Here is a 71,895-nt window from a genome sequence, read left to right as displayed (position 1 = left end):
ATTATATTTAATAACATAAATAACTTAAATAACATTAATAACATGACAAATGACACAATTGAAATATAATAACATAAATAAAATATAATGAATTTAAACAAAAAACTATTTTTTAATAGTTATAATATATGCTCAATATAACCACCATTCTCTTCTAAACATAAAGCAATCCTCCGCATAAAATTTTTCCTTACTCTCCGAATCATCGGAGGAGTGATTTCCAAAAAAAATTACATCAATCCTCTGAATTTATTATTTTTCAATTATGCGAGGTCGGTAAAAGAAGATCGATCGTCAGATAGGCAACCCGACTTACGGATCTGTATGTTGCGGAAGCACCCTGTATATATTACATTCTAACAAGAAAAGTTCGGCAAGTCAAAAATTCAAAAAAAACTAAAAACTTGCATAATTTTAGAGTAATATATCCTAATAACGAAACCATTTTTTGTTCGTTCTAAAAACGGATTTAGGGATATAATCAACCGCTAAAAAATCGATTTTTGTGTTCCGAAGCGAATATCATCGAAACGAATAGAAATATAAAAGATTTCTATGTTCAAATAAATGTTTTATGGCTTTAAATGTACTTTACAATTGCGTACTTGGATTTTTTTTAAATGATAAAATTTTTCAAAATACCCCTACCACTCAATATTATTTATATTTTAAAAACATTTTTAAATTATATATATTTTAAAGTTTATGTTACGCCAAATTCAACCATGAAGATTACAGTTATGTTGCGGAAATTAGACTGTAATATTCCCGTTCACTGTTAAACCCGTTTTTTAGCACCAACCAAAAATGGTTTCGTTATTAGGATATATTACTCTAAAATTATGCCAAATTTTAGATTTTTTTGAATTTTCGACTTGCCGAACTTCCCTTGTAAGTATTACTTGTCAACGCTTCTTGAAGTTAATCACATAACATTGCATTATTACAATGTTAATCGTCATTTCTTTTTAATGTTTGCTTATTTATGCACGCCTGTGTTAATAAAACTACAATGGTCGTAATCGACGAGATGAGCTGAAAAATATTCTTCTTTTTTTTAAATAATTATTGTATAGTTAATTGTTCGTGATAAATAATTACGCTCGTAATAAACATTTTACAAACTCTAAAAAAACAACATACCCCATAAAGAAATTTGTAACCATATTGGAAAAGCCCAATTCCGTAGAATTTGACCGGCGCTTGAATTATTTGCAATAGAAGCTGTGATATCTATATTAATATAATAAAGTATTTTTAATGTATATATTTACTATTTTTCATTTTTACGCAAACTATATATAAAATATTTATTATTTTTTTATTATGGCATAAACTATATATATAACTTAATTAATTTATTCCATAATAGTTTATTTTAATTTTAATAATCTTGTATATATTAAAACTTACATTTTCTCGAACATCGATATCATAAGAAGAATACGGTATTTTGTTTATTAAATTTCCTGTCCCATTCGCCTATACTCGGAATATGCAAAATAAAATTTGAATAATTCTTTAAATTCAGGAAAAATCTATGTAAAATTTCATATTAATAGTTAGGTAATTGTTGAAAAAAAATTAAATGTTTGAGTCTGAATGCAAAATACCTTGGTATTAACCATTTCGCATATATAATTAATGAAGTAGAGTTTCAAAATGTTATGACAAAGCAAAAATAATGATACAACAATGAATAATGTTTTATTAGATTTGATATAATTGTCAATCAGTATCACATTAAAAAGATCACGCAAATCAAGCGCTAGCCAAAAAAAATTACATCCCATTCTGAAAGTCATCTGTGTTCCAAATATCGAATCTACTTCTCGAGATATTTTACGTAATTCCGAATGAAGATGTCTACAAATACAATATTAAATTTTACTGCTTAATACGATTGATACAATTGCGTTAACCTTCTTACATCATTATCCATATCAACCATTTATTGCTTAAAGCTTGTGGAACTCTATGTTGAAGAATAGAAGTTTCCCAAGCTCGCTTTATTTTATGTTTGTTATCGCTTGTTAAATTCAAAAGATGTTGATTAACTTTATCAAACTTTAATCCTATGTATCTAGAAATGTAAAAAAAATTTATAAGTAAGATAATAAATACAAATTTATTATCATTTTGAATATTAATATAGTAAAAAATTTCAAAGAAAACTTATATTTTTATGCAATTCAATTTAGTTTTATGAATTTACATATGATTGTATCAGATTCATAGACATAATAATATGTCTATGATTGAATAACTTTCATATTCTTAAAAATAATATACCAACCCAAAAATACTTGCAATGATCAAGTCATTGATCATATTAATATAAGAACAATAATCTCGCACAAAGACGGCATATATTGATGTTAAAATATCATAGTTGTACTCGTTTCTTAGCCAATATGCTATTGCATTAGTCAATGTTATAACCAATAGGAACCATCCTGTGATGTAATACATCGTTTTTTTGTATAAGTTGTGATAATCTGTTATTGTTCCAACATTCCGTAATGTACTATCGACAATATTGAGCTTCTTCAAACAATTTTTAAATTTCTGTCACAAAAAGACAATGTAGTAGATCAAAATAATTAATATTTACAATTAATTTAATAATTTTATGTATGGGAAATCTTGTAATTAATAATATAGTTTATCTAGTTCAGAGCTGTCCACGTTTTGCATTTCGGCCGATTTCCATAAGTCAACGCCTATCCCTTTCCCCTTATGTCTCGAGATCTTAACGATCCAGTTAACAACCGTAATCAAGACGCACGACACTTTACTTTAGGTACTTACGGTTCATCTATAACGTGATATTGTTCCCTACTCCCCGTCTACTAAATGTTAATACTAAAAACTAACTTCAAAAATACGCGAGTTCTTTAAAATATTTTTAGATAATTAATTCAAAATGTATAACAAAGTTTCAATTCCCGGTTATTAATTACATTAATAATAAAATATTGACATTTGACAGACGAGGTATAGGGAACGATTTTATTGCGTTATAGATGCGCAGTACCTGAAGTGTCTTAATTACGGTTATTAGCTGGTTCGTCGTCAAGATCTCGAAACGTAAGTGGGGGGCGATAAACATTAACTCACGGAAATCGGCTGAAATGTACAAAACGTGGACAACCTTGATTTAATTAATGTAGTTCTAGGTAATATAGTCTAGTTAATACCTATTTTACAAAAAAGAATTGAAGAATATTAATTAATTTTATATATTTTCTTATACTTTATATATATATATATATATATATATGTGTGTGTGTGTATATTGATATAATAATTATTATAATAATAAATTATTATTAAATATATATACATAAAAAAATTTATTAACAATTTGCACAGAATTATTTTTTATAATAGATAAAACATTACATTTCTTTATAACACTTTGTTTTTGCTAAACTGATAAATATTACTTAACACTTATGTAGCTACGTTAGACATCTAAAATAGTCGTATATAATCAAAATTGCTCATTATTAGTATACAATTAATTAACAATGCTTTATCATACATACCTTATCATGATAAATTCCGAATACAATTGACAATAATGTTATTAAAAGGTCTAACCCAAGGCATATATGATATTCGATATTGTAATGTTCATTATTAAAGTAAGATATTATTACAGATTTAAATAAGAATACATAAATTAACCAAAATAGCAGCATATACACGAAACTAAACCATACCCTTGGACAACCTATAGGAAATTCGATAATACTTAAACCGGACACATAACTGATTATCAAGAGCGGTGTTAAAACTGTTCGAATGCTATTAGTCATCATGTATACTATTTCGATTTCGAACTGCATTTCATTTGCGGATTGGTTGTACTAGTTTCATTATATGATTATGATCTTTATAATTTCAATTTCGCCTTAGGGCACTTACAGTTATTGAAATAAAATCGATCTCTATATATGCGATATATTTAATATAGATAATGATGTGTCTTCTTTTTAAATAGAATATGTAAAAATATAATTATATTCATTACATATTCATAACAGAAAATATTGTTCTTAATATATTTTTTCTTTTTATACAATACTATGATATACATTGAAAAATATTACCAAATAAAAAATGATGGTGTCTATTTTAATCAATATGTATTTTAGTCAATAATCAATTTATTTTTAACGTGTAATAATGTTTTAGAAGATGTATATATACAGGGTGGCCTCGAACGTTCCAGCCAGACTTTGAGATCTTATAGGAAATTTAATTCTAAACAAAAAATTTCCTATAAACATGGGTCGAAAAATGCTTCCTTAAGAAGTTATCAAAAACCTTTGATGAAGGAATAGCAAAAGGTGAAAAGAAAATGAAATAAAAAGAAAATGAAACTAAATAAATTTCTTGAAATAAACAATAAAAATAAAAAATAAAAATATTTTTTTTATGAAAATGAAATAATTTTTTTGTATATTTACCTTATAAGTGCCTATTTACGATTATAAGTATATGTGTGTACACACACACATATACTTATAATCATAAATAAGTGCTTTTCTTTTTGTTGATATTACATAATTATTCTAAATATTGACTTTATACATAAAATTAATTTTATGCAAAAATTAATATGCAAAAAATAATTCTTATGACAAGGAATAAGATAAAGATATATCTGATATAAATATAAAGTAACAAGTTGTGATTTTTATTTGCAATGTTTCTTAAAGAAATGGCAAATACTTCAATTTAGTACAATATATAATAAATATTAACTATTTAAAAAAATTTGTATTACTTATCAATTATTTTAGGTCAATGTCTATTTAGATTTTTATGTACTATATTATTTATTTTTTATTTAACATATTTGTATCAGTCTGTATCATCTGTGTATTAATATAACTACGACAGTCATGACAGACGTGGTGAATTGAAAAGGTAAGAAATCAGTATTTTATTTAATATTTATGAATTTAACTATTTTAAATTATATATTAGACAATAATATAATGTTTATTAATAAAGTTGATTATTTGTTCACATTTATTGAAATTTCTCATTTTTATTTCTTAATACAAGAATTTGCATTATATTGTTGGTGCTGGCTCCAAACTCAGCTGACAGTCGTTGTTGACAAACAATCTTCCTGTCAACGGGATCCAGACAACGGTAGAGCCGTAACGACTCGGGGGCGCGCGTAACAATATATTACCATTACATGTAATTAAAAATATTATTAAATACATCGACATCTTAAAAATATTAATAAATAATATTAATTGAAAAAATATTCATGAGATAATGAATATAGGAAATATATATAAGATACTTTTAACCATAGTATGAGAGAAATTGTATTTTTTGATCAAATATGTGGAAAATTTTAAGATTTTTTAAAAATAATGTTAAGAAAAAACTACAAAAAGATGTGTGTGTGTGTGTGTGTGTGTGTGTGTGTGTGTGTGTGTGTGTGTGTGTGTGCATGCATTTCATCTTTTATCACATCATATTTTTCTGCAAAATTATTAAAATACATATTTAACTCCAGAATACAGAGTTTTATTTAAAATTTTTTAAACAAATTATTTTACATATTACTAAAAATTACTTGTTAACGCTTCTTTATTTAAAGTTATTTATACAATAGTGTATTATTACAATGTATTATTTATCATTTTTTTGAAATGTTTATTTACTTATACATGCTTGTATTAATAAAACTATAATAGTTATAATTGACGAGGTAAACTGAAAAATATTAATTCCTCCTTTTAAATAATTATTATATACGAGGTCTGTAAATAAAGTAATGAGACTTTTTCGAGATAAACTTTTATTTATAATTTAACTATAATTTAACTCTGTCTCCTTCAAAATAATTCCTTTGGGAAACCACGTAGCGCTTGAGACGGTGTTTCCAATCTTCATAGCAGTGCTGGAACTCAGAAACCCGAATGGCCTTCAATTGGTTGGTTACAGCCGCTTTTACGTTTTCGATCGTATCAAAGTGATGTCCTTTGAGATGAGTTTTCAATATCAAGAAGAGAATGAAGTCACAGGAACTCAGGTCAGGCGAATACGGGGGCTGGGGAACGACAGAAATGTTTTTCCGTGCCAAAAACTCCGTAATCGAAAACATTTTCTTCCCGATATTGAAAACTCATCTCAAAGGACACTTTGATACGACCGAAAACGTAAAAGCGCGTGTAACCGACCAGCTGAAGGCCATTCAGGTTTTTGAGTTCAAGCACTGCTATGAAGACTGGAAACAATGTTTCAGGCGCTGCGTGACTTTTCAAGGGAACTATTTTGAAGAAAACAGAGTTAAATTATAGAGAGAGTTAAATTATAAATAAAAGTTTTTCTCGAAAAAGTCTCATTACTTTATTTACAAACCTCGTATTTAATATTTAATATATTATTATATATTATTATATATTTATATTATATATTTAATTGTTCGTAATAAGTAATTATGCTTGTAATAAATATTTTACAACGTACCCCGTAAAAAAATTTGTAGCCATATTGGAAAAGTCCAATTCCGTAAAATCTGACTGGCGCTTGAGTTATTTGCAATAGAAGCTGTGATATCTGTATTAATATAATAAAGTACTTTTAATGTATATATTTACTATTTTTCATTTTTGCATAAACTATATATAAAATATTTACTATTTTTTATGACATAAACGATATATATAAATAAATCGAGGGATTGGTCATTAGTGGTTATAATGTACAAAAATTACTCTCGATACGGATTACCTTTAAATTACCTGGGATTACCTCAGATTACTTAAGATTACCTAATTTAAAATATTACTTCAAATGAAGAATCTTTTAAGAGATTTTGCACATATCTTTTCATTGGTGAGGATGCATTTCGAAATTTTTATATATTTGTATTTTTAGTTATTTTTAGCTTTTTTGAATTTTGTTTTGAATAATAAGTAAACGCCTGACTTACGAAACGACTTTACATGCCAATTTAAATGGCATTATTCCATCTGTATCTACCATCAGCAGGGTAATAAATTCAAACTATTGTTTACTTCGGGAAGGTAAATTTCATTTTAAGGAACCAAGTGACTTTTTAACGCAAAGAAATTTGCCTAAAGTAGTTTGGCTTAGTGAAAATGCAATTGGAATTACCGATAGAATATTCAATACATGAAAATTGTAATATGTTTTGTTTTACCGTTAAATGACGATGGCTTATCAAAAGTTGTAGATAAGAATGCATTTCGCAATTTTTAAACGCTCGTATATTCGTGGTCTAAGAGATAAAGCATTACAAGACGTAATATCGCGAAAACTTAACTACGACAATTCGTAGACTTCAAAAAAGCATGTTTTTATGCGGCATCGATTCTAAAAAACGACTGCAAATGTACATATATTGTAAAAAGATACAAGTTCGTCAATGACGTTCACTAACTTCAAAAAGATTACCTTAGATTACCTCAGATTATTTGAGATTACCTTAAGAATACCTAGAATTACCTACAGATTATTTGATATTACCTTTAGATTACTTAGATTTCCTATTAGATTACCCAAGATTACCTGAGAATGTTAAAGATTATTTAGAATTATCAAAAATTACCTTAGAATACCCAAAATTTCCTTTGGATTGCCGCTGAATTACCTAGCCCTTGTACAGAAATTACCTCAGTGATCAACCCCTCGAAATAAATCATAGTTTATTTTAAAAATCATGTATATATTAAAACTTACATTTTCACGAACATCAAACTCATAAGTAGAATACGGCATTTTGTTTATTAAATTTCCTGTCGCATTCGCCTTAAGTCGGAATATGCAAAATAAAATTTGAATAATTCTTAAATTTAGAAAAGTCATATGTAAAATTTGATATTATTTAATAATTATATAATTGTCGAAAAAAAATTCCAAATAAATACATTTTCAATGCAGAATTAATACCTTAGTGCAGACTATTTCGCATACATAATTAATGAAGAAGATTTTCAAAATGTTATGACAAACCCAGAATAGCATTATAACAGTGAATAGTGTTTTATCAGATTTGATATAATTGTTGATGAGTATCACACTGAAAAGTTCACGCAAATCGAGCGCTAACCAAAAAATAGTACATCCCATTTTGTAAGTCATCTGAACTCCAAATATTGAATCTATTTCATGAGATATTTTACGTAATTCTGAATGAAGATGTCTACAGACAAACACAATATTAAATATTAAATGCTGCTCAAAACTCAATAACTACGATTAATAGAATTTACATCAATTTTCTTACATTACGATCCATATCAACCATTCGTTGTTTAATGTTTGTGGAAATCTATGTTGGAGCATAGAATTTTCCCAAGCTCGCATTGTTTGACGTTTGTTATCTCTTATTAAATCCAAAAGATGTTGGTTAACTTGGTCATATTTTAATCCTATGTATCTAGAAATGTAAAAGGAAATTAATAATTAAAGGAACAAATACATGTAAATTTATTATCGCAGGAAATTAATAATTAAAGGAATAAATACATGTAAATTTATTATCGCATTTTGATTGTTAATATATGTATATATTAAGATTTCAAAGAAAACTTATATTTTTATGCATTATAATATAGCTTTATAAATTTAGAAAAATTATGTCAGAATAATTTTGGTACATATAAAAAGATATACCAACCCAAAAATACTTATAATAATGAAGTCATTGATTATGTTAATAAAAAAACAATAATTTCGCACAAAGCAGATATACATAGACATTAAAATATCATAGTTAAATTCGTTTTTCATCAAATATGACTCTCCATAGGTCATTATTATAATCATGAGAAGCCATCCTGTGATGAAACATATTGTTTTTTTGTATAGCTTGTGATAATCTGTCGTTGTTCCGATATTCAGTAATGTATTATCGACAATATCGATTTTCCTCAAACAATTTCTAAATTTCTGTCATAAAGAGACAATGCAGTGGGCAAATAATTAATGTTTACAATTAGTTTGATAATTTTATGCATGGCTGGTCTTATATAATTAATATTGTAGCTGAAATAACTATAACTTAAAAAAAAATTAAAAGATGTATATATTTATTTTATATATTTTCTTATATTTTATGCAATATTTCATACAATTAATTATTAAATTAATAAATTATTACTACATATATCACATGAAAAAATTTTTCATTAATAATTTGTTATATTAAGTATATTATGTGTGAAATATTACATGTCTCTTCATCACAATTTGTTTTGCTAGACCGATAAATACTACTTAAAATTTTTGTATTTACTTTTAATATTAAAAATAGTATTTGTACAAAAATTCAAAATTACTCATTATTAATATGCAATTAACTAACAATTCTTCAAAATCATACATACCTTATCATAATACATTCCGTACACTATTGACAATAATGTAAGTAAGATATCTAATCCAATGTTGATGCAATCCACTATATGATATATATGATAGTTAGCATTAAAATATTCTTTATTAAAATAAGATATTACTATGGACTTTAATAAGAATAAATAAATTAACCAAAATAGCAGCGTATACACGAAACTAAACCATACTCTTGGACAACCTACAGGAAATTCGATAATACTTAAACCGGAGACATAATTGATTATCAAGAGCGGTGTTAAAACTGTTCGAATGCTTTTAGTCATCATGTAACTGTTTCGATTTCGAACTGCATTTCATTTGCGAATTGGTTGTGCTAGCTTCATCATATGATTATGATCTTCATAATTTCATTTAAAGCACTTATAGTTATTGAAATATAATCGATCTGTTTTATATGTGATATATTTAACAATATAGATAATGATGTGTCTTCTTTTTAGATAGAATATGTAAGAACATAATTATATTCGTTATGTATTCATAACAGAAAATATTGTTTTTAATATACTTTTTCTTTTTATCTCTTTATACAATACTATGATATATATTGAAAAATATTATCAAATAAAAAATGTGAGTGTCTATTTTAATCAATATGTATTTTACTCAATAATCAATTTATTTTTAAAGTATAATAACATTTTAGAAGTTGTATATATACATACACATATATACTTATAATCGTAAATCGGTGCTTTTCTTTTTGTTGATTTTATATGATTATTCTAAGTATTGACTTTATATATAAAATTAATTTTATGCAAAAAATAATTCTTGTGACAAGGAACAAGGTAAAGATATATCTGATATAAAAATAAAGTAACAATTTGTGATTTTTATTTGCGATATTTCTTAAATAAATGACAAATATTTCAATTTAATACAATATATAATAAATATCACCTATTTAAAAAAAAATTGTATTATATATCAATTATTTTAGGTCAATGTCCATTTTTGTTTTTATGTATTATATTATTTACAATTTATTTAACATATTTTTATCATTCTGTATATTACTATAACATAACTACGACAATCATGACAGACGTGATAAACTGTAAAAGTAAGGAAACAGTATTTTTTTAAATATTTATTGATTTAACTATTTGTAATTGTACATTACATAATAATATAATGTTTATTAATAATGTTGATTATTTATTGACATTTATTAAAATTTCTCATTTTTATTTCTTAATGCAAGAATTTGCATTATATATGACCATTATATATTACTATTACATGTACTTAAAAATATTATTAAATACATCGACATCTTAATAATATTGGAAAAACTACTGATAGGATAATGAATTTAGGAATTGTATATAAGATACTTTTTCATAGTATGAGAAAAGTTGTATTTTTTTATCAAATATATGGAAAATTTTAAGATTTTTTATAAAAATAATTTTAAGAAATACTAAAAAAAGATGTGTGTGTGTGTGTGTGTGTGTGTGTGTGTGTGTGTGTGTGTGTGTGTGTGTCTGTATGTGTATGTGTCTATGGCTTATGTACATGTGTGATTTATCTTTTATCACACAATATCTTTTTGCAACATTAAAACAAATTTTTCGAGTTCTACATAATATTCAGATTTCTTAAAAATATTTAGAAGAAAATGTTTTATATATTACATTCTAAGTCTTACTGTCTATGTATAATGCTTCTTGAAATCATTTATACAACATTGTATTATTATAATCTAACTAATCATCATTTTTTTTAAATGTTTGCTTACTTATGCATGCCTGTATTAATAACACTACAACAGTCGTAATTGATGAAGTGAACTAAAAAATATTAATTTCTCTTTTTAACTAATTATTGTGCATTTAATTGTATTTAATTATTTGTGGTAATTACGCTGCTAATAAACATTTTACAACGTACCTCATAAAGAAATTTGTAGCCATACTGGAAAAGTCCAATTCCATAAAATCTGACTGGCGCTTGAGTTATTTGCAATAGAAATTGTGATATCTATATTAATATAAAAAACTTTTAATAAACTTTTAATGTATATGTTTACAAATTTTTATTTTTCCTCAAATTTAAATCATAGTTGATTTTAATAACGTTGAATAAGTTAACATTGAAACTTACATTTTCCCGAACTTTTATATTAGAAGTAGAATAAGATATTTTGTTTATTAAATTTTTTGTTACATTTGCCTGAAGTGAAAATAAAATTTGAATAATTCTTTTAATTCAAAAAAATAATATCATATAAAATATTATATTATTTAATTATTGAATTATAATAATTTCTTTCAACAATTATCTAATTATTTACTAATCTAATTATTTAATAATCTAATTATTTAATAATTAGATAATTGTTGAAAGAAAATTGATATAAATACATTTTAAATGTAGAATTAATACCTTAGTGCAGACTATTTCGCATACATAATTAATGTAGAAGAGTTTCAAAATGTTATGACAAAGCCAGATTAGTGCCATAACAATAAATAGTATTTTATTAACTTTGATGTAGTTGTTGATGAGTATCACACTGAAAATTTCACGCAAATCGAGTGCTAGCCAAAAAAAATTACATCCCATTTTGAAAGTCATCTGTGCTCCAAATATCGAGTCTATGTCACGAGATATTTTACGTAATTCCAAATGAAGTTGCCTATAGACAAACACAGTATTAAATTTTATTACTTAAAATAACTGCAGTTGATAGAATTTACATTAAGTTTCTTACATTACGATCCATATTAACCATTCCTTACTTAAAGCTTGTGAAAATCTATGTTGAAGTATGGAATTTTCCCAATCTCGTTTTATTTCATGTCTATTATCTTTTATTAAATGCAAAAGATGTTGATTAACTTGATCAAACTTTAATCCTATATACCTAGAAATGTAAAAGAAAATTAATAAGTAAGGTAACAAACACATGCAAATTTATTATCACACATTTTGAATGTAAATATATTAAAAAATTTTAAGGAATTTTTATTTTTATGCATTACAGTCTAGTTTTATGAATTTATACATGATTATGTCAGAATTGTTGCAGTAATATATAAAACATAAAAAGATGTACCAACCCAAAAATATTTGCAATGATTAAGTCATTGATCATGTTTATATAAGAACAATAATTTACAATAATAAAGATGACGTATATAGATGTTAAATCATAATTAAACTCGTTTCTCATCCAATATGACTGTCCATAGGCCATTATTATAATCATGAGAAGCCATCCTATGATGAGATATGTTGTTTTTTTGTACAATTTATGATAATCTGTCGTTGTTCCGACATTCCGCAATGTACTATCGATAATATCGAGTTTCTTCAAACAATTTCTAAATTTCTGTCACAAAAAGATAATTCGGTGGACAAATAATTAATATTTATAATTAGTTACATAATTTTATGTATAATTAATACAATACATCTGATAGTATCACTTATTAATGTAGCTAAAATAGCTATAATATTTCAAAAAAGAATTACAAAATGTATATGTTAATTTTATACATTATCTTATATTTTATTTGCAATAAATTATTAAATATGTGATGAAGAGAAATTTTTATTGATAATTTGTAGTATTAGTATAATACATAGAATATTGTGTATCTTTGTGACAATTTGTTTTACGAAATGGATAAGTATTATTTAAAACTTTTGTAGTTACTTTAAATATTAAAACTAGTCATATATACACAATCAAAATGGATAATTTTTAATACACGAATAATTAACGATTCTTTATCATACATACCTTATCATGATACACTCCGAATGCAATTGACAATAATGTCATTAAAATATCTAGACCAGTACCTATTTGGTAGATGATAGTGTGGTGTTTATTATTAAAGTAATATAGTACTGTAGAATTAAATAAGAAAAAATAAATTGACCAAAATAACAACATATACAAGAGACTGAACCATATTCTCGAATAACCTACAGGAAATTCAATAATACTTAAACCGGATACATAACTGATTATCAAGAGAGGTATTAAAACTGTTCGAACGCTTTTAGTCATCATGTATACTGTTCCGATTTCGAACTGCATTTCATTTGCGAATTGGTTGTGCTAGCTTTATCATATGATTATGATCTTTATAATTTTAATTAGAGCACTTACAGTTATTAAAATATAATCGATCTGTTTTATATGCAATATATTTAAAAATACAGATAATGATATGTCTTCTTCTTTGATAGAATATGTAAAAACATAATTATATTCATTACATAGCAGAAATAAAAATATTGTTCTTAATATACTTTTTCTTTTTATCTCTTTATTTTTTATCTTTTTATACAATACTATAATATATGTATATTGAAAAATATTACCAAATAAAAAATGATGGTGTCTATTTTAATCAATATGTATTTTAATCAATAACCAATTTGTTTTTAATGTGTAATAATGTTTTAGATATTTTTATTCGTATATATATATACATACATACATATAATTTGTACATCCAATACAACCAATACAATCAATTTGCTTTTAATGTGTAATAATGTTTTAGATATTTTTATTCGTATATATATATATATATATATATATATATATATATATACACATACATACATATAATTATAAATGATCGTAAATCGGTATTTTTTTTTATATTGATATTATGTATTATATATTACGACAGATTATTATATAATATATATATATATATATATATATATATATATATATTTAAGAAGTAGTCTAATTAGTCTAATTAGTATAATTGTAAATTGTTTTTTTTTTGTTAAGTTGGTAGCGTTTATTATTAAATATTTATTTTATACATAAAATTGATTTTATTTAAAGAATAATTTTTATGAAATAAAATAGGTAATAGATTTTTATAAAACAAAGTTTTTTTGAAATAACGAATAAAATACACAAAAACCTTCTGATATACAAATGAAATAAGAAGTTTTAAATTTTTACATATCTTGCAATAATCTCTGTAAAGATATAACAAACATTTTAATTTAGTACAATATGTGATAAATATTATTATACATATATAAATAAATGTATTACATATATTACATATCAATTATTGTCCACGAGAATTTATACTCGAGGCTTTATATAAAAATAATTTTATTATGAAAAAATTAGAGAAAAATATACATTTATGCACAGGCGCGTGCGTGTACGTGTGTGTGTGTGTATTTCATCTTTTATCGCACAGTATCTTTCAGCAAAATTATTAAAATACATTTTTAACTCCAGAATACAGAGTTTTGTTTAAAATTTTTAAAACAAAGTGTTTTATATATTACTAAATATTACTTGTCAACGTTTCTTGAAGTTATTTACAATAGTGTATTATTACAATATATTAATTGTTATTTCTTTGAAATGTTTGTTTATTTATGCACGCCTGTATTAATAAAACTACAATGGTTGTAACTGATGAAGTAAACTGAAAAATATTAATTCCTCCTTTAATAATTATTATTTCCTTAAATAGTTATTATATATTTAATTGTTGGTAATAAATAATTACGCTCGTAATAAACATTTTACAACGTACCCCATAAAGAAATTTGTAGCCATATTGGAAAAGTCCAATTCCGTGGAATCTGACTGGTGCTTGAGTTATTTGCAATAGAAACTGTGACATCTATATTAACATAATAATGTATGTTTAATGTATATATTTACTATTTTTCATTTTTACGCAAAGTATATATAAAATATTTATTAATTTTTATTATGGCATAAACTATATATGAAAATAAATTATAGTTTATTTTAATAATCTTGAATATATTAAAACTTACATTTTCTCGAACATCAAAATCATAAGTAGAATACGGTATTTTGTTTATTAAATTTCTTGTCGCATTTGCCTTAAATTGAAATATGCAAAATAAAATTTAAATGATTCTTTAAATTCAGAAAAGTCATATGTAAAATTTGATATTATTTAATAATTCTCGAAGGTAATTCTCAAAAGAAAATTCCAGATAAATACATTTTTAATGCAGAATTAATACCTTAGTGCAGACTATTTCGCATAAATAATTAATGAAGATCATTTTTAAAATAGTATGACAAAGCCAGATTATTGACATAACAATGAATAATATTTTATTAGTTTTGATGTAATTGTTGATGAGTATCGCGTTGAAAAGTTCACGCAAATCGAGCGCTAACCACAAAAAATTACATCCCATTTTGAAAGTTATCTGTACTCCAAATATCAAGTCTATCTCACGAGTTATTTTGCGTAATTCCGAATGGAGATGTCTATAGATACGCATAACATTAAATTTTAATTTTGTTCAAAATAACTAAGAATTAATAGAATTTACATTAACTTTCTTACATTACGATCCATATCAACCATTCGTTGCTTAAAGTTTGTGGAAATCTATGTTGGAGCATGGAATTTTCCCAAGCTCGTGCTGTTTCATGTTTGTTATCTCTTGTTAAATCCAAAAGATGTTGGTTAACTTGGTCATATTTTAATTCTATATATCTAGAAATGTAAAAAAAACTAATAAGAGTAAGGTAACAAATATATGGAATAAACACATAAATTTATTATCATATTTTGAATATTAATATATTAAAAATTTTCAAAAAAAATTTATATTTTTTATGCATAATAATATAGTTTTATAAATTTACACCTGATTATGTTAGAATAATATTCGTATACTTAAAAAGATATACCAACCCAAAAATACTTGCAATAATCAGGTCATTGGTCATGTTAATAAAAGAACAATAATTTCGTACAAAGAAGGCATATATAGATATTAAAATACTATAATTAAACTCATTTCTCAACCAATATGCCGCTCCATAAGTCATTATTATAATCATTAGGAGCCATCCTATGATGAGACCTATTGTTTTTTTGTACAACTTGTGATAATCTGTTGTTGTTCCGATATTCCGCAATGTACTATCGACAATATCGAGCTTTTTCAAACAATTTCTAAATTTCTGTCACAAAGAGACAATGTAGAGGACAAATAATTAATATTTACAATTAATTTGATAATTTTATGTATCGGCGAGTCTTATATAATTAACAATGTAGCATATCTAATGTAATTAATAATTATGTAGTTTTTAAAAAAGAATTGAAGGATGTTAATTAATTTTAAATATTTTTTTATACTTTATATGCAATTATTATTATATTAATAAATTATTATTAAGTATATCGAGGAAAAATTTTTATTAATAATTTGTATTAAATTATTATAATACATGAAATATTACATTTATGACAATTTATTTTGCTAAATTGACAAATGTTACTTACAACTTTCGTAGCTACGTTAGATATCAAAAATAGTCACGTACATAATTAAATAAATAATTAAATAAAATCAGTATTAATATGCAATTAATTAACAATGCCTTATCATACATACCTTATCATAATATATTCCAAACACAATTGACAAAAATGTTGTCAACATGTCTAATCCAATGCATATATGGTATTCGACATTATAATGTTCATTATTAAAGTAAGATATTATTATAGATTTACACAAAGGAAAATAAATTGACCAAAATAACAGCATATACAAGAAACTAAACCATACTCTTGGACAACCTACAGGAAATTCGATAATACTTAAACCGGACACATAACTGATTATCAAGAGCGGTGTTAAAATTTTTCGAATATTTTTAGTCATCATGTATACTGTTTCGATTTCGAACTGCATTTCATTTGCGGATTGGTTGTGCTAGCTTCATCATATGATTATGATCATTATAATTTCAGTTAGGGTACTTACAATTATTGAAACATAATCGATCTGTTCATACACAATATATTTAATTTGTTTCTATGCGATATATTTAAACAATTCGGATAATGATGTGTCTTCTTTTTAAATAGAATATGTAAAAACGTAATTATATTCATTACATATTCACAACAGACATATGAATATTGTTCCTAATATACTTCTTCTCTCCTTATGCAATATTATGCTATATATTGAAAAATATTATCAAATAATAAATGGCAATGTCTATTTTAATCAATTTATTAAATAATATATAATTATAAATAATATGGACTATAATGTAAGAAAATATACGTAACACTTTAATCCATCATAAGTGTATTTTATATATATATATATATATATATATATATATATATATATGCACATACATATGTGGAAGAAATTAATGAATAATGACGTTTATTAACAAATCCTCTATATAAATTCTAAAAACAATTACAGAAATGTTTCATGCGTATATACATGCATATAAAATTTATGAATTATTATCACACACATACACACACACACACACACACACACACACACACACACACACATATATATATACTACAATATACTACAATATATATACTACAATACTAATCCAAAAACACTTATCATAGTTAAATCGATGATAAGGTTGATGTGAAAGCAGTAAGTAAACATAAAGATAAAATAAATAGATATTATAGTATTATATTTAAAATAATATTTCACATATGGAAAATGTACGTAATTTATTAATAATTATCGCGAACTATGCTAAAACGAGCCGTACTGTTCTCGTATGTAACTGCTGATAATTTATCGTTGTTTCTAATTTTTCTAGCTATATCTACAGTGATACTACTAGTGATGTCTACAATGATAAGTTTTCTCAAACAGTTTTTAAATTTATGAGAAAGAACATAATTCTTTGAACACAAATAAATAATTAGCACTTATCCAAAGAGAATCCAAACAAAATCTTTTATTCTTCTGCCTTTTAATAACAATTGTATGTTAAGATATGTGAATATTTTATATTCAAGGAATAATTTTATTAAACGTATCACCAAAGAAGTTCGTTAATTTATGTTGCCTGGTGTGTAATGTATTTTATGGTTTAATGATAATTTTTTTTCCTACGTATAAATATAAGAAATTTTACATCTCAATAATTTATTTCAGACACTAATGCAATAAAACTATTCAAAATTAATTGAGTTTATTTATTGATAGATATTTATTGATAGAATTTATTGATAGTATTTTGTGTGCGTTAATATTCTCTTATCTTATCATAATATATTCTAAATGCAATTGATAATAATACTATGAAATCATTCAAACTTTGAAAAATATGATGTATATTGGAAAAATGACTCATAAAAGAGGACATTGTTGTATACCGTAAGAAAAAAATAAAACAACCACGAAAACAATATGTATATAAGGCTGAACCATAATCTTGGTTGACCAGAAATTCCATAATTTTTAAACTAAATACATAATTGATTATCAGAAGTGGGTGGTGAGAGAATCGTCCAAACATTTTTAGTCATAGCGAATATCATCACGATTGCAAACCATACTATTACTGTCGATCGAATACGGAATACGGAATACGGAATTGCTGCACTTATGCATATTACAATTATCGATCTGTTAAATTTTTTATATGTCGCGAGCTATCGAAAAAAATTTTATGATGAATACGTTGTCCCAAGCATGTATTGATTTCATAAGAGGTCTAAAATCATTATGTATATGTTTAGAGATTGTCTGTGAAATGACATATACTATCTGAGGGTTGTCTTTATCTAAGCAAATATATTTACAATTATCGTTATTATTTTTTAAATGTCCATTACTTTATTCTAACATGTATACTTTATCATAATATAGTATACAACTTAAATTACTTTTGATACGGTAATTTTATTGTAACGTCACTTAAAAATAAAAAAATTATTCAAAAAGAGTTTAAAATTATTCAAGTTTAAAAGAGTTAAAAAGAGTTAACAAAGATCTATTACATTTGTCATTCGAGTCGATCAGACATTTTGATTGGCCATCGAATAGAGAATTTTTAGAAAGTTTCTTGCAATTTCTAGCACTACATGATTGTGTTCGAAAACCTATTCGTCGTTGAACTGTCCAATCAGAATAAAGTAATATATATTGCTTTGTTTTGATTAGTCAACCGAAAGCACTCCAACGAGTGGATTTTCGAACGTAACCTTTGAATTGACATACACATGTATGTTAAAGATATTGGAGGGAAAAGAAGGAAGGAGATTAAGTATAAAAATTTCAGATTAAACGACTTTGATACATATTATTTGATAAATATTAAAACTTTAGTGAGAAAAATGCAGAAAGAGCCAAAAGGTACTCCAAAATCCGGACGTATTCGAAGGTAAAAATATTACTTTAAGCTTTTGTCAAGTGAAATATAATATATTAAAGTTTATATTTTAATTTGTATACAATGTATGCTTTTTTATAGAATTAACGACCCAAATGTATCAGAGATTACAGGAAAGACTGTACTAGATGCCACATTATCTAATATTTCAAAAAATAAAGTCACTTCTCATAGAACAACCATGATGCCAGGTGATATCACACAAAGTAAGAGTTTTTTATCAACATTTAATTTTGTTAAATTTTCTTGACTGCTCTTTATTTTACTGTATTATAATATTATGTATTATTACTTCTCATAGAAATGTTAAAAAAGAAGATTGCAGTCAACAGTAGGCAATCAATTATGCCATCTCATTTATCAAAAAACTTAGATACTGAATGTAAACAAAGGAAGACAGATACTGAATGTAAAGAGGTAGAACTTGGACTTCTTTATGATGAATATTTACAAGCTATGATGATGAATCTCATAATAAAGAAAAAGGCTGAAGAGAAAAAGCGCTTGATGATAACACAGTTGGCAACTATAGCACAAGAAATTGATCAAGACGCAAAAAAATTGATGAAAATCAAATCGAGGGAACGTGACATAATAAACTTAAGCATAGCACAAAAAGAAATAGATGCGCAGTTAGCTGCAGTAACAGAATGTACCAGTAAGATTTAAATTGTTCAAAATTATATTAAACTTTATTCATATGGGGGATTATATATTAAAATATATATATTACATGTACAATTTATTACATTTATACTTTTACAGAACATAAAACATTTAAAATAGTAGAAGATATGTTATCCAAGCTACAATCTCTTCTACAACCTATGGATGTATTGCGATGTAATGATATAATACTTCCTAAAACACAAAATGAATGGGAAAGAACTCAAGAAATATTAGCAAAATGTTCGAATACCTTAAAAAGCATCATGAATTTAATTAATTCGAAAGGCGAAACATATTGTGCTGTAAATGATGGATTGAAGAATTTTGTTGAAACGTATAATGACATAGAAAATCTTCAGAAAAAGTAAGTGTATAATTGTAACAATTGTTTTTATACTTTTTCTAGATTTATTTTAAATTATATAGATACATATATATAAGATTATGTTTAAATTATATATATATATATATATACATATATAAAAGATTATGTTTATTTATATATTTCAGATTGGAAGAAACACTTTGCAATTTACAAGCGACGATTTTGAAAAATGCTTCATTTTCATTAATGCATGCTGAAAAATAGATTTTTTCATTTATAGTTTATATAAAATATTACCTTGTATTTTTCTACTGTAAATTATTTGCAAATGCATCAATAGATTGAATTTGCTATGGAAAGATATAATATTTTATATATTAGAATATTTTTTATTAAGCTTATATAGATGGAAAAAGTAAACAATTATACAGCCTAATTAATTTCTATTTTATTTAACTATGGATATACTTTATTTGATATTACAAATCATTCCATGATTATTGAATAAGAAGAGAACAAGCTGTTCCCGATGTTTTACAGTGAAATTTATTGTTACGTAGAAAAAAAGGAAAGAAAATAATGGTTGTATCTCTTTCTTTCTTGGTCGTGATTACACGGAATGATGATCGAGCATATGATTGGATGCTCAGAAATTATGGTTTCCCGCTTTCTCTTGTTAGAAAAAGACACGAAGACCATATTTTTCCTTCAATCTCGAGCTTCGATTCAATCCTTCAACCTACTATCCCACGTACATTGGGTCTGTTCTTTTCAGCTATACTACTGCACTAGTGCAATAAGTTAGAAAGAGACAAACATGCTTTCTTTCGGGTGGCACCCGATTGACCACGTCGCCAATTGGCCAATTCAAAATAGGACTCTCTGATTGGTTAATCGTTGCTGGTTACCCTAGGCACAGGTCGATATAATTGGCTGTGGTCAAACGGGACGCTCCCTTTCTTTCACTCTAACTAATTACACTAGTGCAGCAATGCAGCTGAAAAGAACAGACTCATTCACGAGAGGTGCACGGCTCGCGGTTCTCTAGTGACTCGCTTGACTCACGTAGCAGCATGACACGAGTTTTGTGATCTCGGGTGTCCGACGAGCAGTGTGGTGAGGAGTGACAGGGCTAGAAGAAAGCGTGAGTGAACGCACTCGCACGAGATTGTTTGAGCGCGAGATCGCGAGACTGTAGACATAGATTCCCATCCGGGACACGCGGCGTTTGCTGTTTGACATTTCGCGCGACACCAACTTTCCTTATCTCTTGATTTTTTCTCCCGCGCCAGCGACATCGGGAAAACGATAACACGCATACGTTGACTTGACGTTAGGGTTAGCGCTCCTACGAGGAAGGTGTGCGACCACCAATCACCCCGAGATGGCCGGTGCGATGCTATTTGAGCGGGCTCAGGCCGTTTCGATGACGAACCGCAGCGAGGGTATCTCTTTGCTCAACGAAATCGTCTCGGATCCGAGCATCGGAGTCGCCGATGACGACGAAGACAACATCCGCGTCAAGGAGCAGGGTATCCTGCATCTGGGCGAGCTGTATAAAAAGGAGGGTAAGGCGAAGGAGCTGGCCGACCTGATCAAAGCCACCAGACCGTTCCTTAGTCTTATTAGCAAAGCAAAGGCTGCCAAGCTTGTGCGATCCTTGGTGGACTTCTTCCTGGATCTGGAGGCTGGTATAGGTATTGAGGTAATGGGACGATTTGTTCTTCTATAACAAGAGATATTGAGTTGGACAAGCCGAAGAATGGATTAGATTATGCATTTTTTTTCACCAGCTGGTAAAAAATGTTAAATCATGCTTGTCCAAATATTATTAGATTTGAATAAATATTTTCAGTTTTTCAATAATAGCATGAGGCAAGATAATTGCACGCTTATTGAGGATTACAACTATATATATACAGGATGCTTCAAAATTAAACTTCACAAATATTCTACCAGTAGAAATAAGAAAAAAATGTTATGTAAACATAAGTCCAGAAATGTTTTATTATTACATTACATTGAGAAAAAAAAACAGGTTGACATTGGGATATTAAATTTAACACTATGAATTTATTTTGCTTTAGTTCAATAAATATTTTTCATCATTGATCATTTTCAATCATTAATCTTCTAAAATAGATTTATTTCTTGTTACAAATTAACTCTGATACAGTATTGTTTGTACATTTCTTTACAGATACAAGTCCAAGATCTAGTAATCTTGAGGGCCAAACAATTGATCTTCCTTAGATAAACCTCTTCGGTCTATTCTTATATTAATGAACCTGCTATTCATATTTGATACTTTATTATAACATTTTAATAAAGTTTCCAGATCTATGTTTATATGTAATATTTTTTTCCACTCAGAACATACTGACAAAATTTGATTGTTTAACTTTGAAACATCCTGATATATATTTGTATATCTAAGCTTGAATTCTCTAAATTCAAGTTTTTTTACTTTTAATTATATAAATTATATTAATATTTGTACAAAAAAAGTGTAAAATGTATTTACATGCATTATATATTTAGGTGCAATTGTGTAAAGAATGCATAGAATGGGCAAAGGAAGAACGCAGAACGTTTTTAAGGCAATCGTTAGAAGCCCGCTTAATAGCTCTTTACTTCGACACGGGCATGTTCAGTGAAGCGTTGCAATTAGGGTCTGCTCTCCTCAAGGAACTCAAAAAACTGGATGACAAACAACTGCTAGTAGAGGTTCAATTGTTAGAGAGTAAGACATATCATGCACTGAGCAATTTAGCGAAAGCAAGAGCAGCGCTTACCAGTGCCAGGACGACTGCCAACGCGATTTATTGTCCACCTAAAATGCAAGCAGCTCTAGATCTACAATCAGGAATATTGCATGCTGCGGATGAACGAGACTTCAAGACTGCTTATTCTTATTTTTATGAAGCCTTTGAAGGGTAACCATAATCAATATCTTTATATTACTGCAAATGTTTTCGATTCTTATATTTTGTAACGGTACATTTTCTCCATTTTCTATATTTAGATATGACAGTGTTGAAAGTCCCAAGGCGTTGACTGCGCTCAAATACATGCTACTGTCTAAAATCATGTTGCGCACACCAGAGGACGTTCAAGCTATTATGTCTGGCAAATTGGCGGTAAAATACGCAGGATTAGATCTAGACGCAATGCGTGCGGTAGCTGAAGCTAGCCACCGACGATCATTAGCAGATTTTCAGAAGGCAGTTAAGCAATACCGGCAGGAATTAGAAGACGACGTAATTGTACGTGCACACCTTGGTTCTCTCTATGATGCTATGCTGGAGCAAAATTTATGTCGTTTAGTCGAACCTTATTCACGAGTTCAGGTATTTATATGGATATACATAATGTTTTCTAACATATGTAGAAATATTTTGTAAAAATTTCAAAAGTCTTATATTTCTTTTCAACTGTACATTATTTGATGAATTAATTTATTATATTAGCAATAAAGCCTATATAATTAATTAATTTCTTTTTTTATATATTAATATTTTTTCACAGGTGAGTCATATTGCCTCGTGCATATCTCTGCCATTGGCACAAGTAGAAAAGAAACTATCGCAAATGATTCTGGACAAGAAACTGCGAGGAGTTCTCGATCAAGGAGAAGGTGTTTTAATTGTATTCGAGGATACACCTCGCGATAAAACTTACGAAATCGCATTAGACACAATACACAGCATGGGAAAAGTCGTTGATACACTTTACCAGAAAGCCAAGAAACTCACCTAGCCTTATTTAATATGTATTTATACAAGAAAAAATTTATCACAATTATTATAACCATTATTAATTAGTTATTCTCATTAAATACTATCGATTAACTGTATTTTTCTCGTAATTAATGTGGATGACACATAAGTGTCATGACAAAAAGCTCATTTACAATACGTTTATATAGAGAATGGCTTTTATTAATAGTAGGAATTTAATTTAAAAAATGATAAATATGAAGTTATTTAACATATAAAATTAATTTGCTTGAAATCTAATCAACATACTCTTTAATCTCGTGTTTTTTTGGAATTATTTTTCGTAAATATTCTTCAAAACAAAAGAGTGGAGAAAAATGTCATACAATATTGAAAAACTATAAAAATATAAAAAAGTAAAAAAGTTATTCCTTACATTTATTCACTTGCCCTTGACATGAGTGATTAACATATTTCATAAGAAAAGTCGATAAAAGAGTAGTGAAAAAGTGTAAAAATAAAGATATCCTAAATACTTTAAAATGATCTAATTTAAGATTTTGTATTGTAATTTAGGATAAAACGGCGTGTATGTAAATTTTCAAATATTTGAAATTGAACATAATTTACTTAAGATCATCAAACCGTTGTTTTCTAAAATGTTGGAGAAATTTCAAGCATCATTTAAGTATGTGAATATATTCGAATCTTTTAATCATTTTAAAATTCTATATATTACCTTCTATTTGAAATATAAATATTAGTATTTGTAAAATTTCTAGCATTTGATTTCTCAAATCTTTAACTCTATTGTTATTGTCTATTTGTCTATTGATTTGAATCATTAAACACTTATCTGAAGTGAAATAGAGTTGTCTCAGCATAAATAAAGGAAAGTAATTTTCTGATATCCTCAATGACAATTATAATCAACATGTTTTATACAAAAGAAGAAAATTGTTCAAAAATTAATTACTTATTATATAAAAATTATTTGTTAATTTTGCTTGCCTCTTAAAATTTCAGTATTTGAGATGGGAAGGAGAAAACTTGAATATATAAGAAATGCAAATGTAAAACAAGCAAATTTTACAATACAACCGTACACAAAATTTATTGTATTTCTCAAATATAAACATACATGTATATATAATTGGAAAAAAAACAAGAAAGAACAATGAATGGAAGCGATTTCATAAAGGTCATGAGAGGTTGAATTAAAATTCGACATTATTAAATACATGTATAATCTGTCATCGAGAATTTTTTTTCTTTAATTTTATTATCAAATATGTACAGGATACTAATTTTACATAACAGAATTACTATTTTATCAGGATTGCTGAATCATTACTTTTTAATCGATATATATTCCCCGTATGATTCACGTTTGAAAGATCAATCGCGGGTCGCGTCATGCGCATGCACCTGCGTGCGCTCGAAATTGACTCGATGCCAGGCCAGGTGTCCGTCTGTCAATTACGCTTTATCTACTCTTATCTCTCTCTCTCTCTCTCCGGGGAAAACGTAAATACGTCTTCCGTGCGACCTTAAATGCAGGAGACGTCGAGGGCAAAAAACGCGAACGGCCTTCGCCAAATGCCTTCGTCGAGATCCTCGCTTGACAACAGCGGTAGTACACGGTGGTAGCGCGAACTTCCTGTTTGAGTTGCACGTTTTTCAACAAAGGGACACGCATACACAGTGGCTACGATTTAGAGAAGACGATTTTTTCTTACGGAACTTGTATAATGGAGGATGCTACAGTGGAAAAGGTAAAGCACTTCTCCGGTTCGCTTCTCGCGCTGCCTCCCGTCGTCCAGGACGACCTCGAGGAACGAGCGGCTTCGAGAAACGAGCGACCTCGGCAATCGTTGGTTAGGTTAACCATCCGCTGTACGAGCGGTCATGTTTGTGTTGCTGCGTCTCCTCGTCCATCGTGATGTCCCGGTTTTATGCGTTGATCTCGACGATGCCACGGGACTCCTTCCTCTTCCTCGTCGCGTGGACTTATGTAAATACCGCGGAAATATCGGGTGTCGTGAGAAAAAATTCGTCTCTCCGGAGGATACGGCTTTAACCTCTTTCGAAAACATTGCTCGGCATCTCTTTTATTCGAAGTAAAATCTTGTCCATATCCCGATAGTCTTGTCTCGATAACATATTGATAGTCATTTGACAGATAACGTAGGACGTAAAGATAATTTGTAATGAAGATTGCTTTTTTAATGAATTTACCTGTTTTAAAATCTTCTCAAACGTTACACAAGGAGGGATAATATTAATATTATTTTGGTCTCGATTGGTTTTTATGTTAATTATATTAATTTATTGTATTAATTATATTGTTATTACATTAATAATCTTTTCTTAAATTTTTGCATACATTGTCGCTGTAGATAATATTTTTTGTACATAGCATCAGGCATCAGTATGATACGACAGTAATTTGTAAAATTGTGGCATTTCATAAAAATAATGCATTTAATAGCAATGAAGCTTGACTCTTCGATTTTCTAACAATTATTAACAATAACAGTTTACCTCACCTGTATAATTTTTTGGAAAATGCAAAGATATTGAAATAGCTGCGATTTATATAATGATCTTTTAACAGCTTTTTATAAAATTACAAATGTCGTGCAATATGTCATTGTAATTACAGCAATATGAAACTATTTATTTTAAGTTATATATTTTGCAATTATTTAATTTTGTTATTAAATACTTTAGTAAAAGCATATGCCTAGTTACATCTTTTTCTGAAATAATATAGAGATAAAATTATTTATTATTGTTAATAAATGTATCAATCTGATATATATATTGTGTAAAAGAACAAATATTTTTTTTACTTTTTTCTCATTTAAATAATACAGTACCATACAAATTATCAATATCATATACATTTTTAAACTTTTTTCCAAATATGATGCAATCTAAACAATTGAGTGTAATCTGTTATAACCTGTTAAAATTGTATGCTGTCATAAAAGTACAAGTTACACTTTACAAAATTCTAAATTCTTGCTTACAAATTTCTAAAGTTATTTAAAATAACTTCTGTGCATATAATTTATTATTTCTCGTCAGTTTTTTTTTTTGTATAAATGTTTTCTACATTTGCTAGTAATTCAAGTGATGAGCCAAGTAATGTATTATTGGATAGTTATACAGAAAATGAGGTAGCTATGGATATAATGAATGATTTACATATTATAATACTATCACTGATGCTCTAAAGATATTAATACATCTTCATATTACTTATTTACTTTCACTATTGATATTTTATTTATTTATGATGTCAATATCTTTAACTCGTTATCAGAGAGATCATACTATCCTGATTATGTTAGATACATTTAAAATTAATGATATTTGTAACATTTTCTCCAATCTTTGTATTTCTTCAAATTTTACAAATATGTTATTTTTAAAGTAATAAAATTGTTTATTATTATAGTATTGTATATAAATTATATTGAGATAACAAAATATTTTTTAGCAAAGATATTCTGTTTCAATAATAAAATATCTATATGTGATTAAAGAAATCATTAAGGCTTTACAAGAATCATAAAATTATTACTTTAAGAAATATTACACTAATAAATATGTTGCTCTGTCATTACTTCAAATTATTTCTTACTTATATACAATCATCTTATCAAAGTGATATATTTTTTGAGTTTATCTTACAGGTTCAAGAATACAAGGATTCACTCAAGACTAAGGTAATTTGTACTATCTCTTTCTCTTTTAGATATTTATAACTTTTACAATTCTTTATTCCCCATCCTTACACAAACATTTAATAATATCTTTATCAAAATTACAGATTAACAAATTATCAATGTATACTTATTATTTATATGTGCGTTATTTAGGCGGAGGAATTATTGATAAAAGGATTTCCCGAAAAAATAGTTAAATTAAATGAATTGCTGGAGACGCCTGGATTCAGTAATCGAAAATTGTCAGATGTACACCAAGATTTAAATGTACCCATTCCAGACCCTATAGTTCTTAATCATTCCGAAGATGCTCCTGCTTCAAAAAAGCTTAAGTTGGACAATAATGCAGAAGAAACCAGCGGAACCAAAGTTATGGTACTACCAAATGGTCCAGTACCTTGCAACAAAAAACTATGTGATCTGATTTTGATAGTTAAACCATACATTAGACAACTTTTGGAGGACTCTAATTTAGTAAGTATTAAATGTATGTGTGCTAAAATCTTTATTATTTTCTTAAATAGTTTAATATAATTCATAGGACTTTTTCTCTTTTTCATTTTTTTTCTTTCTTTTTAAATGTTTAATTTCTGCAAAAGAGAAAATATTTTCACAGTTTTAATTTTAAACAAAATTAGGACTATTTTGAAAATTATCTTTATTCTAATTTGAGTTTCTAGTGTAGACATTTTGTACTAATCTATTATATATTATTCATATTATATGTTGTCTTTATTGTATTTAAAAAAAATGAATATTTTTTTATCATAATCTGTTAAGCATTCTTCTTGTATTATATTGCTAAATGTTTTTCAATTTTTCAAATTGTTATTGACATTCTCCTTAATTTTCTAGCTAAAAATGTGGATTTCTTTCCTGATTCCAAAAATCGAGGATGGAAATAACTTTGGTGTATCAATACAAGAAGATACATTATCTGAGATTCAATCAGTTGAGAGTGAAGCAGCTGCATTCTTCGATCAAATTTCTAGGTAAAAGAAAAAAATAAATGTTTATTCTATTCTAAGTGATTTCTAATTACTTTAACCTATCAAGAAAAAATAATTATATTTTATTTCTTATTTCTACAGGTACTTCATCTCTAGAGGAAAGATCATTAGTAAAGTCGCGAAATATCCACATATTATTGATTATAGAAGAGCGATTCAAGAACTAGATGAAAAAGAATATGTGAGTTTATGGCTCGTTATGTGCGAGGTTCGCAATCGCTATTGTTCATTACACGATCTTGTGATCAAGAACCTTGAAAAGATCAAACGGCCACGTTCCTCCAACGCGCAGTCCCTGTACTAAGCATGTTCGTACTACGCGCTGTACCTACGTACGGAATAATTCAATATGAATATAAAAATTCGCAAAATATAATAATATAAAATAAAACTCATCTTCATCGACATAATTCACTGCCTTGACATTAGTCCATCATTCGTTTTATCGATTATGGCACTATATAAATAAAATCAATATAGCTACACTCTTCGAAATTGTATTATATATAAAGTATACTTAACTTATATTTATATGTTAAGTTTATATATAACTGACTTATTTTCGTTCATTAATAACATAAAAGAAACATCTCAAATCTTAAGATTTAAAATCAATATTTTTTTCAGTGATTTTTTTCAAATCTTTCAAATCGTACTTTATTTTCTTTAAATTTTAAATTCTTCTTAAGTTAGGATTATTTAAAATTTCATATTGAGCATATATACATACATACACACACACACACACACACACACACACACACACACACACACACACACACACACACACACACACACACACACATACATACATACATATATATATATATATATATATATTTATTATATTTATATATTGAGCATAATATCTGCGCATAATTTTCGTCACAAAATTATATGATGTAGCAAGCTTGCATGTAGTTTTGCCAATTATATAATCGAGGTATACTTATGAAAACAACAAACAAATAGTAAGATTAAATATAGCATAGTTAAGTGAATCATTTTTTGTAATTTATATTTATAAGAAGATTGAAATTACACAAATCACGAGCTATTTTAAATAATATGAATTAAATATAGTATTCTTTTTTTCTGTAAATGTTAATGGATTATCACGCGATAAATCTTAAATATAAGATAAATACGAGATTATACAGAATATAGTATTAATTGATGCTCGAAATAAATCCCTTTAAACTTGAGATACAAATTCTTTTTTTTTTTTGTCAAGCATTTTATACAAAAAATGTTATATATATACATATGTATATATGTATGTATGTACGTATGTATACATACATGTGTGTAGAAAGAGCAAAAATAGATGTATTGATAGACAGTACGCTAAACACATTAAATTGAGGTAAATTCAGTACTCGTAATTTAATTGATTTTATTGAAATCAGCTTATAAAGAAAAAGATAATGTAGTAATTTGTTTCTCCATATTACTTTCTCTTCAGGATTAACTTCATTTTTTAAATTTAAACCTCTTCTCTTTTCTCCTTTCATCAGTCTTATCTATATATTGTAGTCAAAATTTAAAAGAAATTATGTTTAAGTAATTCTTATTTTATTTTTTCAATATTGTTTTTTAATTCTTTTGATCCTTATTTAATTTTAGAAGATTGTATATACATGTACAACATAGTATAAAAAATTTTAATTAAGTTAACAGTTTAGGACCTAAAGGAGAAAGGAAGAGGTTTAAGTTTAAAAAATGAAGCTAATCTTGAAGAGAATGTAATATAGAGAAACATACGATACTACATATGATATAGAAAATTATTAATAACAGTGAATAGGATAAATACAATAAAATCAATATAGAATAAAAAAAAACACATAAGTAAAGAGAAAAATATATATTCTTAACAACATAATCTAATTCTTGAATATTGCCAGTAGATAAAATAACGTAATTTAAGTTGACCACACTGGCAATTTATTGGTTGGTAAAGAATCACAACGTTTCGACCATGGGTTTTGGTCCTTATCAAGTGAAAATATCTTAGTTAACCAATATATAGTGAGAAAAGAAGAAATCACATATCAAGATCGTCATGTCAACCTCAGACACAAAGAGAAAAATTGAATGTGACATAACGATCTTGACATGTGATTTCTTCTTTTCTCACTATATATTGGTTAACTGATATTTTCACTTGATAAGGACCAAAACCCATGGTCGAAACGTTGTGATTCTTTACCAATCAATAAATTGCCAGTGTGGTCGATTTAAATTACGTTATTTTAACATAATCTAGTATACAATATAATAACAAATATATATAAAAGAATTAAAAAAGAGAATTAGAGACGATTTACTTTTTCCATAAAAAGATCATAAAAAGTTTATATAAAATTTGATAATTATTTACAATATAAAAATGTTCTGTACTTGCACCGAAAATTAAATATGTTAAAATATTGGCAATCAAAATATGAAAATATGTAATTCATATATTATTGCTTGCGTAATAAAGTCACTCTCTTTTTTTCTTCATTGTCATGATTCAAAATGGCCAGGATTGAGATAACAATGTTTATTAAATCCCCATGATAGTATAGATGATGTCTGACACTCGTTACATCCCGTTCTGATCCTTTTCAAATGTGCATCAACCTGTAAATTGCATTAATTGCAAATTTTTACAGAATTTCTTACAGAAACTATTATTTTATATTTTATTAGTATTTCATAATATTTACCATGGTAAATAAATCGTAAATATGAGTCTTGTAAGCATAATTCATGAATATACTACAAAGGTAATGTATGAACCAACTACCAGTTATTTTATCTCGATATGATACATATCCAGGCAAAGTAGAATAAACTATGAGCATATCTGAATAATTCCTTGTTGATAAGTTAGATGTATTATATTCATGTGTGATATTGTATTCATTATTCGGATTAGAAATGATACTATCTGTGACAGTCCTAGAGTGAAATACAGCGTTTTGTTTTCTTTTTCCTCTAAAAAAACATGGAGAAAAAAATAGAATAAATAACGAAATATAGAAGAAAAAAGATACTGTTTTTTATATAGAGATTTTGGTACATTTGCAGATAAAAAAATAAAATCTACATAAAATTTCATCGAAGTACACAAATATTGCCATTTATTGCAACAACAGAATTTCAAAAATTTTCATTAAGCCATAAAAAAATTTTTACAAAGTTTAACTTTTCAATTTAAAAATGTGTTTACACATCTCTAATATACACTTACGATGTCATATTAATGTTTATTTATTTGAACAGTTTTAAAGATAAGAGTAATTATAAAAGAATGAAAGACTTTATTTTCTTAATATTTTTGACAAAGATTTAGAAGTTATCAAATTTTTATTACCTTAATACAACTCTATGAAATGATACATATCCCATTTCTATTCATAAATGCATTGATATAAGACTGCAAGAAATTATAATTTTAATAATACTACATACCTGCAAAGTTGGAAAATAAATATCTTTGGTTTTCCTGCAAGTTGTGGACAGGCTTCTGCAGTGAAATAATCATAAATACCTTCACACAGAACTTTTTCATAATTTTCTTGCTTGCTTACAGTAGAAAAATCCAATCCTTGAATTTCTGTGTTATTTTCTTTATCCTTAGAATTTTTATCTTCAGTACCATGACTTGTAACTATTACAAAACACGAGTCGACTTTTCCCAAATCATCATGTTTTGAAAATGTTTTTATTACCTCATTTATTTGCTAATAAAAAAGGAGAAGGAAATATAAAAAAAATATATATACACATACATACACACATATTATTTATATTTTATATATATTTTATATATTTTACACACGTGCGTGTGTATAAAATATATAGAATATACGAGTACATAAAATATAAATGATATGTATTTTTTATGATTATCTTTTAAATATATTTTATTTAGTAAAAATCTACCTTTAATTTTGTCATACTAATATAAACAAAATTATTTAAAGTAATTTATATATATATATATATATATATATATATATATATAATTTTTTTTCCTAATGTAGGTAGTATAGTGTATGAGTTTGTACATACCGATCCGTTTAAATTTTGATGTACAATAACTTTAAAGCCCATTTCTTCAAAAAGCTTTTGTAAATTAACTGCATCATGTGTTGCCGAAAATCTTGGTTTATCTTCCAGTTTGTAATCAATATTTGAAATTATCAAAACCAAACCACGAGGTTTACTCCGCATGGGATAGCGTTCAATGAGATCATGATATTCACGATCTAAAAATCGTGTTGCTTTACAAAGCTTTATTGTTAGAGGCTTATCAGACGAATGGTTAATAAATGAATTGTCTTCTTGATTAAAACTGAAATATTATAAATATAATGAGATTTTTAAAAAATTCGAAAATAATTTTCAAAAATTTAAATTACACAACCTTATTACACATTTTTGTATAATCATTAAATACTGATGACACAAAAGTTATTTTATCTATATACTTAATTATTTAATAATACATTGTAACAAAATATCTTGTACTATTATTTTTTCCCTTGAATATACTAGTTATAATAATTAATGAAATATTAATCTCATAACAGATTGTTTTAAATTAAAAAGAATGATATGTATCTAAGGATAGATATGTATCTAAATATATTTATATAATTTATATAATAAGATATATTTATGAATATACTTAAAATTGAATATATATATATATATATATATATATATATATATATATATTTAAAAGCTTACTTCAAATTAGCATTTGTTTATAAAAATGATATATTATTTATGTTCATTTAAAATCATTAGAAATGTCCATGTTTACAATAATTATGATTATGCTACATTCTCAGTATTAATATCAAAATCAAATTCGTTATTATTTTTCAGCAAAATAGCTTACATTAATATTCAAAATTGAAAAAATTAAAGAAAAAGACTAAAATTTAAGTAACAATCATTAAATAGTAAAATTTGCATTAACAATCATTAAATAATAAAATTTACAAGTAAGAACCGAGACACAGTAATTTAAAATTTAAATCTTTTTAATATAAATACTTAAACAATTTTTAACATCGCGTTTTTATTATACATCATGCAAAAAATGTGTAACATTCAGAGAAAATTAATGATGAACATTAATGACGAAAATTAAAATATACCTTGTGTTACTTGTATTATTCGTATTATTTATGCTAATTTTTCCTTCTAATATATCAGCTACATTTTCATGGTCAGTCTGTCTTAAACTAAGAATTAAATTTTTAAATGCATGTGGTCCTCGTGTTTTTATCGTTAAAAATATAACTTTGATTGTATCTGGGTCCATAGTATTCTTCTGCAATCAGACATAATGATATATAATTTCTATAATATCAATTAATTTGCATTTGTTTCTTAATTATTTACACTTTGCGAATTTTCGCACAATATTTACAATTTATTTTATAGCGATATTGACAATTTATTATCGCATGAATCTATAATTATTGATATGTGTGTATAGATATGTATATATGTGTATTCATATTTACTTATATTTATTACAAAGAAATAATATGTTTAACAATTCTATGCTTAACAATTTATATTGTGAAAATAATGATAAGCGTTAGAATACTTTTGTTGTTGTCAATTATCTTTTTCCAGCATTATATTTGAAGCACATTTATGAAACAGGAATTATACAGATTGCTAAATGCACAATAATAATAAATATTTTCAAAAATGCACTTATTAAAAAACAAGTAAAAAAATATTATTAACATATATAGTCTGTATTTATTATTTTAATTGAAGGCTGCCACTAAATTAATTCTAATTAATTCAATTCAGAGATTGAATCAATATTATTTGATTTAATTAAATTGAAACAGATTTTAATCTATATATGTATATATATATATATATATATATATATATATATATATATATATATAAATAATAGGTCAGGTATCTACAAAGCAAATGATAAATTTCTTCATTATATATATAATAAAGAGACTTATTGTTCGCTTTGTACATATCAACATTCATTTGGATCAAAAATAAAAAATGTGCTCATATATTGAAATTCAAGCTTCATTCATTTCAGGTATTTTTTTTATTATTCATAATTAAAAAATTATATGTGCGACATACATTCACATAACATTTTTACTTGTTTAATATGTACAATCCTTGAACTAAATTTATGGAACACACTTATGTATAAAATACAATTATGACATTTTACTAATAGAATCCTCTTAATAGTGCACGATTCGGAACTCTAAATGTAATCACTATAACGAGACTATTCCTCCTATGATTACTTTCATGACATTCAGGACCGTAGCGTCCACACGAATTTCGTACGACATTCCTCAAGTATTGTCAAAAGAGGACATTGCATTCATAAAGGTACACATTGCTATGCAGTTGTATTATTACTCCCCCCCCCCCTACTCCTCAAGCTATTTACGAACTTTAGCATGGATATGGTATTTTGCACTATTTAGATACATACTATTACGAGCTTCCAGTTTAATTATATGAGAATTATATATATTCGGAAATACTATTACGAGCTTTCAGTTTAATTATACGAGAATTATATATATTCGGAAATCAATCTTTAATAGGAGATAAAATTATGTCCAGTAGAACGAAAGAATTACAAAACAAGAAATAGAAAAAACAAAAGTTATCTACGTATGTACATTATTTTTTTATCTACATATATACATTATTTTTTGGCATAATCGCTATTCGAATTGAGGCACAAGCTCTTGTATGTATGTACATTAATAAAGGCATACAAGAGCTTGTGTCTCAATTCGAATGATGATTATGTCGAAAAATATGTAAATAATATTTGTACATAATAAAATGTTTGTCTTTCCCTGTTTTTAGTTTACAAATCTACATTTTGGAAATTGGTTTCCGCATAGTCCTCGTAGTATCTATCCAAACTGATTGAAAAAATATTGACTTGAAAAAGATAATTGAATATACATACACAGAGTGTCTACACACATACATACACATTCAAATTTTATAAAAAAATTTCTTTAAAATTCTTTGATTTTCCAGGTATGCTTGTTCAAAATACCAGATAAGAATATTTCAAAGATTTCTTGGTGTAACTTTTTAAAGTTAATTTTTTTATTGCATTTTTCTAATGTTTTTGATTTATATTAAGAAAAAACAATTGCTTAAATTTCAAGTGTTACATTTGTAAATATATTGAAAAAAAATGAATAACTTTTGTAAGATAAAATATGTTTCACTTGTATAACATTTTCATTCTTTTAAAAACTATAATAAAGAATATGTAATGTGTATTCAATATTTTGTTAAAACATTGAATGTATAAAAATAGAAATAAATACATATTTATAGTATATTCTAAATGCATAATTCGCTTGGTTTGCTAACTATTTACAATATAAAAGCAAAATTATCAGAAAATTCTTTTTTTAATTTACTAAGTTCCAATAAAATTCCATTTGAAAATTTCCTCATTTTTTTTAGGTACAAAAGAAATATCTGAGAATTCCAGATATTCCAGAGAATAGACATCCTGAGATATATATGATATAAAATATCATAAACTATAAATAATAAAATTCTCAGTTAATCCGATTTGCATAAAGGATAAATCATATCATATCAAAATATCTTAAAATTATTTTCTTTTCTTTTATCTTTAGCTTGCTTCTCTATTTTATTACTTAAAGAAAAAAATGTGAAATGAAAATGATGAATATGACTCATGTATTTACTGCGTATAAAGAATTAAATATTTTTTCTTTGTTCTCTACAAGATAAGCAGTTCTAAAAAAAAATTATCTAAGAGAGAATCTCTAATAATTTTTTTCTTAGAACTGCTTATCTTATATAGAGAGAGAATAAAGAAAAAAATATTGAATTTATTTGTAATTTCGATTTTGATAAAAAAAATCACTTGATCTTTTTGGTAAAACTAAAGATTTACATTATTTATTTTAAAAAGTAAAAATTATGCTTAGAATTATTTAAAAAATAATTGATAGTTAGGAATTTGGCTCAAATAAAATAAAAATTAAATTACAAATTGGCATAAGAGCCAATTCTCTAAACTTTTATGCCAATTTTCAATTTAATTTAAAAAAAATAAAAAATAGGCTTTCATATTATATCACAACCAACATTTTTTAAATAAATTTATATTTTAATGTAAATTAGCTAAATTCGAAGGTTCAAAAATCTATCTTCCAAATTATTATTTTATTAAAAGATATATGTATTATTCTTACATAAATCTTGTAAAAATTAAAAGAAAAAAATAACGAAAAAATGTGCAACAATCAATAGTATAATTAATACATTATTTTTTTTTAGCAATTGCTAGCAAAAGCTTGCTTGTTTAGAGAACATATCAGAAAAAGCAGTCGATAGTTGGTAAAAAAAATTGTCGTGTCTATCACTCATCTCTTTGAAAAGAAATGATGACTGTAAACTTGCTGTATGTCAGACGATGTAGTTAACAATAGAATAAATAAAACTCACCATCCAGCGAGACATGTTTGTGTCATCGTTGTTGTAGACCTTGTTTTGCACCAATATTGGCAAGAGTCTTGTCATATCAATCTTAGATACAACTTTGTCGCAACAGTAGTTTATCTGATCGCGATCTCTTTGTTCCATGTCGAACGTGAAAGGCAGTGAAATGTGCAATTGTCAAATATTTAAGAGAGCCACTGTGGCTTTTGAAGCCTGAGTAATACTGAATATGAGCACGAATAAGCCGAGGAATAATGACAGGCACAGCTGAAACCTTCTAGATTTTTCTAAACCCGTCTTTTCTGTCACCACTTGGTCGTTCTGATAACATGGAGATAAAAAGAATGAATCAAGCAGCTCAGCTAGTCGATCCACTTGATCCATATATATATAGTACTCCTATATTGCCAGTTCAGTAGGAGGAAATGAGCGAAAACATTACGGTGCAGACGATACCTTCTCTCTCGCATATATATATATATATATATATATATATTTGACGCATGCGCAAAAGTGCTACAGACTAACTATGCGAGAGAGAAGGTATCGTCTGCACCGTAATGTTTTCGCTCATTCCTCCTATATATATGACTTGATTCTGGCTGCATCGCTTACGCGCTGTGAGCATCATTCTGTCTTTTTTTTGTTCCACATCGAATATCAAACGAAGATAGAGCGATGCTTTCAGCGCTAAAATCGTCAAAACGAACGCAGCCTCTATGTCATCGACCAGTAATTGCTGTTCAAGGTTGCCTTATAGGAATTAACATGACCAGAAAAAAGTTCGTTATATGCTATTGTAGGTACATAGATCTTTGTATCGTTGAAAATAAAATTGCGATTCTTAGAATAAAACACTCATGTTTTTGTTATTTTTGAAATAGCTACATAAAAAATCTGTACATTTTCAATAATAAGACAATAGCAAGATAAATTGAAATACTCGTAAGATCACGAATTATGTTCGATGCAGCAATTCAAAACAGTTGGTAATGTCAGCACTCTTCAATTATCTTCTAGCTCCTATAAGAATGAGATTCCTTTTTATATTAACAATTTTAGTCCATAGCTACCTGTCTTGGATAACAATCTCGTCAATGAATATGTCAAACATGAATTTTCATAGACATTTCTATTATATATTAATAATAAAAATAATGCGATATCTTTTTTTTTCATTCCTGTACATGATACTCACAGAATGATCAGCAGATAAAGAATTATTTAGTGAAAGAATTAATTAAATCACAGCATACATACACACACATAAATTTACATATACAAATTATTATATAATTTTCATTATAAATGTGTGCCTATTTTACAGTATAGTATAAACATTCATATGATAGATGTATATTTTAATCAGTTTATACGTCAATTCGATTTCCTCTGATTTCCTCTCAATAAAAATCATAACATCGCAATTTTACACTTATTAATTGCTAAACATTTAACATGCAAAGAAATTAAAAAATTATAGTTAGTAAATATTTAACATGTAAAGAATCTCTTTCTATTAATTATATACTTCAAATAAATTTTTTGTACTTCAATAAAAAGTTATTTCTATTGTAGAAAAAATCTGCATCTGCATCTGCATCATAAAAATATTATCAATGTTAGATAATTTTTTGGAGCACTCTTCATTTAAAAGATGTTTATTAAAGATATTGAAACATGAAAATGAAAAAAAGGAAAGAGATTCATTATTCACTTTATAGAGATATATTATTTTTCGTTTGGACAAGTGAATATAAAAAAGTATAAAAATGTTTCACAAAATACTTATATTACACTATATACTAACTTATTAATAATTCTGACATCACTACTTTAATAATCTCAATGTGACTTCTAAGTTTCCAATTGCTGCATTATTTCAAAATCCAACGATTTTTCCATGAAGGAACATGCAACATTACATAAAATCCTTTTTGATGCAACAAAGGAGATATCACATTGTTATACAAAAGTTAAAACTATCAATTTTTTTCTATATTTAACAAGCTTGATCTTTGACATTGATCTATGATTGTCATATGTATTGTTCAATCGCTGATGTCTTAAAATTCAGAATTCAAATAAATCCTTCCTGAAAAGAAATAAAACATTGAAAAGAATTATTTCTATTATTTATTCAAGAAACATATAGAAGATATTATTAATAATAAATAATAATTTTTTAAAGTGCTCTTAATACATAAAAGTTATTAAAAATATTGAGAAAAAGAGAAAAGATTTTACATTATTTTTTTTCATATAGCTAAGCAAAGAGTATGAAACTATTTCATGATATAATTATTACATTAAATAATAACTTGTTTACTAACATTTTACACTGTTACTTCAATGCAATAACTTTCTCAATATGATTCTTAAGAGTTTGCAACTGTTGCATTGTTTCAGAATCCAATGGAGGAATATGTGACATACGCAATCCCTCTTGAGGCAACAAGGACATCACATTGCCATTAGCCAAAGGTACATTAATATTAGCAATTTTTTCGTCAACAACAGCGGAGACCAATAATGGACTGCCTTGCATGCTGAGGACCATTTCTCCTTGCCGTGGACGTCTCAATACATTCAATGGTGTATTCGGCTTGATTTTGGGTGTAACTACATCATATATGCTGCTCGAGGACCTTATTGGTGCTGGTGTCTTAAACATATCCATCTTCTTACTCTTGGATTTAGTTGTTGTCATTTTCTGAGTGATATCGCTGAGTTGGGTCCTACTTGCTCTAGTAGAACTACGTGTTCTCCTCATTGTTGTCGGTACTTCTAGCTTCTTAGGTTCTGTTTTAGTAACTCGCGATGTGCTGTCCACACTAGTACCTCTCTCAGTCCCGTATCCATCATCAGTGGTGGTGGTGGTACGTTTGGCAGTCTTATAATTCGTCTTCGGTTTAAATTTAGAGTTAAATACAGGTGGCTGCATGTAATCCTTGATCGATGAGCTCACCTCGTCATTATGATTCTCGTGTTGATTATCATTGTCGTTCGTGTAACCGAGTATCTCGCCCAATGTCATCTGACGTATTACCATCGGTAGACGAGAAATTATAACGTCCATGAAAGTTTCGAAGCTCCTGGTCTCCGCTTGTGCATCGCGTTCTAATTTAGCAATACGTAATTGCACATGCCTATCGAAGGTTTGTGCCAAGATATCGTATTCTTTCATAGAGTCGTTCGTCGATTTAGTTTTTCTTCGTCCATACTTCGTTCGCGGCATCTTCGACAAAAACAATCAGAGCTTTCAAACTTCCTCACTCCTGCAACGGATGCGAATATGTGGACGCGAAGAATTTAAAATTGATCACGTGATAAGGAACGAGAAGTAGACGCCATATTGAAGACATAAACCTAAAAAATATAGACTGCCAAACTTTTCCTTGGCATTGAAAATTGAAGATTGGGATTTGAACAAAATTCAGAACAAAAAAAGCTAAAATTTATTCGTTCTGATTGATCAAATTTCAATCTTCTGTGTAATCTCTTTCTATTTAAAACCCATATGGCCATTTCATATAGATAGATTAAGGTGGATTTTCATTTAACACGCTTATTTTCCAGTGTCAAAAGACATCAAACTAAAAATAAAAATATAATATAAATAAATAAAAATAAAATAAAAATATCAATTCATTTTTTGATCACGTGCATCCTTACAGGACATAATCGATTGGCTGTCGAATAGAAAATTTCTGGAATTCACGTTCAATATGAGGAAAGACTATCATATTACTATGTAGTTTATGGCAAACTGGCAATGAACCGCGAAATATAAACTTGAAATGCCATCAAAAACAACAAGAACTTCGAATGTTTTTCAAGATCTGACAAGGTTACTGATCAAGCCGATTATTCGCAATGAACGTTAATCATTCCGCGGAGAATCACACGTCAGATTACAAGCGAAATGAACGACAAGAAATACTGATCGCTCCACCATTGGATTTATCATTTAGGAAGGCCACCACGATGGAAGGTATTTACATATATAAAAAGAGAAATGTCATTTTTTCATATTTTTTTTTTTATCAATATAAATTGTAATATATCAACATTTGTATAATATTTCTTTTCACATTAAAGGCAAATTTTTGTTACAAGTCAATTCTAAATATTCTATTCAACAATAATTGTTATATTATACAATCACTTACTGAAAATATATATTATGCTTACAGAATTGATGGAAAAACGTGCACAAATAATACGTACGGGAAAAGCACCAGTAAGAACGTTTAAGGATCGTTACATGACCAGTACATTATGGCTAAGTAACAATCTATTGACTTCAATGGAAGGCCTTCAACGTCTGGTCGATAAAGTTCTTAATGATCCAATATATCTCAGCTGGTTGGATCTATCGTTTAATGAGATAAACGAAATTGGAGAAGATATTGAGAAGTTTATAAATTTGAAGATACTCTATTTGCATGGCAACAAAATTTCAAATATTGCAGATACTCTGAGATTGAGAAAACTGCAAAATCTCAGATCGTTGACATTACATGGTAATCCAATTGAGGATGTTCCCTGCTACAGGGGTTACATCATACATCTTCTCCCACAACTGCTTGTTCTAGACTTTTCACCAGTGATTGCTGCTGAGAAAAAAAAGGCACTACCTACAGGATTCTTTAAGATGATACAGCCTAGGATATGAATATAAAATTTTATTTTTTTTACGTCGTATTGTATTTTATATACATACCTTTCTATTTTTATATCTTAATATATCAAGCATTGATTGAGATTGAGGTGTCTCAGCTTTGCAAAATTTATTCGCATGATAAATTAATATTTTCTTGAGAATAATGCAATTATTTAAATTTAATCTTATAAGTAATGATATCCTTCATATATACATAAAAAATACTTATATAACTTGAAATAATAAAGTCATAAATATTACATGCACAAATACTATTTATGACATTTTCACTTTCATTAAATAACATTTTTTATGAATCTATTAGTCAATATAAAAATTTACAAATGTGTAAGTGTACAAGTGTTTGATTTATCTATTTTTTTTGTCCTGACAAATTTCTATGAATTTGTACAAAGCATAAAAAATACTTCAGTATTTTAAAAAAGTCATATGTTCAATATTTAAAAAAAATTACATTCCTCTCTTGTAATAGTTTTAAATACAAATGATGCATCTGTAAATGATAAAAATGCTAGCTAATGAAAATGCAATATATAATGTTATCAAAACAGATGTAATGAAATTCTTCATAAAATAATCTAGAAACTGAATCCATTTGTTAATTTTAAAATAAACTAATAGAATTGAGGCCTATACAAAGTTTTTCTATATTACAAGTTCATTACAATTGTGTACCACCTTATTCTTGAAATATTTTGTAGAATAATACAAAATTTCTATTTATCAATCCACGTTCAGTGCCGTCTGCGCTTACTGCGATGTTTGCTCGATTTCTCCAAATCCCTATCTCGAGATCTACTTCGTGATCTGTAACTTCGCGATCTTCGGGATGATTTATGGCTGCCTGATCGTCTTCGCTGCGTCTTTTTAGGTTTGCTAGATCTACTATGACTGTGACTTCGGGATCTACTTCTGCTGTGTCTTTTTCGTTTGTTGGAATGTTTTGTCCCTTCGCCTCGTGATGGGGAAGTACTTGGGGATTTCGAACGCCTGAAAGACAATATTGAGATATATTGACACAATCGATCAATATCTTCTTTTCTCATCTTTGAAATGCAATATTATTTAGCAAATATCGCTATTAAAAACAAACTGCAAACAGTTATCTTAGCATGTACTGTATTCTCAATTAAAAATAATTAGACAATATTTTTGACAGAATTTTTATAATGAACATTCATTAGGTTTTATTTTTTTTACGTGCATTATCATACCTGGGTGATTTCGTTCTTTCGGGAGCGGCGTGAGTACCGCTGCGGCTGATGAATCCACCCCAAGCGTTATGATGTTTCGGTAGCGGTGGACTCGGTGTGTGCCCATCGACATCTCCACCACGCGCCTTGGTCCTAGCTTCTTCGTACTGACGTCGCAGCTCCTCGACACGCTTCTCTAGCTGTTCGGGTCTCACACGCGGTCGCGAATAAAGGCGCAATATCCGCCGACACACATCTCTGATTGATGACTCGCTGACTTTAAATAACGAAAACCAAGAGGGTGATGTGGGCAGTGGTAATTGCAGTTGACGAGCGGCGAGATAAACACACGCGCATGCCACAGTCTCCGGCTGATAGCGCAAGAAAACATCAGAGCGTAACGAGTCGTTCATGTAATTCCAACTCTGTTGCATCAGTGAACGGTTCTTCTCATATCCCAATACTTGTAAATACATAACTATGATCTTGTGAGGATGTTTTACATGAACACAGAAACCTAATTCCTTCAATACTCTTCTCTCCGATTTAATTACCTGATTCTTCAGTGCTACATAATTCTGATCGAGAATCACAGGTTGTATCGCTCTAAAACAAATCATAAAGATGGATTATTTTCATTATTGTTATTTTCTTGTCTATGTATTGCACATCTTGTAATCTTAATTATTTATATTTGTGAGACAAAAGTAAACTTACTTTTGGCTAGAAACTTGTTTTACGTGATTAAAAACATTGATGACATCCCTGATACGCCTAGGTGCTTCCTCGATTTTGCTAGCCAAACATATACAACCCATTGCAGTTGTCTCCATATTATGCCTAACTAAAGATTTGCTATAATAAAATCGTTGAAATATTACTTGTCCCGTAGCCATTGCAACCTAAACATATGAAAAAAAAAAAGAAAATGATTAGATTGCAGCATTTTGCAGCTTTTGACACATTAACTATGATAACCCTTCACGAGCAGAGATATTCCCATGGCCATATACTTCTATTGTGCTGTTCGACACACGTCGACAATCCAGCGCACACGTTGCCACTCATTTGTTTACATTAGCCACCGAGACTCTGGAAAGTACATACATTTTGAGCTATTTGTCAGTTTTGCATTGAATGAAATGAACAATATACAGACATAAGTTCTGTCCGCAAAGGGTTAAAGTAGTATTTTTATGTATATTAAAAAAATTCAAAGTAAATCAATATAAATATCAAAGCAATGTATTTTAAAATTTCTTTTTCTCTCTTTATTGTCTCGATTTTTAAATTCTATAAAAAAAAAATAACACCGAATACATGTAATGCATACATTTTTTTCAAAATTCAAATATTTTCTTCAATTTACATATTTTATTTGCATATTGCTCCAGTAACTGAATTTTGCTTTAAAACTTCATTGTAAAATATAATTCGTAAATACATCTTAATCTAATGGAAATAAATGAATAAAAGGTAAAAATCAATTAAATAAATTAAATCATTCAAATAGTTTTATATAATGCACAGAATTTATACACATTAATATCGAATAAAGATAGGATCAGATTAAAAGAAGAGTGAAAGTGCGCGGTAGTTTCTCCAAGTTTAGAGAAATGTACAGGTATGTAAATTGGAATAAAGATTAGGGATTCCGAATTTTGAAGATATGGAAACCTACCTGCGGTAACTTTAGCAGGATACCAGCCGTCTGTATAAGTTCGCATCCGAGTATACGCAAATCCGTCTCGGTTTCCGCATCGAGACCGTCCAGGTGCGACGGAGTGGAGTTAAGCTTCTCTTCGGGCAGAAGGCAATTCTGCAACGTCAATACAATCTTGCCGTAGGGCTTCGCGTTCGGCGCGCTCGCGTTCTTCGTCGGCGCCGTAGAATTTTCCTTCGCGTTCATTGCTACTAATTAATTTCACGCGCAATTCAATAATACGTCAAAAACGAAAACTACCGTGAACTATTTATCGCGCGAGATTCCCAGCAAGACGCGACATAACCTTCCATCTTCCTTTTACATCACACGACGAAGAAAAAATGGCGCAAGTACAACAACTTCAGATTGCAAATGATATGGAGGAAAGACGCTGTAGTGCACGTGTTGGCCGCGTTACAGAAAGAGGACAGTTGGACATTGATCGATGCCTAAAGTAACTAGATTGTTCGGTTGCGGTTGAAATCGACCAATCAGAACAAAGCAATTTGTCAGCCGGCTACTCTGATTGGTCAATTCCAACCACAACCAAGCCCGCAACCTCTAGTGTGATTACGGTTTAGGCCGGGTCTACAATGTCTACATAGACAATTTAAGACCTAAGCCTTAAGAAATTGACCAATCACAGTTGAGTATTCTCTTCATACTTAACTGTGATTGGTCAGTCTCTTAAGGCTTAAATTGCCTATTGTAGACCCGACCTTCAGGCCGATATTACATTTGTCGTTCGACAAATTTTTTTAAGCATATTGATTGGCTGCGGGATAGAGAGAAAATTTCCAAAGATTCAAAAAATTATTATCCCGCAGCCAATCAATGTGCTTAAATAATTTTTCGTTCACTAGACGTCATTGACCAATCACAGTTATTCGTCTGAAGAATGTAATCATATATTCTTTAAAAGAATGACTGGGATTGGTCAATGACGTCTAGTGAACTACTCCGGAACGATTAAACCCGACCAATCGAAAACGCCATTAGTCTAATGTATTCTACGATCTATGATTGCACATCCTGCGCGGTAAAAACGTATTTAAACAAATTCGTAATTTACATTTACAGTTGAATAATTCACTTGACATATGAATCACTCTTTCAATATGGAAGGTAACGTATTCTTCACGTTAAGCGCTGTGATTAGTTTGTTTTCTTATAAATTACGTTAAACAGAATCTCAATTAATAGAATTTCTCTTTTATATCTTGCCATGTTTAGTTGTATTGTTTACTCTTCAATAAATCGAAAATTATCTCTTGCAGCTATTATAATTATATATATATGTCACGTGATCAATGACATTTGTATTTTGCGCATTTACTGAAACAGCGGGAATGGATAAGAATAATTGTGGTGTTTCAGTTTCAACGACTTCGGAAGAGGAAAAAGTTTTTTTGCACTGCTACGGAAATTTGAATAGATTGGTAAAAGATGAGCTTGATCGAGTCAATCAATCTTTGGCTTTTTGGGGAAACACGCATAAAATTTGTAAGTAAAAATATTTTTAATTCTATAGCCAATTTCTTCAACTATGCGATAAAGAATGGGAATAAATAATTTTTGAAAGATTGTATTTCCACTTGTCAGTGATCCAATATTTTAATTAAAAAATGTACAATTCTTGTGATACGTCAGAGAAAATATAACGCTTTTGATTTTTCTCGCTTTTTCACTTTCTATTTCAATGGCATATAATGTAAAACAAAAATATTTTAACTATATATATATAGTACGTCACTTTCATTTTACATTATGTATTCAAATGGCAAATGTGACATAATAAAGCAATAATGTAAGAAAAAATTTAAAAATGAGAAAATTGAGACTGTAAATAAATAATTTACATAATGCATATGACATTTACATATCATCTATAAAAAGATATTATTTTTTACGAAGGAGAAATATATGTATGTATGTATATATATATATATATATATATATATATATATATATATATATATTTAAAATACCTTAAAAAGAGAAATTCATTATAAAGATATAACACATATAATTGTACAAATTATATATAATTTATTATACAATCATATGTCCGTAAAATGAATATTTGTTTTCTGCTCCGCTTTTTATATTTGCCATATTACTATATTTGAATAAGTGAGCAAATAAAAATCAAAGCATCCAACAAGGATTTTCATCCTGACAAGAATGTCATTAGAATGAGAATAGGAACTAACAAAAATGTTTAAGATAAACAATCTTGTCGAAAGATATTGTTTAATTCAAATGACTTTACAATACGGACATTTGACTGTACATCAAATGTAGAAATGATTTCCTCTTATCATGATACAAATATCCTTAATATATAAAACACAAAATGCACTCTGTTAACTTTTGATTTACCAAGTAACAGGAATTTCGAAAAGAGAACATTGCTATGTCCTGCTTATTATCATGTACATAATAATCATAAATATATACAAGTTAAATAAAATACAATTAATATAATACAAATACATTGTGTATAGCAGCATAACATAACAATAATTGTACAACATAGACATTATGCATGTAACTGTACTAATATGTAGAAAACATAACACAAGATAAGAGAATAGTATTGGATTGAAAGTTTTTTTTTTTATTCTCCAAGAATATGTCGTGTATGCGATATCTTTAATTTACAATATTGGATCTATACATGTGGTATTGTGTATTCGCATCATATATTTAGTAACTTTCATATCTGAATTTAATTAACAAATTACATAATAATATACATATATAATAAAAGATAATGTAAGACTAAAATATAGATAATTATTTTATTATCCTATTGATTCAATTTTGCAATCTTCTTAATTTTGCAATCACTTTATCATACATTAGCAACTTTTAGAAAAATTATATTGTGTAAAACGTGATATTGAATCTATATCAAGGAATCAATGGGATATATGATATACGAATACAGTTTACCACTTATTTTTGCTTGGACCACTTTTAACTTCTTGTTACTTTTCTTTATTATAACTGTTACAACGCAGCTATAACACTTGCTATTCATAAATTGAATATATAAAGAGGTGATTTTGTTACATGATCCGATTCCAATAGCAAATATTGAAAGCAATGATTGTAAACTATACGGGACATAATTCAGTCATGAAGCAAGCTGTCGTTGTCAATCTGTATCACTGATCAAAAGTTACATTCTGATCTCTGCGAAGAAGATTCTCAGAGAAAGATGTGGAGATTCTTTCTTCCGGAATGTTTCCAAGTTTTAATTTGACAAGATCAATAATATAGTCTATAGATCATTTCAGAGCATATGAAAGATTCTTTTTAAGAAACTTGAAAAAATAAGATTCTCGACCTACTGCTCTTTATAATACTATTCTGTATATTCTGTGTACTCTATAATATACGTAACGTTCTTTGTGAGATTCTCCTCATCCACTTCGCGTGAATTATAATAATTGTGTGCATCCCTGTAAAAAATGATTCCACGCATTTTTCCATTCATATGGCAGTGTCTCAGAGTTTATCCGTTTGTCTGCTTGTTTCCTATATTTTTTCTCATTGTCATCATGTTTTATACGCGCGTTATCGCGTATAATAATGGATTCAGTGAAACATCCAGTCTATAACAATCATCCAAATGAAAGAAACTAAAAACTGTCTTTTAAAATCCTATATAAAATTCACACCGATGACTCGAAAACACCATAGCGTATCACTTCCTCGCAACAACGTAAAATAAAAGCTCATTTTTTCATCCTCGTCGGAAATATTATTACCGAGTCTCGCTACCCTCGGTCTTCCGATCGGTTTTCTCCGTCTTAGATTCGTCAGTGCTCCCTTCATTTTTTATCGTGGCGTTGAGGCTCTTCAGGAAGTTTCCCAGGTGCTCGGCGGCAATGGGATTGTTCGCCCATTCGTTCGAGGGAAAAACTGCCAGCAACGTTTTCTGCACGGAAGTCAATTGCTTCGCGATCTCACTCGCTTCCGATTTGACGGGAAACTTGTTCTTGTCGTCAGGTGCGGTCGAATCACCGACCGCGGTTGGATTCGCGTCCGAGGTCTTCGTCGCATCCGTCGACACTTCCCGATCCGTCGTCTTGCTTGAACTCGTGCCTGAACTGGACTCTACCGTGATCGAACTGGAGTCCGGGCTGTCTGGCGATTTGTTGCAGGTCGCTTCGGAAACGATGCTCTTCGTCGGACTCGACGACGTCCCGTTATTATCCCCGTTTGAGCTGTTAATATTATTGTCACCCTGACTAGTGCTACCCTCACTTCTCGCCCCACCATTGCCGGGAGGTGGCGACGGCGAAGCCGTCGACGACACGATATTAGGACTCGCTGCCTCGCGATTCTGTTGCTGTTGCCGCTGCTGTTGTTGCGAATTGTTAGGATTGGTCGCTTCTTTCTTGGACTCGGCATTTGTATCTCTAGCAGTATCGTTCGTGGCTTGGCTGGTGCTCTTTGCATCCTCGTTCCGCGACAGAAACCTGTTATTTGTACTCTCGACATCCAAGGCAAATCTTTTTTGAATGTTCAAACGAAGAGTGTCGTCCAACGAGCCGTGATCTTCGTTGTTACGAAAAGCCGAAGGTTTGCTCGAGGAGTCGCCCAAGATCGTCCGATTGGTATTAACGTTTGCAGATTTGTCCGCAGAGTGTTGTTGTTTATTGATGGGAACAGCCAAGGATGCCACGGAAGATCTTGCGGGCTTAACCGGCGCGCACTGAGCGGCTAAATGACTCTTCCCTGGCACGCCACTAATATTGGAATTGGCTGGATTGTCGCCACTTCCAGACGTCGCAGAAGTCGCGCCGCTTTCTGCAACGGGACGCGGTGGTAATTTCAGTCGCGCCGTATCCATCTGAAACTGCTGAAGATTCGGTGCCTGATTCAGAGCGTAAAAACTCGACAGAGTCGGAAAGACGGATGAAAGGTCCGAGCTCGATCGATTGAGGGAGCCGAGGCACGGTGCGTAAACAGGGGTACGCGATGGCGATGGTGGTAATGGAAAATCATTAACACGGTGAGCTGCGGGTGTCAAAGAACCTGGAGGTGCTCGATAATACAGATGATTGCCCAGTGTCACCAGTTGACCCTGATCGGAGACGCTACCCGGTTGCATATTATCCCTGCTCGTAATCTTATTGGTCTTGTTTTGATTAAGTTTCGTCACCGGTTGAGGGATTCTCAAAGGATGTAAATCCATACTCTTTTTACCTCCGCTCAAATCCAGAATGTCCTTGGATAATTCGTGTTCCCTCTTCCGTTTGCCAGCAAACATTGTCGTTCGTTGCTGGCTCGTTGTTATCTCGCTACGATCCGCTGTCATTGGTGTCTGTTTCGTTGTCGCTACCGTTGTTGCCGCTGGTTTGCCCTTCGTTGGAGTGGCTGGCATTCTGATCTGTCCCGTCTTCAAAGCCTTCAACACACGCGGGTCGACCGACCGATCGTTCAACGTGATACTAGGATTCACTTTACCCAGTGCGACCTTTCCGCGATTATTATCGTTGGGATCTTTGAACTCGACTTGCCCGGAAGTCCCGGAAGACTTGGGGGACGTTAGCGTTATGCTCAAACTCGCCGGAATATTCAATCCGTAGCCATCTACTAGAAAATCCCTAGTGTCATTCGGCAGCAGCGGGCTGGTCGACGCTTTTGCGTTGGGCATGCGACTTGAATTGCCACTGTAATCTCCTACTAGATTGGTCGCTTTACTCGTAGGTACCACATGTTCCGCGGAAGAAGTGCGCGATAGCTTAACAGAATTATACGAAGAAGCGTTTTGCCTCTTAGCTTCCTGTTTCTGCGCGATCTGCGGCGATTTTCGACGCTTCAAATCTGCAATTGGTACACCCGGCGGGCATTTCCTCTTTACCGCTCCGGCTGGGACAATCGGCGGATCGCTAGAAAAGGTATACACATCCATCTTGCTGCTCGCGATGTTCGTGTTGTTTGAACTGACTCCCGAATTGAATGCACGTCCGTTTGGGTCATTGGTTTTATTTGTACGCGAATTAGCAGTCATTCCGAGGAGATTCCGTTTCGCGATCGCGATGGTGTTGCTGTTCGCATTCGAGCCAGCGTTCTCAGTATTGCTCTTTTTCTTAATTTCATCAGTGTCTTTCTTAAAGGATTCCTCCACTTTTGCGTTAGCTTTTGGAAGAGATTTGAAGGCGCTCACTGCGACACCGATGTCTCGAATAGTAGGCATCAACTTGCTATCATTTGGTACCGATGGTTCTCGAGCGGTCAACTGAAAACCCTGTAGGAATTGCTTTTTATCCTGTTGCTCCGCTGGTTTCTTCAACGCTGTTTTTGGCACGGTACCGCTGGCGTTAGTGGGAGAGGTCTTCTCGGATGTTGGAGATCGATCTACTGAGAAGGTCACTTTACGCCGTTGCTTTTCCAACTTATCCGGCAATACTGGATTAGTCTGGATAGTAAATTTATCTTTATCTTGTGCCTGTTGCAGTCGCTGAATCAACGGTGCGTCTTTCTCCACTTGACCGCAACGCAATAGAACGTCGCTGATGACTTTCGGTTTCTTCGCATTGCTATTTTGTGGCGGTGAACATTGCTTCAGCGTTATCTTGACACCATTGGAATTCACGACACTAAATTCAGGACTTGTTGGACTCTTAATATCTGTAGAAGGAGCAGGGGGATTCTTTAACACTTCATATTTTCCGTCCGGATTCTTCATTATCTTAATCGGACTCTTTATCTGCTTGCTTGAATCATTGCACATCGTCGTTGTCGTCGTTGTCGTCGTCGGCGAAGACACGTTTGTCGCTACCGTGGTCAATATTGTCGTCGTCACGCTCGTCGCTGTTAATGTCGACGTTGCGGATGTTGTCGTCGTTTTGTTTGCTTCGTCTTTCTCGCTTGTCACTGTTGGCTTACGATCCACGGGCGTATTTATCTTGCTGTTTGCAATCTTATCCAAACTTTTCGTTAAAGACGTTGTCCTATCGCTATCGCTCGCAGATAAAACTTCTGATTTAACTTCTGATTTAACTTCTGATTTAACTTCTGATTTAGAGGTTTCCGGAATCTGATTAACAAGATTAGTGCTTATATCACTGTTATTCCGAACGTCGATCGGTGGCAAACAGTCCCGAGCTCCCAATCCCGGAGTCGATGGTCTTTGATGCAGCGGTGCTTCGAGTCTTTGTTCATGCGCCACCAGGTAGAAAAATCTCATCGGTGCAATCTGCAAGAAAGGTAATTTAAATGAAGTCTTCTTATATATTAAAAATAAACATCTAATATATAATATATAAACAAGAACGTCATGTACTTACAGATTGTCACGACTTACATGTCATCTAATAATTATGCGAAGGGAAATGGATAAATGGAATAAAGTAATACTTACCCTTTTCCACGCGTAAATATAAGCGACGTCCATGAGGGTCCAATTTTCGGGAAGGGTTGCGCGTCGATGACAAATTTCGATGGTGTATCTTGTTACGTCAACGCTGTATTTCATTGATATGAACTTTTTCAAATGCGCAATAGTCACGAGAGCTGGACACTGCAAGTATCTCCTGCTGTTGCCGGTATTGCCATTGTGATTACTGTTATTGGTATTGCCACCGCTGTGGACGCTATTCGAGCTGTTCGTATCCGCGTCATTGATACTCAATATATCCAACGGATCTGCTTCTGGCGGCAGGTATTCCAAGCTCAAGCTCACCACATCCTCCGGATTGAATATTAATCGTCCACTTACATCTTCACCGCGTTGCTCCGGCGTTGTTAGATTCGCTAATTGTTTGAAAATTGAGATATAATAGATATATATAATTTATATTAAGATTCTTCCTGGTCCAAACCATGTTGAACATGAAGTATAACATCAGAAATATAAAATTTTGTGAATTCTTTTCTCGTTATATATAGAAATCAGTTTTACTATGTGTTACCATAAAAAAGATTTACATAATTTCCTATTTCTAACATTATAATTCAATATAACTGTGGTAAGAGACCAGGAATTTGAAATGGGAATGCTAGCGCAAAGATTCGAGAATTTAGATGATTTTAAAACGATTACTTACCATGTTCGGGATGCTTTTTATAAAATTCTCTCCTCCTTAGCATTTCTCTATGGTATAATCCGGGCACCAATTTATACACGATCTCCTGTAGCGCTTTATCGGCTCTGCAAAGAGATTTCAATCGTAATCAAAAGTAATAATTTTTAGAATATAAAAAAGATGTATATTATTTTTTTATTATATAAAGTGCATCGCACGGAAATCCACTCACTTTGACCACTTTGAAATCAATATTTCGTTATTTGAAATATAAAAAAAATTATGTTTTTTGATATTGCATATTTACTATTATTTTATAATCAAATTTTTATCGTTTTTTATCTTTCAACAAAAATTAAAATTTTATTTTTACAAACAACAGTTTATTACTACTGTAAAAGTGGAAATGGACGATGTAAATTGCTGCATAAATTATTCAAACAATGCAAAACAATAAAAGCATATGATTACATACTTGATATTTGGCTTCGCTTTGTTGAGCGCATGTTTGCACGATGGGCATTGTGCCGAAGTGCTGAGTGCTTTCAAAATGCAACTTCTGCAAACTGAATGGCAAATATACTTATTAGTTTATCGTGTATGTTGATAACCGATAAAATCTGAACTATATAAATCTCAACTTTTACTTACAGGAATGCAAACACTCCACTATGGTTGTGGCATCTATGAGGTAGCCTCGACACAGTAGACAGACCAAATGTTGGTTAATATCACGTAAGAGCATCCTTTTGCCGATACCAGCCATTTCTTCGGAAATTGCAAAACGCTAAGTCTATAAAGAGAAATACAGTTATTTTCAATTTGTCAACTATAGACTTCAGGATTCAATCGATTATTACCATCAACTTGAGTATTAATTCCATGAGAAATTGAAGAGCATCGTCAGAAATATTTTTAACCGTAAGTACTTATAATTCTCAAAATCTCCGCAATAATGCAATGATACTATGTACATAACTTAGATGAATTAAATATAAAATATGCATATTAAAGTATCGAATATCTCATTAAAATATCATAAAAATTATATATTTATAAATGAAAGATTCCAGCATTTCATTAATGAAATAACAAGACTATGAGTTTCAAAATATAAAAAGCAGTTTTTAAAAACATATAATCGAGAATATCTTATAATCTATGTAGTTTTAAATAATTGGAAAAAAATTTGAATATTATAATTGTTTATATATTAGAGTAAAATATTTTTGGACATATGTAACAATTTTTTTTTTCATTTTTTTTCCTTTTTTTTCATTTCGACTCTTCAAATTCGTTATAGAATTATTGGGTCACATGCTTTACAAATATCGTGTGTATTAAAGGAAGATACCAATCAGTGTCGATAAAGTATTGTACATGATTGCAAAATTCAAAAATTTATTTTTCAAAAAAGCATTAAATAAACACGAAACTACATAAAGTTTTAGTTAGTTTTTTGAGATTTATGATTACTAATAAAGTAATATTGAAAATTATTATTTTAAATAAAAAAGTCCAAAAGATATCTGATTACTTTATTTCTCATTTATACTATCGAAATGTAATATTTTTTCTTGGCATTCTCCTATACAATACAATTGCAGTACTTTAGTAACAACTAATTCATATTTCACTCTGATACAGAAATGCCAGCGATATGTCATTATGTACATTTAGTTGAATTTTTTCGAGGGTTTCTCAGGTAGCTCCCGTTATGCCCGTTGTCATCCCCTCCAGCCGGGCTCAAAAGCCCGTAGGTAGGAAGGTATACGGGTACATTTCCCGTCTCTGTTTAGAATCGTCCTTTCCATAGGTAGGAAGGTATACGGATACATTTCCCGTCTCTGTTTAGAATCGTCCTTTCCGTTTTTCCGCTCGCCCGGCGGTGCGGTTAAACCGCCAAACGTCCCTTGCAACGTGGTGTATATTTGCGTGTGTGTACGCTCGAATATACCTGGCGGTATTGATCGAATATCGCGGTATTTTACGGCCCGACGAGATAAGTCGACTCACCTAGTTATTTACATTGCGCTACGCGAAGAATTGCGATTTTTGCGTAATTTTCCTTTTTTTTTGCGCGCGCGTGCACAATTTGAGAAATGCACACTCGGGCTTGTCAAACGGCATGCTGTGCGTCGCCATAAACGTAACACGTGTTGTCGGCAGGAACACATAGATTCCGCCATTTACATCGTGACGCGTCTTTTTGTCGCAGCACGCTACCTAGTGTGAATCCCATTTTTTGTTCTCAATTAATCTAAAAAGAAGTTCTCCGTGCAGAATCGAAACAAAAACAAATGCTTTTCTGTTTTCTTCCTGAAAGAGAACTGAATTGAACGTTTCTAAAAAGAAACATCGTACAGGCTGAAAATAAAAAAAATAAAAAAATACAATGGTTCTTACAGATGTATCTTCTATTTAAAAATACAACATATAAGTGAAAAATTAAAATATAAGATAAATTTTATCCCTTCATCTCTCACATGATTATATTTGAAGCATAATATATTCTTGATTATTTCAACAAATGATGAATTTTTAATTTTAATGTAAATAATCTGAGATAATGTAAAAATTAATAAGGAAATTTTGAGCTTTGGAAAAAGAATGTATAATAATTGATTCATAGAATTTCTGTTGCAAATAATAACATCAAAATATCGATTGATAAACAATAATAATTACAAAAATAGTTACATAACTGAAAAATTGTTTAAATGTTTACATATAATTCTTATGATGCCATTTTTACCTATTAACAAATTCCTCTCTTCTCTTCTTCCTATAAATCTGATTCAATATTTTCTCTCTCGGTTATTTACTTAACTCTGTTGCCGCGCAACACGTGTCGCGAATGCTATAGATGCATAGCCCATAATCGTATTGTAAGATTTTTATCTTTAACGATGCAATATTTTCAAGAAAGTTTAATTTAAAAGAATGCTGATTTATATAATTGATATCTCACATATTAAGAATCTAATACTAGGAGAATAATAGAAAAATTTAGTTAAGAATATTGTTTATTGAAATTTTATCTGTCAAAAATTCTTTTAATTTAAACATTAAATAATTTCGTGCTAATATTACGCGGTTTTCATATTTACAAGTAGATTCAAGATAAATATCTCTTTGATCTCTAATGCAACAACCTAAAACACACACACACTTCTTTACATATAAAATTCGCAATTTTTACATATCTGCAACTTATTTATAATTTAAGACATTTCTTATTTAAGACTTTCTCAAAAATACATGAGCTATCCGATAAATATAAATAATTTCGTTAATTGATTTTTCATGATGATCCAATTCTATTATCGATTTCAATTAAAAGATATTGCTATGGAAAAACATATATTTTTTCATACATGCGGAAAAAGGCAAAAAATAATCTTTCGAATTCAATCAGCGGTAACCGCGACCGACAATCGCCACACCACGTTTCCCTTATCAAACTAGAAATAAATCACAGATAATAGACTATCTACGTGCGCGCGCGGGCGTGGTCGACATATGTGTACGTGTGCAGTTTATAAAGTAAAGGCACGCGAATAAAAAAAATAGCGGGAAACGGAATAATTCACTCCATCATTATCTTTATACAGCGTTTTATCTCATCGTTATTTACTCAAATTATTTAATCTGCGAACCGTGTGCCTTAGGTACTACGTTCTGCGCTGTCTAACGTGCTATGTCTATTTATATCGTACTGCTTCGAGAAACGAAGAAGCGAAATTCTTAGCGTGACGTGCGGCAAAAGAAACGCCAATCTCTTTTAAAACTAAAGATTTACAAAACTATCTACAAAAATAATATCTAGAGATATCAATCATATAAATGAAAATATAGTAATAGATATATTTTTTGATATCTTATATACATTAATTAATTCGCGAATTGTAATAAAAGATACAATGATATCATAATTTATTAATATTAACTTTTTACTAGGATGTTTACTCCCTAAAAAAAACACCTGAATACTTGAAATTTTCATGAATTTTTTCAACTGGAAAAGTTAGAGAATTTTATTGGAATATGAGAAGTTTCTTTTTAAATTCTCTCTTTGATCATTTTTTTGCTTTTATATTGTAAACAATCGTTAATAGTCGACAAGCCAAGTTGTGAATTGCATGTCTAAAATATATTATAAATATATATATTAAAACTTAAATGCTTATGTTTTTCTTTCGTATGAAGACTATTAAAAATGCATACAATAAAAAAAGTTATTTTACAAAGTTGCAAAAAATCTTTAAAATATTCATCTAAAATTTAAATAAGAATACTTCGAAGATCACAATCTTTAGGGAAGATTTTTTAACAAGATTTAAATAGACACCCTGTTTATAAACACTGTCAAAGTAGAAAAGCAAAATTTGCGGATTAAAGATCTAATCTAATCTGATCGAGTCATCGTTAACGTAACTGACATATCAACACGTGTTTCAGAAATTAACACGAGTAGTCGTTCTCACGCGTCATTGCTGCGCTCCTGTCAGCGTGTCGCGTAAAGAGTTGCATAATGAATGCTCAAGACGGCTTTTGTAGTGGAATTCCTTTCGGAATATTGAATAATGCGGGCATCTGTCGCAGCTTCCTCTTTATTTCCTGCGAGATCCCTCATACACGTATTGGAATTTTGTGTCACGCAAGATAGTAGATTAGAATTTATTTCTTTCTCGATTATTTTATGAAAAATCACATATATATTATTTTTATGAAAGAATTATATGTATCTCTGATACTTCTCGTACGCTTTTTTTGTTATTGAATGTATGTATAATTATGTAAATATTTTAGATTAATATGAATTTTATTCTCCAAGAAATATATTTGTCTTAAAACATCGATTATTTTATATGTTATGACAACTTGACAATTTCGAATGATAAAAGAAAGAGAGAAGAGGGGTAAGATAACATTTCAATTTTCATATTTATCGTGTGTTAATAATTATTGTATAATAATATTATATTCTAATAAATTTATAATAAAGGAAAAAAATGAGATTCACACACATGAAAGAGTTGTACTTAAATTAATTAGTACATAAATAATAATTTTGATAACGCTGTGTCAAACGGGCAATGTACGTAATAAGTAATTTTCAATTTCAATTCTCATAATAGAAAAAAAAAACGATCGCAGGCTGCTCGTGAAATATCGTCACGACATTAGACGACACTTACATTTGCGAAAAGCAAAGGGCGACCCTGCCAGACTGTCGTTCGCAGTCACTTAGCGACCAAAGGAGAGACACAGAGAAGGCGGACATCGGGGGAGTAACTTGGCTTTTCCGTTATTAAGGGTGGGAAGGAAAGGACGATTGGCTTTTTATAAGAATCTCCTTCAATACGCGATCACATAAACGGGAGATCAGAAATCGAATACAACATTTTAAGAATCGATCAAGCGTCGCTCTCGTTATGAAAGCGAAGAAATCAAAGCGTTGAAGAGAAACATATTAGATAGATATATTGAAAGTAATAAGTGTAATAGTGATTTCGTAATTAAGTAAGATATTTGTCGCAATAGTGAGAATTCTTACGGAATTTTTTTTTCGACTGCGGATATTTTTTTTCCTTTGTGATTATATTTAAAAAAATTGATATTTTTCTTTCATATTAAAGAACTCATGTGAAAGAAACATTCATATTTTTTCTGTTCAAGCGTCAACATTCAGATATGCAAACACAGCTCAAATTCAAATTATTCTGCAAAATAGACAAAATTCCAATTTTTAACGATATTTTTTCAATTCTTTTTTATTTTCCAATTTTTTGCATACGCATGACAAAATGTATTTGCATAGTGATGTCATGAATGATGCCAGCTTGTGAAACACAAAATTCTCTCATGAAAATTCTTGTTAAATTTCATCAGTAAAATTCAGAAAAATTTCGTATTAAGAATTTGTTAAAATATAAAATTCATTTGAAATTAATTTTAAAAATCATATTTCATTATCTGTACGGGCTTTTACAATTTCCAACAATTTTGTAACTTATTATATATTTAAAGTTTTCCGAAGAAAAATTCACGATTGTCAGAGAAGTGTCTCTAATATTTTTTACTTAAACACTTTAAATTTTATAAAGTATTTTGTATCATTAATATATATTTCTTTCTTTGAAAAAAATTTATATTAATATATTTATATTAATATATTTATATTAATTAATTTTTTATTTTACAATGTACAAACAATGTATATATTTTATGTAACGATATACGTACATGTATCAAATTTCTTTAAACTTATGCAAAAAATTTATCTATTTTTTGCAATTATTTCAATTTGCGGTTTCATAAAAAAAATAATCGATACCGAATTCCAAGAGAAAATTTTTTTAACAGATCCACAAACTCTTAAACTCTTTATTACAATATTTTTTTGTACAGATTTTGCATATAGATAAAGATATAGATGAAATAGAAAGAGTTGTATATCGAGCATATGTCGAAATTGTTTTATTGCAAGGAAAATAATTTGAATATTTTAATGAGAAAAACATCTGTGTAATCTATATGTCCGAGACATATCGCGTAAATTTGAAAGATTTAAAACCTCTTTATAAATGACAAATCCAATTCATTATTTCAATTTGAATAACGCATTCTGATCTAAAAAAAAAAGAATCTACCCTAAACGTAATTTAGATTAGATACACGACTATTATTTACGTTAGGTCTATGATAATAAAACGAATTCTTCGAATATCTTAATATATTTTTTGGAAAAAAAAGAGCCGATACTATAAACTTATCTTAATTGAAGCAGTTGAAAATATTCGGAAAAGAAAATGTAATCAATGTTTATAACTATCACGATAGTAAATAACTCAATTAAACAATGATTGAATAATCTATATATGTTTCTGCAATTACACAATCGTTACTTTATCTATATCGTTACAGTAATAATAGTAAAACAATCATTTTTCAGGGGATGTTTTTTTACGATGCAGTTTACGCGAAGCCGCAAAATGCATCCAAAATGCATTATAACTCAGTGTCGTAATCGACGTTCGGACTGTTAATACGCATCCCTGGCTGATGCCTATTCCAGCATGTTTGCCTACCGACGAATGAATCCCATGCGATTCCGAGGACGGAACGAGAAAACGCATAAATGCAAGTATGTACGCTGAAAAGAGAGTAATATGAGAGAGGGAGAGGAAGAGAGAGAGAAAAGGGGGGGTCGGTGGGAGAAGAAGGAGGGAGAGAGGATAGGGAGAGAGAATACGCGGGGGACAACGGAGAAACAGACGAGGAGAACCGTCCACCTCGTCGCTCCATCTCACGGCACACAGGCGCATAACGTCTCTGTGTATACACCGGCGTGTGTAGGTGTATGTGTAGGATTTATTTCGCGTACGTATGCGTGCACCTATGTGTTATGTACTCGAGTGTATTATATTATATATGTATATATATTCTTTCTATATATATATACTTACGTGCAGGCATGCGATCCGGAGCAGCGGGGACGAGTGACGCTACGTTACTCCCGGTTGACGATTCTAGAGCACGAGCGAGTCTACGCGCGCGCGCGCGCGCGTAGACCACACGGCGGCGAGAGACGCGTCTTTCGCGCGACACGAGACACGACGGGACACCACGTATGCGCGAGGCGCCCACGGACGACGATCTACAACGACAACGTCTCGAGATTCGCCACCACGTTGTCTCTGTCCTTCTCTATCTCCCACCCTCCTCCGGGATTCTCTCTTTGTGTGCGGAGTAGCCAGTCTACTATTATTACTACTACTACTACGATTACTACTACTACTACTACTGCGATGTCGCGTGGTACTACGGCCCGATCGCGCGTCATTCCCGTCCCGATCTAGCGCGATCGGAGTAATCTGCCATGTCCACGCGATTCGCACGGCACCGTCGTGAAGACGGCGAGACAATCCCGAGACGAGATCGAGGAGGGCTCTCGAAAACGGCAGCGAGAAACTGCAGCGGCGGCAGGCAGGGCGGTCACGAAATTATGGGTGCCGGTGAGCAGCGCCGGTGAGCGCGGCGCGGCGCGCTCGCGAACTAAAGGCAACACGACGGCCAACGCGCACACGGTCCTCTCGACGCGGGATACGGGCGAACGGGAAAGCGCGCGCAACGATACATTCCACCGACGACGTCTCATGCCGAACTAAACGAGAGACGTAGAACGGGATGTGCCCTTTCCCCTGCGGGCTCTCCCCCCTCCCGTCTTTTCGGTCCCTTCTGATCCGCTCTTCCCCTATCCGTTCCGCTCGCTCTCTCGCAGCGACTCGGTTCCCTTCCTCCTCTTCCTCCTCCTCCTCCTCCTCCTTCTCTCCGACATTGCTCGTCCTTCTCTTTCTCTCTCTTTTTCTTTCTCTCCCTTCTGTCCTTCAGATCCAATGCAACTAACTCTGCTGGTTTCGTTTAGCTTGCCTCATCGTTGTGCGTGTACTCATTCGTTTCTTTCTCTCTCTCTCTCTCCCTGTCTTTCTCACCCTCTTTATTTTTCTCCCACCGCTCCTGATTGTACCTCCTCACTTGTACCTTCTCTTCTCCACTGGATAATACATACGTACCTCACACTAGCACAGCAACATTGAATTGCCCCTCTCACAGCGGCACTGTGTCCCCTTCCCGCGTGTCGTTACCAGCTGGGGTTACCAGTTTCCCCCCCGTCGTGCCTGTTCCCGCGCTCCTCGCCCGTCTCGTTATCCCACTGTCGCAGCCCCCACCCATCGGTTCTCTCTCTCCCTCTTCACCATTACAGGGGGTAGAGAGAGAGAGAGAAAGAGAGAGAGCGAGGAGGTAGCCCTTGTATATTTCCTCCTTTCTTTCTACCTTCTTCCGCGTACGATCCCCCTCTATCCCCGTATCGTGTTCCTCTCCCTTTTGCTCTTCGCGGGACGCTTCCCTCCACTCACCTCCCCCCGCCTGTGGCCCCTCAATCATGCTTTATCTCGCGACTCTGGCCGCCCTTCTCTCCCCATTTTGTTCTACGTTTTTCCCTTCGAAGCGTCGAGCGCCCTTTCCCTGTTCATCCCCTTTCTTTCTATCGCGTCGCTCTCTCTGTCCCTCTCTTTCGTTCCGCTATTTTTTTTCTTTGAAAAGAAGCTCGTTCCCTTCTCTTGCTTCTCGACCTCTCTTCTCTTGCCTCTTTCTTTACGCTCGTTCGCTTCCTTCTCCCTTTTTCTTCCCACCGTAATCTCTCTTTCCTCCCCTCTTTCCGCCAAACACCCCCTCGTCCCTTTCTCGTTCTTGATAGATGTAGCGGGAAATCTCTGACCAGCTCTGCAATGTGCGATCATTTTTCTTCCAATCGTCGTTTCCTGTATAGTGTCAATGTACTAGTCTACCTACAAGTTCAGGACAAAGATGTTACGTGTGCATCGCGTGCGAGAATACAATGATGATTTCAAACATTGTCTTTTTAAATCGAAGAATCGTTTCGAATGTAATACATGTGTGTCGAGAATTTGTATTGACACATACATAAGATACGTACACACATAATATACGTATGTGTGTGTATGTATATATGTATAATACGATAATCATCAAATTAATTACAATAAAATACATTGAAACATTAACAAATAAACTCCGTAAAAAATCAAATATCACTCCGTTAAAACATCTATAACAATATAGAGAATTAGAAGCTATTACGAACTATTATAACAAAGCTAATAACGAAGGATATAATAATAAAGTTATAATACATCATTCATACAATAAAACTACATATTTATTTTAAAAGCTACATCTCAAAATTAAGAATTGCGAATTATAAAAAATATTGCATATATTTCGATGAGAAGAAAAGAGTAGCATCATACTACGAAGAATATGTTAAAATTGAATAGATACAACATAGATACGTAAAGTAAAAATATCTTAGGAGCTTATTAATTTACGAGATAATTCGAATTTTACGTAGCTCTTGATCTTTTACTGTAAGCACATTGAATTATAAAATTGAATTATAAAGTCAAAAGCGAGGGAATCGGTTTCGAAATGTTATAGTAATTATTTATTTTCATATGTCACATCACTCATTTTCGATATATAACTTTCTATTGACTTTGATTAATAATTTATAGATCTAAATTTCTCTCTCTCTCTCTCTCTCTCTCTCTCTCTCTCTTTATTAAAATAAAGTAGAAATGCTATAAATGTTGCTACAAATGTAGACGAATATGGATTGATTTATGCGTATATTTATTATTACTAACGAAAATAATAGAAAATATATTTTATATTAGTCTATCACGAGAGATGACACGTGAACAAATTATTTAATATCTTGCAAGAAACAATTTTATACGATTTCAAGTCTTTGACCTGCTAATTAAACACGACTGCATGAAGGACACTGAAACCTTAAAGATAATGTTATTTCCGAGAGATAGCTGTTTGCTGATAAGAACTCGAGAAGGAGGCTACATTTACTTAATATAGAAAATGATTCCTTTGATCTTTGAGTGTTTAGTGCACATATATTAAAGCTGAAAATATAAATTTTTGTTTTCTGCCGATATGTTGAGTCTATTGTCATGTATAAAAAAATATTGCTTTATTCAAAATTGATAGAAAAAAGTATCAAAAGAATCAAGTATTAATTAAATTAATATAGAATTAAAACGATATATATCTTTATATTTCATAATTAAATATTGATTATTAAAATTGATATGAACTTGATTTATGAAAAAACCGAATTCAGAAATTATAGGCTTTTTTATTTTAAAAGCCTATAATTTCTGAATTCGGTGCTCGTTTATGTGTTAAATCAATTCATATCAAATTTTTATAGATTTCTATAAAAAAAATTTATTTTCCTCTTCTTTGTTACATCGCTCATGTTGATGAAATTTATCAAAAACTTCTTTTTAGCTTCGATTAATAAATAGGTCTATAAAGATCAAATTATACAATCAAATTATACATCTATGGTATCTATTAATGGTGTATTTTTCTCGTGATAGAACGATTCCACTAGCTTGTAAATTTTTAAATCTGTCTTCTCTTTATCTTTACTGTTAATCTTACACAGAGAAAGAGCAAGAAAATTAAATTAAGATATTTCGTAAATCAAGATAAATTCTACAATTTATATGTAAACATAATATAACGTCTCGTTTCAAAATGTTTATTTAAAGAATACGCGAGCAATCTTTTCTCTATAAATTACATACGTTAAAGGAATTACATCGGTAAGGAACAGTAAAATTCTAATTAAAAATATATAAAAAAATGTAACTCGTCAATATTCGCAGAATCAAAGAAAATAAAAAAAGTAAGGAAAGCATATGACGAGATGCGTATGTGGATCAAACGGATGCCGACATCTAAGATCCTCGTGCGAGTCTTCGTGTGCAAGTGAACTGTAGAGATCTCCGTGACACGTGAGGCCGCGCTGTCGCTATTTGCGCGTACGCTGCGCCTGCGCCGTACAAGCGTTCCCTCTCGTTGCATCTCGTCGGAAGAACGGTTTTGTCCTCTTGTTCATCTCTCTCTTCTCTCTAGAATCTCGCGAGAATCATATTATCTAAATATATATATTGAGGTCGGTTGCATCAACACCGAGCTCGAAACTCCCTCCATTTTTTCGCACTCCGATTAATTAAATTTCTTCTTTATCCGCATTACGGATATAGCACATCCATTAGGCTGACCACAATTTAATGAAACGCATACATGGGATTTTAGGGTGCTTCTTTGCTGCTAATTTGTTGCTTTTTCCGGATTTTCTTCCAATCGTTTCATTAAAAAACTATCATTATGCTAAATAACGATTTTATCTTGAAGGTATACGATAAAAAATTGAGAAGACAAACATAATGTGTGTATTTGAGTATTATGTTTAAAATTGTTTCTATTTAGTCTGTATATAATTAGTTTCCCTATTCAAGAGAATTTATTATTTTTAATAGTTTCTATATTCAAAAGAATTTAGAAATAGAGAATTTATTCTCTTAATCTCTTCCTAAAAGTTACTTTTAGATTATCTCACGTTTCTTAGTACATAATATTCTATAAACATTTTTTTATCATACATTTTGATAGATAGATAGATAGTCCTACATTTTATTGCTCTATATTCTTTTTCATCTCAGATATTGCCAGCTTTTCAATCTTAAAAATATCGTGTTATATGAAATATAAAAGGCATTGTTACTTTATAAAAGTATGTGATGTCATAATATTCGATTCTACCTATCTATAATCTATAAATTTAAAAAAATATGAATAAAGTCTCGGAAAAAGGGAAAATTATAAAATAGTATTATATGTGCTAAAAGTTTTCGAAAAAAGAATATTTCTTTTTTAATTTTTAAAAAATTCTTTTTTTTTTCTTTTTTTGACGATGCCAATTTAGTTATCAGACTTTACAGAGAATAGTCTTTCAAACAGCATGGAGGCAAGCGCTATGACTGTGCGTAATAATGGAGATGCCGAATTGAATAGAGTGCGCGCGCGGAACAAAATAATTCATGAAACGAAACACAAATTGCTTTTATGATATAAATCACAGCAACGAAGTCTCACAATAGAGTTAAAAATTGTCATGGCAATGGTTTTAAACAAATAAGAATTCACCTATGTACCTGTGTTTGTCTCTCTTCGCTGTTTATTATTACAAGAAGTATTATTGTCATTTCGATTCTTTATTTTCACAATTCGTCAAGTTCTATAGTTCTTTCTTCTATAACTCGTTCCATAATTCTTTCTACGGTGATTTATTAAATGCATGCTATTGTAAGGTATCGGATAAATTTTTATTTGATAAATGCAATGGTTCAAAATACAACAATTTATATTTTATGCTCCTGTTTGCTTATATATTTTTTAAATTGATTTCATATTTTTCATTATTCGCGTATTTAGTATTTCAGGATCATCGACGTTTTCTTAATATTTTTTCCAATCAGCAAAAGTAATGAGAAAAATCTCTTAGCAATTATTTACAATTATTTACAATTATACGTATGGAATCTGAAAAAATTGAGATTTTTAAGAATTCTTTTACGTAATACATTTGATATATTATTGCTTTTTTTAAATTATACATTTAAGGATCGCGTACAATCATAATTAAAATTTATATTTGTATTTGATTTGTATTTCTCTCATTATTTCGCGTTATAAAAGAATTTGTGCTGTGAAAAATTTGAATCAAATTGAACAAATTGAAACTCTCATGCAAATACAGCTTCATTTTGTTTGAAAATGGCTTTCATTATTTTCTGCAGAGAATAATAATGTAAATAAAATTTCTTTGCATTGCTACGTTTGCACTTTCGCCAGGATATCATAAAAAATCAAGATAATAGCGAATACTATGGTGAAAAAATCTAAAAAAAGCATGATGAAAATGTTTCATTATTTATTAAAGATAATAATTTAAAATTTTGAAAACTTTTATTATTTTTTAGAATTTTAACACACAATTATATTATTGTAATACGCTTTCTTTACCATCAAAATTTAATATTTATGAGGAATACCATTGCGGAAAAAAGAAACATTGTTACCAAAAATTCCTCTCTTTTAAAGAAGCAGTTTTCTTTCTTTGTTAATGATGACATTTTCTGTGAAAATGTCATCATTAACAAAGAAAGAAAACTGCTTCTTTAAAAGAGAGGAATTTTTAATTTTTCTCTAAAAGAGAGGAATTTCAACTGACTGAAATTTTTTCTTTCCACTCTACATAGAAAGATTAATACATAGTTAATTTATAACAAAAATTTTACAACATAAGAGAGAGAGAGAATGTCAAATGTTTTCAATCTAAAATATTATTATTTGATTTTTTTTATTCATTTATGAAACATGATTAATGATTTAAATATAGATCTTTTGACAATAAATCAATAAGGAATGATTGATTAATCATTTGCGTAATTTATATTATTTACAGTTTATAAATCTTTATAAACGTAGGGAAAAGAAAAAAACATGTAAACGTAAAGTTTGATAGCCTTTTATACAAAAGTTATAGTCAAAATATCCAGTCTACTGAAAACTTTCCGTTGATATTTAATTACAGTGGTCATAACCGTGACAGGAAACTATGTCCCGCCCCATTACAATGTGTAATCTTCCAATCCCGATTCACTCTCTCTCTAGATATATGTATATGTGTATGATCGGTATATGAAGAGAATACCAAGACTATTATCCTTCCTCTCTCTCTTTTACGGTCGGCGGCTGTCAAATACCCTGGGCCCTTCCTCCTCTCTACCCTAGAGACTTATTGTGTCTCAAACTTTCTCTTTGAGAAACTTCTTAGAACGTTTCTCTCTTTCTCTCTCTCTCCCTACTACGAAAATTTGTGCAGAACGGTCGGTCATCGGCGCGACGAGTGAGCAACGCAGCGAATGAGACGCTACCCTGAGACGGGGGGGCACGCAATCTCTCTTCGTCTTGGCCCTTTCTCTGAGCGCGGACCGTTCCGCGAATCGTCGTTCCCTCCGTCGCGCGTGTAACCTGTATAGGTGATGATGACGCGTGGGCGGCTCCATCCGGCCGAGGCATGGTGTGCGCGCGCGCGCGCACTTGCGTGCGTGTGCGTGTGTGTATCTGCATATGTATACGCGTCGGGTGCGTGCGCGCGCGTCGAGAGTCTCAGTGAGCCTGCGCCGCGCGATATCGGTCGATAGAAACGGCTCTTTTGGGAAATGCTCCACGTGCCTCTCGAAAGCCGAAGAAAGAGAAGCGGGGGAGTCGCTACTCGCTACCCGCGCGTCCTCGGATAAAGGGAAAAAAGATAGCTCTTTTTTTTCTTCTCTCTTTGCGAGAGGACACGTATGATCCGGAGTAGGATAAGCTCGGTCTCTCTCTCTCCAGCTCCCAGTCCAGATCCAGGTTTCTTTTCGCCGAGTCATCCGGCGCGGAATAGACGAGGGCAAGCTTGTTGCACGAAGGCGGTAGCGTGGACGCGAGAGCGTATCGATTCATCCGGCCTGCCACTGATTTTAGGACAGAATCGCGCCGCGACTCCGCCTCGCTCGACTCTCCTGTCGCATGACTAGGGAGACCGATGTTGAAGAGCGTGGTGGAGGGAAGACGCCTCGTCGTTTAATCCTTCGGCATGTGTATGATACGCGAAATACATATACAAGATGTATAAATATGTATACTTAGAAATATAGCTATTTTTATACTTTACATTCCATCGATCTGTTTTCAAAGATTCTCGACACTTTCTTGCGATAATCGAATAGTAATAATGATTGAATTAATTAATGAATCATAAATTAATTAATTAATTAATATATATATATTATTTTAATCTCTTTGCCAGGTAGTCAAACTTTCTACAAATCAGTAGCACGCACATAATAAGTCTTATTAATATGTCGATACTTTTTTTTCAGATTTTTTCCTTAAGAATCGATGCAATCGTTTGATCCTGCTGCGATGACAAATAGAATTTAAATTAGCTTCGAGCAGAAATAATTACTTCGACAGGAGAAGTCCACGTCGCATGAGTAAGTTTCATCGCCTTGTTCAAAATTTATCTTGATCATTAATTTTTTTCTAATCCAATTAGTCATTAGAATCGAATGAACGATTCGAATAGGAAGAATGATCGAGTATCGAAGTGCGCGAGAAGATCATGCGTGTCAAAGCCCAGTTCGCCTACGCGTAAACCGCTCGCAGTCGGATAAGACCGAGGCAGCGGCCTGTGCGTCTTCGCACAGGAGGGTAAGGGAGAGAGCGGGCAGGCTTTCGCATTCCCCGGAGCCCCTCCTGGCGCGCGAGGGTACATTATTCATTCTCCACTACACCCGCAGGCATTACGAGGGGTGCGCCGTGTGCGTGTCCCGCACACGTGTGTGCGCGTCCGCGCGAGTAGATATCGGTGTATACGCGTCGTGTATCCGTGCGATTCCGACGAAGGGGGAAGGTCGAGGAGAAAGAAGAAGAAGACCTCCGCATCGTGGGGAGTGGTGGCGAAAAGGGTGGCGGCATTACGTCCGTCCGGGCTGTGACGGCAAAGGGATGGAGGAGAGACGGGAGATGCCGAAATCCCGAGGATTGTCCGCCAATGGGAAGAAGCGAGATGGGACGCGAGCGAACGAGAGGGAGATAGTTGACGCGCGATATCCCTTGCACACGATGAGGGTGTCGTTCTCGAATGGGAGACAAGTGTTTTTCGAAATATAGCAGATGTGAATTGTCAAGCATGGGCTCGAGAAGTCTTCTATTTCTTCGATATTAGAATCTTTGATATTTCCCCTACAAAATCTATAAAAGAGCCATAAATTATAAAATTAAGATCAAGATTCGTTGAAGCTTTTTGTAAAATGTATATTATAATTCTTTGTAACAACTTGCTTTAAATTTCAATTCGACCTTAAATTTTGCAATAAATTTACTATAAAATATTTTAAATACATCAGAGAAAAGAAAGAGAGAGAGAATATAAAGCATTTTATAATCGAATTAATAAAATCGAATTATAATTAATATACACAGTATAATATTACTATCAACATTGATCGAGATTGCGCGTGCAAATTCCGTTGCCGACCTTGGATTCGTCTGACGCTTCGATGGACATCGGGATCCAAGTGTCTAACTGTGATTGTATTTGAAAAAAAAATCAGAAATCTGTTCCGCATTGTGTAACCGCGCCTTGTTCTCGCCCCGAACGCGCTCAGCCCTCTTCACTTCCGACGCACTTCCCCGGGGAGGCTGCAGCCAATCAGCGACCGAGCCCCGGGGCCGCAGGCTGACTCTCTCGCGTCCTAATGTAAGTTGTCGAAGATACAGGCACATCGCGCAGTGTGTACTTTGTACACGCACCTCGTCCCTCCTCCCGATAACGCAGATCTTCCACTGCAAACGTATAATTAAAAGCATCCTCTTGGTTACCTGCGTCGACAATTCGACGTAGGAGAGGGGAGGATAAAGATATTGTCTGATCTTCTACCATCCTGGTCCGAGACCTGCACTACGTTTTCCATGAGTTTTACATTGTCCTAAAAATGTCCGCGTCCGATCAATGACAGTCATGTATGCGTATATATTTATAATCAGGCGAGAGATTGCGAATCACTTGTTGCTATAGAAAGAAAAACTGGATGACGTTTTTAGAGATAAAAATATAAAATGTCGGCAACCGTATCGTATCAGCCAAAAAATCATGGGTTACGCAATTAATCACTTTTTATCTCATATATCATAAACAATCTTGATAATTTTTAAATCAAATATCGGTCAATCTTTCAAAGATGAGCATCGTGAAAGATATTTTCTTATTCGTATAATAAATAGGTAAATTATTTTAATTGTTATAATTTAATTGTTATATGTTATTTTGACGTATCTCAAGTCCCAGGATAGAAAAATGCACATAGTAAATTAAATTCTACGTTTAATTTCTACGTAAAATTTCCACGTAATCCTATAAAAAAATCATTAAGGAAAATCATTAATCGATAAAATATGTTTATTAATTATTGATATGTCTATTCGCTGATCAAGCATCGATTGCTAGACGAGAATGATAAAATTATTCAAAGTAAGCAGTTTGTGACGGTTGCGCAAGTCCAGCCTGGTATTCGCCATTTTCGCGCTCGGTCTGAGATCAAGTTTCCGGGAAATGCGTTGTTATCTTACGATATGAGTGTCTACGAGATAAATTTTTACGCAAAATCTTTAGAGAAAACATTATTAGCATTAAAAAACGTTATTAAAGCTAAAAGGAAATGACATTTTTATGCAATTTCACGATACAGATTTGATGAGTTATTACTAAATCATTCGAATAGCGAAACGATGAAAACGCAGAGTAGATTGCTCGTATATTACAGTCTTTACGGTATTTTATTATCGTCGAAACATGGAATGACAAAATAATGGAGACCATGTTTAAAAATTAGAAAAAAAGTTACGCAGTTTGTTATGTCAAATGTCAATCATCGGTATGATAAAATTAAAATAATGAAATAATTAATACGTTTATTTTGCGCGATTAAATCTGCTTCACAAAGACACTATATTTTCAAACACTTTAGAACAAATATTTGCTTTACTCCATATTATGATCGACATATTTTCATTATTAACGAAATAGAATTATACGAAACAATGCGAATTTTTTTTAAATAAAAAATCGAAACAAATACTCTAATACAATACTGCAATAATTCTTTTTAAACAACAGAATATATCGTTATATTTATTATAAATTTATATTGAGAGAAAGAGAAATAATGTATATTAACTTGCTTATCGCTAAGGGGCAAAGATGACTGATTGAAATGAGTCACATGTAAGATACATTTTATATTTCATTTACGAGCAATAATCCTACAGTGTATACAATGCGATATGACTTCCAGCTCAAAACGAAATGATGGAACCCATGGATGATAATAAATACGCGCAACGATTACCGCCATTCATTCATTCGTCCACTCATTCATTCGGCATTTAATTTTTCTCTTGCTAAATTAAATTTAACGTTTTAGTTAACACTGAAGATCACGTCGCGTAATATACACATACATATTCCTCTCGTCGATTAGAACACTCGGAAACCATCAACAATATTAGATAATATTAGTATCAGTGTACCTATACACGCTCTTGCAAATTGATTTTCATCACTCTCATCATCGATTTTGATTTTAGAAGCTGCTAGTAC

The 71,895-nt window shown here is 30.5% G+C and overlaps 9 protein-coding genes and 1 long non-coding RNA gene across 16 annotated transcripts; 5 read left to right on the top strand and 5 right to left on the bottom strand.

Annotated features, from left to right (window-relative positions):
- Positions 1–14,804: 14,804 nt before the first annotated feature.
- On the bottom strand, positions 14,805–16,153 carry LOC112638984 (gustatory and pheromone receptor 32a-like; the record flags this gene model as incomplete). Its single annotated transcript, XM_025411687.1, has 6 exons — positions 16,119–16,153; positions 15,765–15,917; positions 15,433–15,685; positions 15,217–15,285; positions 14,967–15,056; positions 14,805–14,855 (listed from the first exon to the last, which is right to left on the bottom strand). Coding segments are annotated over exons 1-6 (651 nt in total), but the record flags the coding sequence as incomplete, so codon positions are not given.
- Positions 16,154–19,408: 3,255 nt separating this feature from the next.
- Positions 19,409–21,032, top strand: LOC105257030. The gene is made up of 5 exons (XM_011267377.3): positions 19,409–19,603; positions 19,694–19,818; positions 19,914–20,270; positions 20,378–20,645; positions 20,792–21,032. Exons 1-5 carry the CDS (start codon positions 19,443–19,445, stop codon positions 20,868–20,870), a joined length of 990 nt encoding a protein of 329 aa, XP_011265679.1. The 5' UTR covers positions 19,409–19,442; the 3' UTR covers positions 20,871–21,032.
- A 621-nt stretch (positions 21,033–21,653) lies between these two features.
- Positions 21,654–24,462, top strand: LOC105257039 (26S proteasome non-ATPase regulatory subunit 11). The gene is made up of 4 exons (XM_011267388.3): positions 21,654–22,311; positions 23,148–23,542; positions 23,632–23,956; positions 24,135–24,462. The coding sequence occupies exons 1-4, from the start codon at positions 21,991–21,993 to the stop codon at positions 24,363–24,365; spliced, it is 1,272 nt and encodes a 423-aa protein (XP_011265690.1). The 5' UTR covers positions 21,654–21,990; the 3' UTR covers positions 24,366–24,462.
- A 1,319-nt stretch (positions 24,463–25,781) lies between these two features.
- Positions 25,782–29,579, top strand: LOC105257048 (proteasome activator complex subunit 3). Of its 3 annotated transcripts, none has more exons than XM_011267400.3 (5): positions 25,782–26,100; positions 28,030–28,065; positions 28,216–28,536; positions 28,918–29,054; positions 29,154–29,579. In XM_011267400.3, exons 1-5 carry the CDS (start codon positions 26,077–26,079, stop codon positions 29,374–29,376), a joined length of 741 nt encoding a protein of 246 aa, XP_011265702.1. In that variant the 5' UTR covers positions 25,782–26,076; the 3' UTR covers positions 29,377–29,579. The 3 variants fall into 3 exon arrangements, with proteins under 3 accessions (XP_011265702.1, XP_011265710.1, XP_019884879.1); XM_011267408.3 differs by having other exon boundaries at positions 25,784–26,100; positions 28,030–28,062; XM_020029320.2 differs by lacking the exon at positions 25,782–26,100 and adding an exon at positions 27,421–27,510 and having other exon boundaries at positions 28,030–28,062.
- Positions 29,580–30,924: 1,345 nt separating this feature from the next.
- On the bottom strand, positions 30,925–38,032 carry LOC105257064 (caspase-3). Its single transcript, XM_011267419.3, has 6 exons — positions 37,605–38,032; positions 34,235–34,410; positions 33,138–33,420; positions 32,535–32,806; positions 31,787–32,057; positions 30,925–31,700 (listed from the first exon to the last, which is right to left on the bottom strand). Exons 1-6 carry the CDS (start codon positions 37,740–37,742, stop codon positions 31,584–31,586), a joined length of 1,257 nt encoding a protein of 418 aa, XP_011265721.1. The 5' UTR covers positions 37,743–38,032; the 3' UTR covers positions 30,925–31,583.
- Positions 38,033–39,397: 1,365 nt separating this feature from the next.
- Positions 39,398–40,954, bottom strand: LOC105257075. 2 transcript variants are annotated; one of them, XM_011267453.3, is made up of 3 exons: positions 40,567–40,954; positions 39,932–40,503; positions 39,398–39,693 (listed from the first exon to the last, which is right to left on the bottom strand). In XM_011267453.3, exons 1-2 carry the CDS (start codon positions 40,834–40,836, stop codon positions 39,943–39,945), a joined length of 831 nt encoding a protein of 276 aa, XP_011265755.1. In that variant the 5' UTR covers positions 40,837–40,954; the 3' UTR covers positions 39,398–39,693; positions 39,932–39,942. The 2 variants fall into 2 exon arrangements, with proteins under 2 accessions (XP_011265755.1, XP_011265748.1); XM_011267446.3 differs by having other exon boundaries at positions 39,932–40,950.
- A 333-nt stretch (positions 40,955–41,287) lies between these two features.
- LOC105257068 (leucine-rich repeat-containing protein 51) lies at positions 41,288–42,403 on the top strand. The gene is made up of 2 exons (XM_025411704.1): positions 41,288–41,592; positions 41,795–42,403. The coding sequence occupies exons 1-2, from the start codon at positions 41,475–41,477 to the stop codon at positions 42,274–42,276; spliced, it is 600 nt and encodes a 199-aa protein (XP_025267489.1). The 5' UTR covers positions 41,288–41,474; the 3' UTR covers positions 42,277–42,403.
- Positions 42,404–42,908: 505 nt separating this feature from the next.
- Positions 42,909–45,570, bottom strand: LOC105257087 (cyclin-L1). Of its 2 annotated transcripts, none has more exons than XM_011267468.3 (4): positions 45,160–45,570; positions 44,196–44,380; positions 43,500–44,084; positions 42,909–43,275 (listed from the first exon to the last, which is right to left on the bottom strand). In XM_011267468.3, exons 1-4 carry the CDS (start codon positions 45,385–45,387, stop codon positions 43,020–43,022), a joined length of 1,254 nt encoding a protein of 417 aa, XP_011265770.1. In that variant the 5' UTR covers positions 45,388–45,570; the 3' UTR covers positions 42,909–43,019. The 2 variants fall into 2 exon arrangements, with proteins under 2 accessions (XP_011265770.1, XP_011265777.1); XM_011267475.3 differs by having other exon boundaries at positions 44,196–44,570; positions 45,160–45,347.
- An 897-nt stretch (positions 45,571–46,467) lies between these two features.
- On the top strand, positions 46,468–60,891 carry LOC105257097. 2 transcript variants are annotated; one of them, XR_003123241.1, is made up of 7 exons: positions 46,468–46,686; positions 52,231–52,413; positions 52,496–52,867; positions 53,885–53,966; positions 54,067–54,152; positions 60,190–60,617; positions 60,710–60,891. It is a non-coding gene; the product is annotated as an uncharacterized LOC105257097 (long non-coding RNA). The 2 variants fall into 2 exon arrangements; XR_003123240.1 differs by having other exon boundaries at positions 46,500–46,686; positions 52,496–52,751.
- LOC105257103 (serine-rich adhesin for platelets) lies at positions 47,991–60,886 on the bottom strand. 2 transcript variants are annotated; one of them, XM_011267498.3, is made up of 6 exons: positions 60,704–60,886; positions 53,883–54,024; positions 53,707–53,797; positions 53,253–53,356; positions 52,568–52,959; positions 47,991–52,402 (listed from the first exon to the last, which is right to left on the bottom strand). In XM_011267498.3, the coding sequence occupies exons 2-6, from the start codon at positions 53,995–53,997 to the stop codon at positions 48,959–48,961; spliced, it is 4,146 nt and encodes a 1,381-aa protein (XP_011265800.2). In that variant the 5' UTR covers positions 53,998–54,024; positions 60,704–60,886; the 3' UTR covers positions 47,991–48,958. The 2 variants fall into 2 exon arrangements, with proteins under 2 accessions (XP_011265800.2, XP_025267467.1); XM_025411682.1 differs by lacking the exon at positions 60,704–60,886 and having other exon boundaries at positions 53,883–54,069.
- Positions 60,892–71,895: the final 11,004 nt, after the last annotated feature.

Source organism: Camponotus floridanus, unplaced genomic scaffold, assembly GCF_003227725.1.
Source record: "Camponotus floridanus strain SB8 unplaced genomic scaffold, Cflo_v7.5 scaffold42, whole genome shotgun sequence".
NCBI lineage: Eukaryota > Metazoa > Arthropoda > Insecta > Hymenoptera > Formicidae > Camponotus > Camponotus floridanus.
The sequence above is the reverse complement of the archived record's forward strand: the minus strand, read 5'-3'. Positions and strand labels throughout refer to the sequence as shown.

Bases quoted from the DNA above. Each gene is read 5' to 3' on its own strand.
- LOC105257030 (XM_011267377.3), top strand. From the start codon at position 19,443: ATGTATGTTAAAGATATTGGAGGGAAAAGAAGGAAGGAGATTAAGTAT. The intron at 19,819-19,913 runs GTAAGAGTTTTT...TACTTCTCATAG, and splicing joins GCCAGGTGATATCACACAAA to AAATGTTAAAAAAGAAGATT. The intron at 20,646-20,791 runs GTAAGTGTATAA...TATATATTTCAG, and splicing joins ATAGAAAATCTTCAGAAAAA to ATTGGAAGAAACACTTTGCA.
- LOC105257039 (XM_011267388.3), top strand. From the start codon at position 21,991: ATGGCCGGTGCGATGCTATTTGAGCGGGCTCAGGCCGTTTCGATGACG. The intron at 22,312-23,147 runs GTAATGGGACGA...TTATATATTTAG, and splicing joins AGGCTGGTATAGGTATTGAG to GTGCAATTGTGTAAAGAATG. The intron at 23,957-24,134 runs GTATTTATATGG...ATTTTTTCACAG, and splicing joins AACCTTATTCACGAGTTCAG to GTGAGTCATATTGCCTCGTG.
- LOC105257048 (XM_020029320.2), top strand. From the start codon at position 27,436: ATGTTTTCTACATTTGCTAGTAATTCAAGTGATGAGCCAAGTAATGTA. The intron at 27,511-28,029 runs GTAGCTATGGAT...TTTATCTTACAG, and splicing joins ATAGTTATACAGAAAATGAG to GTTCAAGAATACAAGGATTC. The intron at 29,055-29,153 runs GTAAAAGAAAAA...TTATTTCTACAG, and splicing joins TTCTTCGATCAAATTTCTAG to GTACTTCATCTCTAGAGGAA.
- LOC105257064 (XM_011267419.3), bottom strand. From the start codon at position 37,742: ATGGAACAAAGAGATCGCGATCAGATAAACTACTGTTGCGACAAAGTT. The intron at 33,421-34,234 runs GTATATTTTAAT...ATAATATTTCAG, and splicing joins AATAATACAAGTAACACAAG to TTTTAATCAAGAAGACAATT. The intron at 31,701-31,786 runs GTAAATATTATG...TGCAATTTACAG, and splicing joins TTTACGATTTATTTACCATG to GTTGATGCACATTTGAAAAG.
- LOC105257075 (XM_011267446.3), bottom strand. From the start codon at position 40,836: ATGCCGCGAACGAAGTATGGACGAAGAAAAACTAAATCGACGAACGAC.
- LOC105257068 (XM_025411704.1), top strand. From the start codon at position 41,475: ATGAACGTTAATCATTCCGCGGAGAATCACACGTCAGATTACAAGCGA. The intron at 41,593-41,794 runs GTATTTACATAT...TTATGCTTACAG, and splicing joins GAAGGCCACCACGATGGAAG to AATTGATGGAAAAACGTGCA.
- LOC105257087 (XM_011267468.3), bottom strand. From the start codon at position 45,387: ATGAACGCGAAGGAAAATTCTACGGCGCCGACGAAGAACGCGAGCGCG. The intron at 44,381-45,159 runs GTAGGTTTCCAT...TCATATGTTTAG, and splicing joins TCCTGCTAAAGTTACCGCAG to GTTGCAATGGCTACGGGACA. The intron at 43,276-43,499 runs GTATGATAATGC...ATTGTCTTTCAG, and splicing joins GAAAGAACGAAATCACCCAG to GCGTTCGAAATCCCCAAGTA.
- LOC105257103 (XM_011267498.3), bottom strand. From the start codon at position 53,997: ATGGCTGGTATCGGCAAAAGGATGCTCTTACGTGATATTAACCAACAT. The intron at 53,798-53,882 runs GTAAGTAAAAGT...TTTGCCATTCAG, and splicing joins AGTGGAGTGTTTGCATTCCT to TTTGCAGAAGTTGCATTTTG. The intron at 53,357-53,706 runs GTATGTAATCAT...ATCTCTTTGCAG, and splicing joins AAAGCGAAGCCAAATATCAA to AGCCGATAAAGCGCTACAGG.